At 38.9% G+C, this 55,620-nt stretch overlaps 2 protein-coding genes and 8 non-coding genes across 13 annotated transcripts; 8 read left to right on the forward strand and 2 right to left on the reverse strand.

The window, feature by feature from the left end:
• Positions 1–4,742: 4,742 nt before the first annotated feature.
• On the forward strand, positions 4,743–7,947 carry LOC104595233 (FCS-Like Zinc finger 10-like). 3 transcript variants are annotated; one of them, XM_010255860.3, is made up of 3 exons: positions 4,743–5,124; positions 6,138–7,282; positions 7,390–7,947. In XM_010255860.3, exons 2-3 carry the CDS (start codon positions 6,153–6,155, stop codon positions 7,544–7,546), a joined length of 1,287 nt encoding a protein of 428 aa, XP_010254162.1. In that variant the 5' UTR covers positions 4,743–5,124; positions 6,138–6,152; the 3' UTR covers positions 7,547–7,947. The 3 variants fall into 3 exon arrangements, with proteins under 3 accessions (XP_010254162.1, XP_010254160.1, XP_010254161.1); XM_010255858.2 differs by having other exon boundaries at positions 4,995–5,228; XM_010255859.3 differs by lacking the exon at positions 4,743–5,124 and adding an exon at positions 5,217–5,344.
• Positions 7,948–22,327: 14,380 nt separating this feature from the next.
• On the forward strand, positions 22,328–34,015 carry LOC104595234 (MAR-binding filament-like protein 1-1). Of its 2 annotated transcripts, XM_010255862.3 has the most exons (4): positions 22,329–22,701; positions 29,190–29,254; positions 29,357–29,497; positions 32,068–34,015. In XM_010255862.3, the coding sequence occupies exons 1-4, from the start codon at positions 22,419–22,421 to the stop codon at positions 33,796–33,798; spliced, it is 2,220 nt and encodes a 739-aa protein (XP_010254164.1). In that variant the 5' UTR covers positions 22,329–22,418; the 3' UTR covers positions 33,799–34,015. The 2 variants fall into 2 exon arrangements, with proteins under 2 accessions (XP_010254165.1, XP_010254164.1); XM_010255863.3 differs by lacking the exon at positions 29,357–29,497 and having other exon boundaries at positions 22,328–22,701.
• Positions 34,016–34,991: 976 nt separating this feature from the next.
• Positions 34,992–35,065, forward strand: TRNAN-GUU (transfer RNA asparagine (anticodon GUU)). Its single transcript has one exon. It is a non-coding gene; the product is annotated as a tRNA-Asn (tRNA).
• A 209-nt stretch (positions 35,066–35,274) lies between these two features.
• TRNAN-AUU (transfer RNA asparagine (anticodon AUU)) lies at positions 35,275–35,348 on the forward strand. The gene has a single exon. It is a non-coding gene; the product is annotated as a tRNA-Asn (tRNA).
• A 191-nt stretch (positions 35,349–35,539) lies between these two features.
• Positions 35,540–35,618, forward strand: TRNAN-GUU (transfer RNA asparagine (anticodon GUU)). The gene has a single exon. It is a non-coding gene; the product is annotated as a tRNA-Asn (tRNA).
• Positions 35,619–35,687: 69 nt separating this feature from the next.
• Positions 35,688–35,761, forward strand: TRNAN-GUU (transfer RNA asparagine (anticodon GUU)). Its single transcript has one exon. It is a non-coding gene; the product is annotated as a tRNA-Asn (tRNA).
• Positions 35,762–35,828: 67 nt separating this feature from the next.
• TRNAN-GUU (transfer RNA asparagine (anticodon GUU)) lies at positions 35,829–35,902 on the forward strand. Its single transcript has one exon. It is a non-coding gene; the product is annotated as a tRNA-Asn (tRNA).
• A 66-nt stretch (positions 35,903–35,968) lies between these two features.
• TRNAN-GUU (transfer RNA asparagine (anticodon GUU)) lies at positions 35,969–36,042 on the forward strand. Its single transcript has one exon. It is a non-coding gene; the product is annotated as a tRNA-Asn (tRNA).
• A 1,062-nt stretch (positions 36,043–37,104) lies between these two features.
• TRNAR-UCG (transfer RNA arginine (anticodon UCG)) lies at positions 37,105–37,178 on the reverse strand. The gene has a single exon. It is a non-coding gene; the product is annotated as a tRNA-Arg (tRNA).
• Positions 37,179–39,024: 1,846 nt separating this feature from the next.
• TRNAR-UCG (transfer RNA arginine (anticodon UCG)) lies at positions 39,025–39,098 on the reverse strand. The gene has a single exon. It is a non-coding gene; the product is annotated as a tRNA-Arg (tRNA).
• Between the last annotated feature and the right edge of the window lie 16,522 nt (positions 39,099–55,620).

Genomic DNA, 55,620 nt, shown 5'->3' on the forward strand with positions numbered 1-55,620 from the left:
TATTTATTATATAATTATATATACTAAAATTAATATTTATTATCTTTTGTGATAAATGTATTTTCAATAAGTATATATAAATTTATTTTGTTAAGTTATTTAATAGAAAACTTTCAATAATTATTGGAGATTAAATTACTATTATTGAAATTTTTAAATTTAATTTATTGTACTTATTGTGTTTTTGTTATAAGTTATTGATTAATATTTAGTAGAGATTAAACTATTATTTGAGATTATACTATTTATTGACTATGTTAATATATTTTTAGTCCTTTTTGTATTTTTGTAATTTCTGTAACTATTGTAGTTTTCATTATCAATATATTTTCAATAATTATGGGAGATTAGACTATTGTTATTTATTAGAGATAAGACTATTAATTTAGATGAAATTATGAGTGTTAATGAGTTGGTTCGGTGCGATCGTAGGGTATTTGGCCAACCAAATTGACCTGGTCAAGTTAGGGAGTTGGTTAGCTGAAACCGACTAACCTTTTATGAAAACCGATCCACTAAAGTTGTATTGGTTTGGGTTGATTTTTTTGTTTGGTCAGTCTATACAAAATATTTAAACTTAAATTTTTAATTTAATTTTTAAAAATATAGTGTGATTATTAAATAATAAATTTAAAAATTAGATTTCTGATAAAAAACATTTTAGACTAAAAAATATGGGAAAATTCCCACTTTTTCATATTAAAAATTATATTTAAAATATAAAATATTAATATATATCCATGGTTAGATCGTTTGATTTTGGTGGGTTTACAAATGGCCAAAGTGGAACTGATCCAATTTGGTCAAATTGGGAAATTTTTTAACCAAAGCCAACCTAAAATACTAGAAAACCGACTAACTTGGGTCGAGTTAATTGGGTTGGTTGGTTTCATCGGTTTGATAAATAAACCTAACTGAAATTAATTATTGTTATTTTTGTTTTATAAAAATTTTATTAAAAGTAGTATATAAAATATGAATAATTATTAATTATTTAAAAAGTTAAAAATATAAAACAATTCTATACTCTTATGTGTTTCTATTAGGGTCATTTATTAAAACACACTTTTAGGGATGGCAATTTTCCCCATCCCCAACGGGGACCTGACTTCCCTAACCCAATGGGGTTGTATATATATATATATATATATATATACTATTATATTATTTATATTATATATATATATATTTATATTAAATATACTATTATATTATTTATATTATATATATATATATATCAAAATATATTTAAAACATTATTTATAATTTAAATTTTTTATTTATTTTAAATAAATTTATTTTAAAAAATACTATTATTTGAAAACATTTTGGGGATTCAGGTTCCCACGGGGAACCCATCCCCGTCAAGGATTGAGGATGGGGATTAATTTCAGAATCGAGGTCGGGGCCTTAGGTCCACGATTTTATTAAGGAGTGTTTGTTTTGCCCTTAGGCCCATGATTTTTTATTCCAAAAATACCCCTAACACTTTTTTTGTATAAAAAACAAAATTGAACAAATGTAGCCAATAGAGTGGTTGTCTATGTCTTATTAAGGGCAAAGTGGCATTTTTATTTTTGTTTTCTTTTGATTAAATTTATTTAAATGAACATTAGGGTCAACACTTTCATTTTCCATTGTCGTCTAATGGAAGATTGATTAAATCCATTGTAAATTATAAGTGGTGTTTTAGTAAAATGCTAATTATAGGGTAGATTTTAGTAAATCCATGAAACTATAAGGGGCATTTTAGTGTATGACCCTTTTTATTATTTAGCTTTCTCTTAATAAATTCCGTGCATCGCACGGGTCCCCGCTAGTGAAATAAGAAAAAGAAACTTTAGCCGTATTTTTTATTTGTTTTAAAATTTTAATATACTAAAAATAAGGAAAACGTTTGAAATGTCTATTACTTTAACAAGCACATGTGAAATTTTAACATAAAAGAGTACTTACATGGCACTCTTTTATTGGATGTACTGAAAGGTCTTCAGGAACCATTATGCAGGAAATCCAAACTCAACTAAATGCCTCTCTATGATGACGTTCTTACATGGGCAGCAAATAACATATTCAAAACTTTCAATGGATGAGTGTCATTGGTGATGATTTTACTTGGCAAGATGATTTTAGAAATACATGAAGGGTATTTTTGACAAAATGTAATATTTAACCAACGAAATACTAATGGATGAATTGAAGTGTCTATTTCTGAGAGTTTAGGGTACTCAAGTGTTGCAATTGAAAGTTCAGGGTACCTATTTGTCACTACCCCAAAGTACATGTACCTATCTATAATTTGTCATTATTTTTAAATTAAATCATTAAAAATATAAAAACCACAAGAGAAACCCCCTTAAGTTTTAAATTTCTCTAATAAAATCCACCACTACTCTCTCTCTCTCCCCAAATAGTCTTTGTTTATAACATCTTCCCATCCTCATTAAAGTCTTAAATCCCTCTTAACCCCTTTTTAACTCTCCCTAATAAAGTGTGTGTGTGTGGATGGGGGGGAGGGTTTAAATTAGATTGGTTGGATTAGGTTAAGGGCCAACCCAAGGCCAACATTATCTGATGATAAAAATAATAAATAAATAAAGAGATTATTTATTGAATGAGTTTTACCTTTAAGCTTAAAAAATAATAAAACTATTGAGACCTCATTCATTTTGACTTACCTAAGTACGTGACTTTATTCGGACAAATGTTTCCCAAGTAAAACTTGCTAACCCTTTAGGAGTGTACCAGGTAATTGATACTCCCTCGAATCAATGCTTATCATGGGACACAGTATAGAAACGAATGAATGTAAGGATTGTGGTCACCTAGCTAATAAACTTATCTCCCGCTAAATACCAATAGGGCCTAACGCTCAATTTAGGAAGAGTGAAAATACAAATATATACCATATAAATACAAATATATACAAGGTTTTTATTGCACTCTTTCTAGCCCGAGCCTAAACAATAAAAAGTGTAAAGGCACTGAAATACTCAACTACTCAATCCATCATACACGAGGACAATGGACTACCAATATATACCATGGATATGGTAATATGAGAGGTGGTATCAACAATCAAAATCCATAGAAATAAACCATTGTGATACTCTAATCACCAAATGCCCTCGACCCAATGAAATTATAAGCAATCCATAAAAAATTATGGTTTCCATCTAATATATTTTTATTGATTTTCTAATTTATTTATCAAAACCTCTACCTATGAACTATGATACAATTCCCTTTTTATTTGATAAATTCTCCTTTACATTGTACAACCAATAAAAGTTTGAGATAAGGGTATCAAAAACACCCCCTAAAAACAATACCCAAAAGTTCTTCTAATGGAATATTCATCAAACCAAGAATCACAATTCACGAGATCATACTACAACCTCCAATACACATCATATTAATTTAGTACCCGCTTGTACCATATCACAGGGACTAACATGTAATTTTTCTAAAGTACTTTATTTTTATTTTATAAGAATGGCTAGTCATATTTAATTACAAGAACCCTATGGTATCTAGAGACCATATATTTTATTTTTATTTAAACAAAGCCTGATACTTCCCAGAAAAAGATTTACAGTTTTCATAAAAGAAAATTCAATTCTTTATTTTATTCCGTATCTGTTGGAATTTTTCGTTATTTGTGACCTTGGTTAGCCTGATAAATAATTGCAGTTGCAAACTAAAAAAACCCTTTTCAGAAAAATAAAATCTATAAATTATCTGTAAATCCACTAAAATATGTCATCTTCTCTTTGTCCTAAAGATGAGCAACAATCATGTCTGTAGAAATTCTCTGAAAAATACCAAAATATAATTTTCTTCTGATGTTCCAGCGGGGCCATCCCGACGGCACTCCCGCTGGATCATCATGATAGCCACGTTGCAGCACAAGAGGAAATGTCATTGTTATGGTGGGAGTGCCCTCACGGTAGGACGACTCTTTTTTGAATTCTACTTTTCGATCGTTCTCTGATCTCTCTTGGATGGTGGCTACGTGGTGCCTGCAGGTACAGTGGGTCCCACGGAAGGACACCATGCACTGACCACTGGTAGTACGAGAAAGCAGACCCACCGTTCGATGACCCAGCCATGCACAGGGAATCTTTGGTCTCGGACTGTCGGATTGCACGGGGATGCGCGTCGCAGGCGGATACGTGTCGCTCCAGATCTGCAACAGGAAATCATGAAAAGCTGAGTCACCGAAAACGACAGAAAGGACTGTACTTGAAAGAGAAAAAAATAAAGAGAAAGCGAGAAGGGAATGATAACTCGAGTCAGCTTTCACTTGGGTTAATCTAACTCGTGTTTCCACGTGGCATACGGAAGGGACCCACCAAATCATAAACTAACGGTTTATCGACGGCGTCAACTGACGTTTCGTGGCGCGCAGTGAGGCGAACGAACGGAGACGCGTTTGGCCGTTTAATTGCTGTTAAAACCGTCAGTAGGTGTTTCGTAACTCCGGACAACCGTTGAGCGAACTCGGCGATGTGGAAGAAATCAGAGTCCCTAACGGGAAGGACTAATAACGTATTGTCTATTGTGAAATGACAAGAATGCTTGTAGATATTTGGCCACTTGTGACAAATGATGAGGGTATCTAAGTCATTTTATACATACGCTTTTTCGGAAGCGCGAGTATTTGAGCATATAGGGCCGATCAAAATCAAGCAAGAAGCGAGTCGGCGACGTTAAGACAAACAGGTGAACCGTGGTTAATTGAACCCCAGCAGTCAGCTTTGTCTTTTTTTCTGATGACTCTCCAGAAAAGGGAAAAAGAAAGAAAATAAGAACTTTTCTTTAGCAGAGTTTAGCTCTAGAGTGGAGAATAATACGAGTACGTATTTAGGAGTATACGTATATCTTGTCAATCATGGCAGTGAGAGAGAGGAGAGAAGTATATCAGAAGCCTCACTGTTTCGCTGATTTTGATGCATGCAAGGCAGGAAGGGAAGGAAAAAACTTGAAAAGGCAGAAAAAAGGGTAGAGAACAGGGGTGGAGAGGAGTACTGCGCAAGATTCATACCTTTGTCAACATATATTTTTAGTGCATCTGTGTGACTCCTCAGCCCCATCTGTAAAGTTCTCAGAGAAGAAAACCAGGTGGGTTTTCCATTTCTTTCCCGATCCTCTGTTGTATTCCTTATTCGGGTGATTCTTTAGACTCCCGTTTGATGCATTTTGGAGTTTGGAGTATGAAAAATCAGGTTAAACCTTTGAGTCGCTTCGCTGTTGATTTTTCTTTCACCTCCCCTGTGCCTGGTCTGTATCAGTGTATGGTCCATGAACTTGTTTGATGCATTCACGGAGCTTCCCAGTCTGGGTATTTTCTATTTTGATGATTTGCTAGGCCCTTATTGATACATTCTTCTTGGAGTTCCTTTTTTTTTTTATATTTTCTTCATGGGGTTTTAGTTGTTGGGTCCAACAGATGGCCAGATGAGTTTAAGATTTTTTTCACCTGCATGCATGATTCTCTGGTTCTTACTTCTCACAGAATTTCTGATGTCTTCACGGAATATTTCTTCTGGGTCTTACAATTACTTTGCGGAAATTAGATGGGATGGTCCTCATGCATTTCTTCAGTGATCTTGAGCTTATATCTTAGTGTCTGTATCGGAGGAAGCATTTCCCTATAGTGTTTGTTTTATATTTGATCCATATTTTCCCATGTGGTTTCAGAGGCTTTGTGAGATTTTGAAATTTCTTCAATGATCTTACTGTCTGTATAGCTGATTTTTACTATTCAGGTGTTTTGAAAATTTTGAATTTTGTAATTATTTTACATAATATTCCTCTAACAAGTCCTACATGCAAGCTTCTTTGAATTCTTTGCCCATGTAAACTCCATAATATCTCTTTCTGCTTTTTTTATCTTTTCTGGATGCATGAGATATCATAGAGTCTTCGTTTATGAATTATAATTTTGGTTTCATAAATCTATTACCATGGTTCTCATTTCTGCCCCACCTGTGGCTCATTATTGTCATATTATGGTAATCCATGTTGAGAAAAATTAGAAATCTTTGTTGATTTTTGTTGATACATAAATTGTATCAATGTGCCTTTTCCATTTGTTGATCTTAATGCTGAGAAAGAATTTATGCTTTCTTCAGGGAGCGGAGGTAATAATGCTGAGGAAGAGGAGCAGATCACTTCAGAAAGATCAATATAAGGGCCATCTAATGCCTGATTGTGCTTCAGAATCGGGTTTTCAATCTGATGTTTCAGAGCAGAAACATAAAGGCAGTTCTTTTTTCAGAGTTCCTGATCTGTTTGTAGGGTTCTGTTCCAAGGGTTTATCAGATTCTGAGTCAGCTAGGAGCCCTACATCTCCTCTGGATTATAGGGTTTTCTCAAATATAGGCAACCCCTTCAGGTCCCCAAGATCATGCCTTGATGGCCGTCAAAAGAGCTGGGGTTGCAGTAAAGTGGGCCTTAGCATTGTGGATTCACTCAATGATGAATCCAAACCATCCGGGAAAGTTTTCCAATCATCAGAGAGTAGGAATATTCTATTTGGGTCTCAACTGAAGGTGAGCATCCCTTCTCCCCAGAGCCATCTGAATGGCTCACCTGATTCCTTTGCGTCACCTAGATCCCTGCCCAAAAGCTTACTAACATTGCCACATCCCGAGGCCAAATCACCCCATTTTCAAATGTATAACTCTGAAATTGTTTTTGGAGATGGAGAAATGCAATTTGGGGTTGAGACTGTTGGAAAAAACCGATCTTGTCTATCAGATTCTGGCAGGTCGTCACCATCCTACGACTTCAGCATGTCCCCATCACCGCAAACCAGCTTAACAAATGCCGAAGATTTTTGTTCAGATCAGAAATCCACACAATTGGGTTCACCTTCAGTTATTAGTGGAGAGAAAAATTTAGACAATTGTTTGAGTAAGAAACCAAGTTTAGGCAATTCTTTCGGTATGAAACCAAGTTCACTTCCAATATCTATTGGCTCTGGCCATGAATTTATGGCATCTCTTTCTGCAAGTGAGATAGAGCTTTCTGAGGATTATACTTGTGTAATTTCTCATGGCCCAAACCCCCGGACAACTCACATTTTTGGTGACTGCATTTTGGAATGTCATACCAAGGAGTCAACCAGTTGTAAGAAGGAAAAGCTGGAGATTGAATCGCCTTGCGTGGATAAGTGCTTGGATGGTCCTGTAATGTACCCTTCCAATGATTTTTTGAGCTTCTGTTACTCTTGCAAGAAGAAATTGGATGAGAAGAAGGACATTTACATGTACAGGTTAGTCTTACCCAAACTTCTTTTACCTCTGTTATGCTCCCTGTCTGGATATAGCATGAGTAATTGTTGCATTTTGAAATTAACTTACTTTCTTTTATCAATTCCAGAGGTGAGAAAGCATTTTGCAGCTTCATCTGCCGCTCTCAGGAGATTTTAATTGAGGAGGAAATGGAGAAAAACATCAATAATTCCTCTGAATGCTCTCCCGAGTCCACTAGTCCTGAGGAAATCTTCCTATCAGGCATGGTGGTAGCTATACAATAAAGGTGCTAGTACTGTTACTTGTCCCATGCCACCTTTCCATGATTGATGAAATTGCCAGAGGTAAACACCCCAGATCATCTGTTGACAAAGAGCTGTCTATGTGAATCTGTTTAGCAGCCATGGATGATCGATATGTACATTCACCGTTTGCTGATTGTGTTTCAGTGTTCATGGCATTGGTTGGTTATGGGTGGCAGTCTGCTAGTTTTTGTTTTCTTTTCTTTTCCATAATTGGGCCATTACCAGAATTTGAAGCCTAGGTTTTAAGGTGACATAATTTTGTTTTGGAAGGGTAGAAGCTGATGTTCTGGCTCCCCGCTTTTTGTTTTCCATCACCCTTTGGTAGAGTCATTTTAACTGGATAGGCTCATGATTGAATATAAGCTACCTTTACATACAAATGTTGCACTTGTTTCTATTTCAATTCTGTTTGTTTTTCCCTGAAGCTGGACACTATTAATGTGTTGCATTTCATTGTGGAGGTAAAATTGGCAGTTGAAGCAATGGCTGATCTTATTCATTGTCCCCACAAGGGACCCTAGAGCACAGAAAAACATTGTTTCACCAATTCTCTCTGTAAGAACTAAGAACAAGACCCATCTAGGCAGGTGGTGGAATTTGGATTATGTCTCTCATATAGGCCTGAGATATGAGTTGATTCATAACCTGAGAAACAACCATCAAGACATAACCTTTGCCTTGCACTATACTGTACAAAATGCATACCTGTTTCTCTTCATCCATGTGAATAAATACAATTGCTAAGCCGCCTGATGTGGCAGCTGATGGGTTGAATCTTCCTTTAATCTTATTGAGCATGAAACAGGTATGGTAACAGGAGCTTGTGAGTTCTCCAGCTGTATACATACAGTAACCTCATGTTCTTTTATCACACTGCACTCTGGTTGCTTGAAGGGTTCCACTTTTTTCAGCTTTTTTAACACCCCAATTACATACTCCCTCCTGTTTGTTTCCACATAAATTTTTGCACGAATCACTTCAGAAGCATTAAATTGTTTTAATTCTAGAGGATTTGCAAGTGCATTCTCTTCTTAGTCAATATTGTGGTAGGTTCAGTACGTTCCCAATCCAATCAAGGCAGTCTGCATAGAGATATGGAATTTATAAACTGCCCTAATCGACCAAAGGAGATCAAATATGCACATTTAATGTTGTAGGACTGATTTTGTATAGCTATATAGGGTATTTCATTTGATGGAAAATGTTGCACCACCTTCTGTCGAGCCTCCTTGACGCACCCGATGAGACAGCTATTGGGAGTTATTTTATTAAGTTGTAATCCTATTTCTGCCGTGTCCAAGTACAAATCCATTGCTATCATTGACGTCCAGAAGAATCCATTCATCTCAGTGATACTTTCTGAACTTTGAAAGCCTTATTATAATACTTCTAGGCTTAACATGCCCAGCAGCAGTGCACATCATATCCACTTCAGTGCAGTTCTTTTTGATACAAACATGGGCCAATGTATCATCCACCATATCCGGACTCCTTGGAAACGATACCCAAAAACAGAGTCGACTAACAACAAGTCCACACCAAGCCAATAACCAGAACCAACTAACCAAAAGTCCAAAACCCAATTTCTATCATGGTTTATTTCATCAGATTTTGATATCAATGCCTCAGACAGACCATTCAAGCTATCTTGAATTATGCCTCTCTTTAAGATTGCAAGCTGCAACTCTTTGAAGAATTTCAAATTCCATTACCACACAAGCACGACATCTTCGATGGAAGCCATGAAAAAGGCAAGGTTTATAAATGAAAGTCCAGATGCCAGTAGCATTTTAAAAAGTCACTCCTACATGGTACAGATATTTACTTAACAAGTTTTTCTTTCCTCTAGTTTAATTTTCTCCCTCTTTCTCTCTACTCCCTCTTCATTTGTTAATGGCTCTGTTTTGAGTTGCAAATTTTGGTAGCAAAGATTTCAATTTTCAACGGAGTCGTTTTCAAAAGGAGGAAAGTGGAAGGGGGGGTACTAGAAAAAGTATGGAGGAGTGTACTTCAACAAGATAGGGACAGTCACCCAGACACCCGGTATTTAGCCCCGGGTGGGTGGGGGGGCGGAGTTGGTCAACTGGTAAATTGATCACCATTCCTGTGTTTATTTGCTGCTATATTAGGTAGTAATCAAAGATAGGGAAGAGTATATACCCTCCTGCAAGGTGGATAAGCAATTTACCTGCATAATTATAATTGTCTCTTCTTCTCATTTCTCTCTTTACTTGAATAACTTGTATTACACAAGAATGTTGGAATTTTATTTATCCAGACAAATTTTACTGGAAAAGCACTTGTCCGAATAAACATAAACAAACAGGGCCTAAAGATTTCCCATTTGTTTTTCAATTCCATGTCACGAATCTCACTTATCTCCTCCACTTTCTCCACTTCCTTTTGGTATATCTCCCTCGGCTTCATGTGTATTTCTCTTCCAGGAAGCTTGAAGGTGTAGTTTCAGCCATGGTAGGCTCCTGAGCAAAGACACGCACTGAAACAAAACAAGTGGTGGTAGTTTCCAGAAGTGAAATTTAAAAGATTCAAAGAAGAATTAGAATTGGTTTTCTGGGTTTCTGTGAGCTCACCAGATCTTCCAACTGCATGAATGAATTGGGAAGCCAGCATTCGTTCGATATCTATCTGATTCTCATCCAAGTTCCAGCTTCCAACGCGGCAGCAATCTAGCACTTTTTTGAAACGAGAGCACATTCTGTTCCGTCTTTGATCGTTTCTTCAAGTACCAAAGCTGCCCTTCCATATATTTTGAAACAAAAAAGACTAAAATTATGTATAAAGACAATAAGTAATTGATAAATAAAAGTTTAGGACTTGTTTGGCGTAAACCAACAATATTAATTCAAATTTAAGAGCGATTCGGGCAATCAGATCCGATCAACGGATCAATGGACTTCTCTGATCATCCCATCGGGTGTCCCCGTCAGAAGTTGATTGGACAATCCGGATAGGTGGACCATTGCATGATTGTGTCCGCTGTCCAGATAAGGTTGGTAATAAAACAACTGAAACCTGAGAGCAATTTATGTTTGGGTGGATCCCAGTCGAGGTTTTTAAAAACGAACCGATCAAGGGACCGGTTTCCGGTTAAGCGGTTCAACCGTCCGAGTTGAACGGTTCAACTCGTGATATCATAAATAAATTAAAATAAAAATATTTTATAAATAATAAAAAATAGCATTAAATTAAATTAAAACAGAAAAAATATAGAAAATAAAACTATATAAATACAAAAGTTATACAGTACAAACTACATAAAAATATAAAAATAAAATACAGAAAAATTCTAAAAATACAGAAAAAACACAAAAAAAATAAAAAATATATAGAAAAATAAAACTATCTAAATAATTAACAATTAAGGAAACCAACATGAATAAAATTTAAAACCAACAGATTATTAGATGACCATGACATTGTTGGAGGGCCTTAGTAAAATTTAAAACCAACTGAATTCAATTAGTTTTACTCTGGAAATCCTCATCATCATCTCTAACTCCAAAGACTGCATGAAAAAGAAGTAGAGGTAATCCAATGCCAAGTGACAAAAGAAGGTGAATAGCGCTCAATTAAATCGGCAATGGCAACCAACGGGGCAGTGACAGGAAGTTAGGAAGCAACAGAAAATCAGTCAAGCTTGTAATTTGTATCATCGGAAGAACCAAAATATATCTAGTTTTGAAATTGCCACCACTGTCAATTAGGTCCCAAACACCAAAGGTCTTTGCAAGAGGCTCAGAAAGATCATGGTCCAGACAGTGAGAGCGTAAGATAATCCCGTCGAATCCTGAAAAATGGGTTCTTGGGGAAGCGTGGTAGGGGAGGGTAGGGCTGTCACCGCTTGATAGAGGCAGAAGCCAGGGCTACCGGAGCTATCTACGTCGATTGAAAGAGGAGGGGAGACAACTCAAATGCCAGTGCAGAAAGAGTCGTGCCGTTCAAAGCTTCTAAGATCCATTGCTCGATTTTGCATGCTCTGCTCCCAAAATGCAGAGAGACTTGCGAGGGCAGATCAGGGTTGGTTGGTCCGGAAAGTCATGGGAGAGGCAGGCTAAATGAAATAATATACTGGAAACTACGCAAGTTTCTGATGGTTCGCATTGCAGCAGCTTCTGGGCTAATTGGGGCTGCAAATTTTCTGCGTTTTTGAGCTATGAATTCCTTGACATTCTCAAGCTTGGCTATCATTGCCCCCGCCATGGCACCAGCAACAAAGATGGTCACCGCCGATAATGGTGGTGTGACTGTGTCGGTGGACTTGGGCTTGGTTGCAGGTGATTGCCGTTGCAAGTGCTGCTGCAAGCCTGCAACTGTTATTGCTGCTAGAAACTGACACAGCGTGGAAGCAATGGAAAACCGGAGCTGGCTATGCAAGCACCGGGTGAACTTAGTTTCTAGCGAAACTATACGATTTCTCTAGGAGAGAGAAAATGTGGCGAAAATTGAGGAGGAAATCTGAAGAAATTTTGAAATCTGAAGTATGAATTTATTCATAATTCTGAGAAATAGAGTATTTATAGTACATTGAGAAATTATAAAAGAACTAGGAAAAGAAATTAGATTTGATCTAAACATCTCAAACTTGTAGATAGGATCGAACTCTTCTTGACTTGATCTCCCCCGTCCGATCTCCCTTGATCTTATCCATGCATGAATCTTGGATTATCTAGAATTCTTGAATTCTTGATGAGTCTTGGATTCTTTGAATTCTTGATGAGTCTTGAATTCTTGAATTCTTGATGGGTCTTGAATTTTGATAATTCTTGAATTCTTGAATTATCTTGGGATAATCTTGAATTCTTTGAATTATCTTGGACTCTTGACCTTATCCTAGGAGCTGCCGCCCCTAGGAGTGAGATGGGCCTTGGGATGGGCCTCCATCATTCTCCCCCACTTGGAGAGAACTCGACCCCGAGTCATGACGAGGATAGGCAAGTGTTATCTCTGGCAGGTACCGGTGAAGGTCGGCCACGTTGAAGGTCTTGGATATACCCATATGATCTGGTAGGTCCACTATATAGGCATTATCATTAATCTTCTTCACGATCTTCTATGGACCATACTTCCGAGGCTTCAACTTGTTGTAGGTACCTACGGGAATTCTTTCCTTCCTTAAGAAGACCATAACCTCATCACCTACATCAAATACTTGAGGTCGGCGGTGTTTGTCTGCGGCCATCTTGTACTTGGCGTTGGATTGCTCTAGTTTCTGCTTCACGGCCTCTTGGATGGACTGGATTTGTTCTACCATCTGCTCTACTGAGATACTGGCATTGGGTTCCTTGGGTAGCTTCACTAAATCTAGTGCATGGTTAGGAACCTTCATGTACACGATGGAGAATGGGGATCTGCTTGTAGAACTGTGCACTGCATTGTTATAGGCGAACTCAGCCTGGGCTATGGCGAAGTCCCATTGTTTCGGCCTTTCCTGGCATATGCTGCGAATTAAATTCCCTAAGGTTCGATTTACCACTTTTGTTTGTCCATCTGTCTGCGGATGGGCTGTACTGCTGAAATTAAGTGATGAATCAAACAACCTCCACAGGGTCATCCAAAAGTGATTGAGGAACCGTGTGTCACGATCTGAAGTGATGGTCTTGGGTACCCCATGTAAGCGAACAATCTCCCTGAAAAATAATTTGGCTGTTGCGGATGCATCTGTTGTTTTCTTGCATGGGAGGAAGTGAGCCATTTTTGAGAACCTATCAACCACCACGAAGACGGAGTCCATGTTCCTCTGGGTCTTTGGCAAGCCTAGCACAAAGTCCATGGACAAGTCTTCCCATATAGCAGTAGGAACGGGTAGGGGCATGTAGAGACCTGTGTTCTGGGTTTGTCCCTTAGCTGTCTGACAAAGATAGCACCTGCTTACGATGGTAAACACGTCCCTTCTTAATTTTGGCCAGTAATATCGCCCCCTAATTGCTTCTACTGTTTTGTCCCTTCCCAAGTGTCCTGCTAAACCACTCCCATGCAAATCCCTGATGATCTTTTCGCGGAAGGAGGTGCAAGGGATACACAGTTGTTCCCCTTTCATAAGGAACTCATCATAAATAAAGAAGTCTTTTGCTGGCTGCTTATTCACACATTTCTCCCATACCAGTTGGAAGTCTTCATCTTGGGCATATAAGTCTTTTAGGCATTCAAAACCCACGATCTCAACACTGAGGGTCTTAATGAGAGCTACACGCCTACTAAGTGCATCAGCCACTTTATTTTGCTGTCCTATCTTATACACAATTTTATATGGGAACTTGTCTAGGAAAACAGACCATCTGGCATGTAAATCACTCCTTAATTGCTTTTGCCCACTAAGATATTTTAGGGCCTGGTGGTTAGTATAGAGAACAAAATCCTTTGCAATTAAATAGTGTTCCCATATTTTCAAGGCTCTTATCACAGCATAAAATTCCTTGTCATAGGTAGACCACTTTCTCCTGGCTTCACATAATTTTTCACTAAAGAAAGCAATGGGCCTTTTCTCTTGGGACAATACAGCCCCTATGCCAACTCCACTGGCGTCACATTCAACTTCAAATAATTTATTAAAATCTGGCAAGGCAAGAACAGGAGCAGTACATAATTTTTCTTTTATGAGAGCAAAACTTTGCTCTTGTTCTTCTCCCCAATGAAATTTCCCCTTTTTCAAGCATTCAGTAATGGGAGCCATGATACTACTAAAATTCTTAATAAAGCGCCTATAGAAGGTTGCCAACCCATGAAATCGCCTGACATCTGTGACAGTGGATGGGGTCGGCCACTCCCTAATGGCTTTCACCTTTTCCTCATCTACTTTTACACCATCTTTGCTTATAATAAATCCCAGGAATAATAAATTATCGTTCATAAAGATGCATTTCTTCAAATTAGCATATAATTTATTTTCCCTCAATGTTTTGAGAACCTCCCTAATATGTCCCACATGCTCAGTGATAGACTTGTTGTATATCAAAATATCATCAAAATAGACTACCACAAATTTACTAATGGAGGGGCGTAATACCTGGTTCATCAGCCTCATGAAAGTGCTGGGTGCGTTGGTTAGTCCAAAGGGCATGACCAACCACTCGAACAAGCCATCTCTAGTCTTGAAGGTTGTCTTCCATTCATCTCCGGGACGGATCCTAATTTGATGGTATCCACTCCTGAGATCTATTTTTGAGAAAACTACAACTCCGCTTAGTTGGTCCAGCATGTCGTCCAACCTAGGAATGGGAAATTTGTACCCAATGGTGATCTTGTTAATGGCCCTGTTGTCGACACACATTCTCCAACTGCCATCTTTCTTAGGTGTTAATAAGGCAGGTACTGCACAAGGACTCATGCTGATTTGAATGTGTCCCTTTTTCAATAATTCTTCTACCTTTTCACGTAAAATTTCATTCTCCGTGGGACTCATCCTGTAATGTGGGAGGTTAGGTAGACTAGCACCTGGAACAAAATCAATATGGTGCTGTATATCTCTCAAGGGAGGGAGTTCATTTGGTAACTCCTCTGGAACTACATCATTAAATTCATCTAGTAGTCCCTGTATTTCAGTTGGAATTGTATTTTCATCATTAACATCTTCTCCTTTTACTACTAACAAATGTATCTCATCAGTATCCTTACATTCTTTAACAAATTCAGCATGATGATGGGTGATGGTAAGGAAATTTTTCTCATGTGCCTTTGGAGTATTTGTAATATTTTTTTCTGCTATGGATAACAAAGTATAGCGTGTACCTTCTTTTTCAATTTGGTAGGTATTCTTCCTACCCATGTGCCTTACATCTATATCAAATTGCCAAGGCCTCCCTAATAAAATATGGCAAGCATTCATATCTACAATATCACAATATGCTTCATCATGGTACTTACCAATTGAAAAAGGTACATTGCAGCGTTCTTCCACTCGTACGCCGCCTCCTTCCTTGATCCACCCAATTGTGTATGGGTTGGGATGTTTTTTCAGGAATCAGCTGTAATTGATGGATGACATCCCTGCAAATAATATTTTCCTGACTACCACTGTCAATAATTAAATTAAATAATTTTCCCTTGACAGTACATCTGGTACGAAATAATCTGTGCCTTTGAGAAGTATCCATATTTTTCTAGGACAACATTAATTTTCTTACCACACAAGTATACTCATGTTCATATGGACCCTCTTCATCCTCCTCATCAGGTCCACAATATACTTCCTCCTCAATATCTTCTTCATCCTCTCTTTCTACCATATTAACTGCCTTCCTCCTGGGACAGTCACTGGATATATGTCCAACCTCATTACATTTAAAACATTTAATAGGAGCAGGCTTTGCATAAGGGTTACTGGGTTTAGGAGGGTTGGAAGGATTACCTCGAGTATGTCCTCCTGTAGTAGCCTTACCGGTGTTACTTGTACTTGTCGGGTGAGAAGGTTGTACTGTCGGAACTGATTTGTTCCTGTCGACAGTTGCCGGTCTATTGTCGCTCCCGCTGTACCGGCGATAATTATCACTGCGTGCCTTGTCCTAGAACATTAATTCTGCTTTCAAGGCTAGGTTCCTTGCTTCCTGCACACTAAGAACCATCTATACACCAATTTTATCTCTGATAGATGGTTTTAAACCGCTTAGATAACGAACTGCCTGCTGGTTATCACTTTCAGATAATCTCAAAAATTCGGATGTATATTCATTAACACTACGAGAACCCTGCGCACACCTCTGATAAGATTCAAACATATATTGTTCATAGTCAAGAGGTAAAAATCTACCTCTGATTAATTGTTTCATGCGCCTCCAGGTTCGAACAGGACCCCTGCCTTCTCTCATCCGGGTCTCTCTCATCCGTTCCTACCAAACAGATGCGCCTCCCTTTAATCGGAAGGCTACTAATTTTACCCTTCGTTCCTCTGGTATTTCCATGTAATCAAAGAACCTATCGACTTCTGTGATCCAATCCAAAAGTCCCTCTATACCAAGATCTCCACTTCGTGGGACAACCTCCCGTAACAAGGTTTGCAATTGTTCAGTCACCTCTGCTAACTGCCGTTCGATGTTACGTGTGGCTATACGCTGCTCTTCGATTGCTCTCCAAACAGCTGGGAACCCCTGATCTCCGTCACGGGGTGGGTTGCGACTGCTACCGTTTGGGTTGGACATGACTGGGCGAATCCCCTGCTCTGATACCACCTGACACAGCGTGGAAGCAATGGAAAACCGGAGCTGGCTATGCAAGCACCGGGCGAACCTAGTTTCTAGCGAAACTACACGATTTCTCTAGGAGAGAGAAAATGTGGCAAAAATTGAGGAGGAAATCTGAAGTATGAATTTATTCATAATTCTGGGAAATAGCAGTATTTATAATACATTGAGAAATTATAAAAGAACTAGGAAAAGAAATTAGATTTGATCTAAACATCTCAAACTTGTAGACAGGATCGAACTCTTCTTGACTTGATCTCCCCCGTCCAATCTCCGTTGATCTTATCCATGCATGAATCTTGGATTATCTAGAATTCTTGAATTCTTGATGAGTCTTGAATTCTTGATGGGTCTTGAATTTTGATAATTCTTGAATTCTTGAATTATCTTGGGATAATCTTGAATTCTTTGAATTATCTTGGACTCTTGACCTTATCCTAGGAGCTGTCGCCCCTAGGAGTGAGATGGGCCTTGGGATGGGCCGCCATCAGAAACCCCCTCCCGTCGCTGCAAAATCGCCGGCTGCCGTTGCAAATCGGTCGTCGGACCTGTTACTACCGTAACTGTTACTGCTGGACGGCTGTATCTGCTACAATATCAACGCTGGCCGCCGTAGATGAAGCTGACCGCCGTCGCCAGTCGCCGGTCTCTGTGAATCGTCGTCATCGCTGTGTGTCACCGTCGAACGCCATAGGTCGTAGTCGGTTGCGTGTGAGGGCTGAGAGGAGGGAAGGTTAGAACGAAGATGGGGGTCGTTCTAACCCTAAGCATTCGTAATATTTGGGGTCAGGGATATAGGAGTCATTTTATTTTTTGTTTTTTTATTTTATTTATATCAACGAAAATAAAAAATATAACCCGCAAATTGCTGCCCGGGTCGAACGGTTTATCGGTTCGACCGCCCGAGCAGCGGTTTGCTGACTTTTTCAATGGTTTTTTAAGAATTGCCCATTTATAGTATAACCGGACCCGGGGGCCTGACCGGTTACCGGTTTTTCCGGTCCGGTCAGGTTTTGAAAACCATGGTCCCAGTACTCCCACCATTTGGTTAAGTGGTTTCTGATGTTATTTGCTTTATTTGTGGCCTTAGTGGAAATTATAGAGCCGAGTTAACCCACGTAAGTTGGAGCCTGTTTTTACTTTTATACTCTGCACTTCTGGAGTAAACATTGGTCTTGTCTGAAACGAAAATCACATTGCCTCTACAAGTTTCAGGTTCAGCTTCGGGTTCTCAATTGCCTGAAACACCATAATTTGGGTTTTTAAAATGTTAAGGGTCCGTCTGGTCCATCGGAGGATTTGGAATTGAACCGTTAGGTTGGACAGAATACGATTCCGGTTCCCATTTTTGGCAGTTGACTCCCATTTGAGGTCCAACCTCCCCTTAGGAACAAGAATCTTAATCCAATTGTAAAAAAAAAAGGACAAGCCCCAACCCATAACTGCAAATCAAATGGACCCTAGGTAATACATCCTTATTCCGATCAAACTAAAGTGGATTGGATCGTTTTAAGTGTAATTAATTGAAGAAACATGGTCATTTAGTTTTGGACAAATTTTTTAAACTATTCCTAAGATTTAAGAAATTGACTAACTATATATCTACTGTTTCAGTATTGTCTTAAAAGTATCTCCCTACTATTTCTAACAATTGACTAACTTTATACTTATTGTTATCATCTGTTAATATTCCATCAAATTTCATACACACGTCACACCACATGGTGTATAATTTTTTTAAAACCCAGTTTTACCCTTCACACACTCTCTCTTATTCTTCTTCCCCTTCATTCTCTCCCCTATTTCATGATTGGTGCTGCAACTCGTTGCAGCAGCTGACCTCTCCACCTCCGGTTTCTCTCTCTCCTTCTTTCCCTTCATTCTCTTTTCCTTGTTTCATCATCTCCACCTCTGACAAGTGAAAACAAGAGTCGATTGTTTCTTGCTATCTACAGATATGGCCAGTGGCAGCCCGAATATGCATGCAGGATGCGTGCTCTTGGGTCCTACAAAGATAATAGCATAGAGAACTGTGAAATAAAAGCAAACTAATATGATGTGAACCTTGAACCCAAAACCTAGCAGCGACAGAGGTGGTGCCAATACTGAAGTCCGTTTCACACTCTCACCCATCTCGGTCTTCTAATAGCCTCTCTCACTAGGCTCTCAAATTGGAAACAAAATGACAACTGTTCTTCAACTTGAGAAAAAAAATGATGACACAACTTGAAGAAAAATCAATAAAATAACCCGATATCTTGTAGACACAAAAACACATGTAAGAACTTAATGCAAAACAAATTGGTTCAGGATAATTTCCAGAGCATTTGGTGATCCAATTCACCATCAATTCATGCATAGGAATGAAGATCAAATCTGAACTCTTATTCCAAACAAAAAAAAAAAATGAAGGACAACGAACATATTTCAGCATCACCTTAGGACACTGATTTTCCTTTGGAGAGATTGAACCAACTGTGGAAGCATAATACAGATTGATTGGTTAAGGATAAAGTAATATTATGTGAATCTCTTTAGCAAAAGGCGAATGTGCTTGGAAGATGATGGATTGGATCCCTTGTGCCAACGTTTCTCAAGTGTCTTTCTCTAGGTATCTTGTAGAGAGGAAACAACGATAGGAGTCAAAATACAAGTCAATTGGTGATCAGAAATGGTGTGAAGGTTCTTTAACAACAGTTTTGGTTGATGGAGTGTAGTGAATTAATTGTTGCTTATAGTTCTTTACTCAATCATCGAAATGGAGAATCCCATAGTGGGACTGACTAATAAATAGGCGGTGATGCTATAGCTATGGGGTGATTTGAGAGTGTGTGGAGAATGGGGTGCAGTCATGGAGGGGGCGATGTGTTCTCTCTCTCAATTCAAAGTCGGTCGATCCTCAACATCCGTTGGAACCAAAGAGCTTGAAATGATTGTCATTAAACAAGATTTCTCAGCAAAGAATTTGGTAGCTAGTTACCAAATTTGAAATGGAAAAAATTTAGGGTTTTCAGAGGTGGGGATGCTCTTTCATCATGAATGCTAAAATCCATGAAAAAAAAAATCACATTTCGGCTCTTTTTATTTTCATTGTTTCTTTCATTGAGAGTGGGGATGGAGACACTCTTTGCCCTCTGGTCTCCACCTCTCAACACAAAGGAGGCTAGAGGCTTATCCCGCTTATGAGTGTGAGAGAGAGCAATTAAGATCTAAACTCAACAGTTTTGTTGATCCTTCTGATTCAGCCGAATCTCTCCTGTTGCTTCATGCCTTTAGAGAAAAAACCTATCCCCGATATAGAACTGTGCAAAGGACGATGAGCATTGTGAAGGTAAAGGTAGCAAAAGAATACTGTGTGGCGATTCTTACTTAGTAGAAGAGGGATGAAAGGTAATATTGGGTTTTAAAAAATTCAGTAATTGGGTTTTGTTTTGAAAATTTGAAAAATAGTGGACAACAAATTCGAATTTGTCAATGTTAAATGGTAACATAAAAAATAAAATGATGAATTTAACCTCCACTGTTTCTCAAATTTTCAAAATAAAACCCAATTACTGAATTTTTTTAAACCCAATATTACCCTTCATCCATCTTTTGCCGGTTAAGAATCGTTGTCACACTATTCCTTCGTTACCTTCACCTTCATAGTGTTCATCGTCCTTTGCACAGTTCTATATCAGAGCTAAGTTTTCTTCTAAAGGCCATGAAGCAGCAAGAGAGATTCGGCCGAATCAGAGGGATCAACATAATTGTTGAGTTTAGATCTTTCTCGCTCTCTCTCATACTCATAAGCGGGATAAGCCTCTAGCCTCCTTTGTGTTGAAAGGTAGAGACCAAAGAGCAAAGAGTGTCTCCATCCCCATTCTCAAAGAAAGAATCAAGGAAAGTAAAAAGAGCCGAAATGCAATTTTTTTTCATGGATTTTAGCATTCATGATGAAAGAGTATCCCCACCTCTAAGAACCCTAAATTTTCTTCGTTTCAAATTTGATAGCTACCAAATTCTTTGCTGAGAAACCTTGTTTAATGGCAGCCATTTCAAGCTCTTTGGTTCCAATGGATGCTGAGGATCGATCGGCCTTGAATTGAGAGAGAGAGAACGCATCTCCCCCTCCATGACCACACTCCATTCTCCACACACTCTCAAATCACCCCCCCATAGGTATAGCATCACCGCCTATTTATTAGCCAATCCCACTACAGGCTTCTCCATTTCGATAATCGAGTAAAGAAGATCTATGAAGCAACAATTAGTTCACTACACTCCATCAATCAAAACTGTTGTTAAGGAACCTTCACACTATTTCCGATGGTCAATTGACTTGTATTTTGTATTTTGACTCTTATCATTGTCTCCTCTCTACAAGATACCTAGAGAAAGACACTTGAGAAACGTTGGCACAAGGGATCCAATGTATCATCTTCCAAGCACATTTGCCTTTTGCTAAAGAGATTCACATAATATTACTTTATCCTTAATCAATCAATTTGTATTATATTTCCACAGTTGGTTCAATCTCTCCAAGGCAAAACCAGTGTCCTAAGGTGATGCTGAAATATGTTTGTTGTCCAATTTTTTTTTGAAATAAGAGTTCAGACTTAATCTTCGTTCCTATACATGAATTGATGGTGAATTAGATCACCAAATGCTTTGGAAATTATCTTTGTGCCAATTTGTTTTGCATTAAGTTCTTGCATGTGTTTTTGTGTCTACAAGCTTATATCAGATTATTTTATTGATTTTTCTTCGAGTTGTGTCATCATTTTTTTCTCAAGTTGAAGAGCAGTTGTCGTTTTGTTTCCCATTTGAGAGCCTAACGAGAGAGAGGTAATTAGGAGTCCGAGATGGGTGAGAGTGAAACGGACTTCAGAATTGGCACCACCTGCGTTAATGTTGGGTTCTGAGTTCAAGGTCCACATCATATTAGTTTGCTTTTATTTCACAATTCTCTATGTTGCTGCGTTTGTAGGACACGAGAGCATGTCTTACGTGCATATTCGGGCTGCCACTGGCCATATCTGTAGATAGTAAGAAGCAATCAGCTCTTGTTTTCACTTGTGAGGTGGAGATGATGAAACAAACAAAAAAGAACGAAGGAAAGAGAGAATGCGTGAAGGATAAAATTGAGTTTCAAAAAAATTATTCTCCTGGTGTAACTGTGTGTATGGAATTTGATAGAATATTAACAAATGGTAATGGTAAGTGCAGAGTTAGTCAATTGTTAAAAGTAATAAGAATAATTTAAGACAATAATGTAACAGTAGAAGTATAGTTAATTTAAGACAATACTCTTTTATTTGGCTTGCCCTTGATTGATTGGCTCCTTTTCCTATTTTGAATCTTCTTCTTCTTCCCCGTTTCTTTGCATTTTAGCTTGCATACCGATGACTTTGTTCTTTTAATGAGCAAATTATTTAAACTGTGTTTGGTTTAAAGGAAAAAGTAGAGAAAGGAAGGGAAATGTAAAAAAACCTTGTACATTTTCCTTCCTTTCCTTACCTTTTCCTTCAAACCAAACATAGCCTAACTGAAGCTCAGGCCCCACCGCCCCAGCAACAGGTGAGGTGAGGAGATAGAGAGCCAGAGAGACACCAACTACAACAGCTTCGATCGCAGAGCCTGTTTCATTTCATCATCTCTGCAAGAAAGCAAAAGCAATGAGCATCGTGATGGGGAGCTCTTGCTTTTTACTATCTCCCCTTTATCAATCTCTTGCGTTCTTTTCTTATTCTCCGTCTTTTTTCTTGTATTCTAACATAAGAAATGCAGGGAACAACAAGAAGAGTAAGAAAAAGGAGAATGCAGGTGTCGTGGCTTCTCTACGGTACAAAAATCCAAGTGAGCACAATATCTACCAAAGGAGAGTGATTCTTCTTGTGGGTATATCTGCTCTTCCATTCATTCAATCCAGGGCTGGAGCTGTGGAAAGTTTAGTGACCGGTGGGTTGGAAATTTATCTGGATTTAGATGAACCCTTTGCTGGTTTCTCTTTTCATGTCTTTTCATGTGTACGGAAGATGATAGGTTGAGTAATAGTCTTGGTTCTGAAATTGATGAAGTCTATAAGATAGGTTCGGTATTCTGTGTACTGGGTGCATGATTTTCAGAAGAATACTTGTTTGTTTCGTTGCATTTGAGGTGATTAGATCCTGACTTTGATTGCTTGTTTTGCTTTCACTAAATTTCTGTCTCTTAAGGGGAAGGGTCTTGTGGGAGGCTAGTTCTGCATTATAAGCAAGTTCGATCCTATCTTCTGTTTTTCTTTTCTTTTTGCTTTTTTTTTTTTTTTAAGATCAGTAAATTATATACTTGGTTTGAATATATTGTGATGTCGGATTTGCTGTATACTCACTTTTCCTATAGCGAAAGATTGAGTGTTGAATTTAAAATATAAAGGTGATCAGATGATAAACAGAATTTGTTCTCATTGGAGTTGATTTTATTGCTTTTGTATTAGTTGTTTATTTTGCATGAGTTTGCTCGAAATTCTGCAACATTGTAACTGAGCATAATTTAATATAATAACTATCCAGAAGAAAGTAGACAGTTCCTGTTTGTGGTTTTTAGAGTCAGAATATGATTTTACAAATTAGAATTGCAAACTGGAAGCAGTGCTATAGAGACAAAAATAAGATAGTGAGATTTAATCGAATAGATTTACTAAAACTTGCCCTTTTCATGGGAAGAAAAAACTCAGAAATGTGAAGGCCTCTCATTTATAGAACTAAAGTCTTGATTGTGCATCATAAATTTTCCATTATGCAAAGTGATATCTCTGTAGTAGTGGGAGAGCTAAGCCACCTAAACTTTTTTCAATGGAATGTCTTCACCGGAGAAGTTCAAAGTTCAAATCTATTAGACCCATAACAATACAAATTGCTAAGTCTATTTCTATTAACCATATATAAAAATGAGAAAGTTTCAATTAGTTTGGTTGATAGACCTTGATTTTTCATACCAATTCTACCCCTCCTATTTGTTATTCCAACCCATGCCAATTCTATCTGACAGTTTAACCTTTGTATGTCACTATGCAAAAAAAATCCAGTGTCTTTCTTGACACCTGTTTTTACAAACAAATAACTAATTTTATTTGTTACAAACAAATAACTAATTCTATTCCTTTTGTTCATATAATGCCATTTGTTATTTGTTTTTACAAACAAATAACTAATTTTATGATATACAATAATATGGTGCATGATTCAATTCAACATTCTTTATGATTTACTTTATAATTAACTGGGGAATTGTCCCACATGTTGGACTGGTTTCACCACCTAATTAACCCCTTTTGTTCTCCTTATAAAACCATCCAAGGAGGTGCTGGCTGGTGAAAAAAAAACGACTACCACATTTTCCTTCATCTTTCTCTGTTATGGTGTTTTCCCTTTAAAATCAAGTATTATATGCAACTTAGCTTATATATAGTCACTAAAATAATCAATGAAATGAATGTTTTAGTGTATTATAAGATATTTTGTTCATATAATGTTCACTAAACCAGTAAGTAGAGCAAGATGGATAAAATTTTTCCTTTGAAAAAGAAAATACCATTTAAAAGAATGCCAACATTCTTCTTTTTAAGTACTTTTATTGTTATGTTCTATTTCACTTTTGACAAAAATATATTTATTAGTAGAAAATGGTAATCGGTATTATAAAGGTTTCTCACTGAAGAAAACTGACACACTCTGCACAAGTATTATAAAAGGTTTTGGGGTCAAACAAGTGAATATATAAACAAATAAAAATCTAGGTTTGTATCATTTCATGAGCCTAACTAATTACCAACCATGCTTTAGCGTTGGTGCCCATATATAGTTTCTATGTATCCAATGATTTATAAGATAGATTATATATAAATAGGGGTGTCCATGAAAAAACGAAAAACCAAAGCGAACCAAGAAAACCGAACCGTAAAATGCGGTTAACTGAACCAGTCAGTTTGGTTTCGGTTCGGAATTTTTGAAAAATCGAAGGACCGATTTGGTTTTCGGTTAACTTATAAAAAAACCGATGGTTAACCGAACCGACCGGTATATATATTTATATGTATATTTTATATATATTTTTAATATATGTCACATATTTTCTATGTATTTTATATAAATATATATTCATTAGTATTTGTGTATTCAATGATTTGTAAAATAATCATTCAAATATACTGGTGAATTGTGGGGGTTTTATACTTGATAGTTGAATCCAGTATCAACATTATAATGATTGATTGTTGACTTACTCCTCCCAGCCACCCAAAGAAAAAAAAAGAAAGAAAAAAACCATAGGAACCAAGTGCTGAGAGGCAATTAAAAAAAAATGATTGTTAGCCACTAGCAAACCCCAATTACTTTGGTATATGTTATGTTTTATAATATCCTATTTACTTTTAACATGTTAGATCAATGTGTAATAAAACATCTACCATCAGATGCTTAAAGAAAATGTATGAAATTCCTAGGTATGCACTTTGAATCTTTAAGGTCTATTGGTTTGTTCATTGTGAAAGTCAAGTATGTGGTTTTCTCATTTGTTCCATAATGGAAAACTTGAATTCAAACCATTTGAAGATTTTGGAGAAGTAATGCCAATTACCAAATCAAATGACATTCTATGTAAAATTTCTTGAACACTAATTTTTGGCTTGGTTAAAATATAGGAACTTTAAGGAACTTGCAGTTTAACATTAGCAACTAGGTGTTGAGAGCATTTTCCATAGCCCCTAACAAATTGAATTGCATGTTATACTAGTGGAGTTTCATATGCTGAGTTTTGAAATTTCTTTCCTAGGTACTCCAAAAATGTTGAATTTAAACATTACATCTTTACCTGAGTTGTTACTTAAACATTACATGTGCAACGCACGTACACCCCACTAGTTTATCAAAAAAAAAAAAAAAACAATACAAATTGCTAATGTTTAGCACAACAATCTCATTGTCCATGCTTTCATTTGGAAAACCTGCTGGACTGTGGGAACCTTTTGTAGTCAACTGTGACAGATTAGAATTTAGGATGCGTTTGGTTCGCAGGAATAAGGGTCTGGAATCGGAATCGGAATGGATCATTCCGATTCTAAATGTTTGGTTTGGCGGAATCAGAATCCCATTCCCATTCTAGGTGGAATGGGAATCCCTCGTATGGGGGAATGGCCATTCCCGACCCCTCCCCAGGGAATGCGATTCCCATTCCGGATATGAATATCTTTTTTTATTCTTTTGACAAAAATGCCCTCCTCATTTTCAATCCAATCGAAGAGATTGGGAAAGCCGAACAGGGAGAACTCCATTGCCATCTTCCATCGCCAAACAGAGAGCCGAACCAACCTCCGGCGAGGTAAGACCACTGTTAAACCATTACCCTCCTCCTCCTCCTCCTCCTTCTTCTTCTTCTTCTTCTTCTTCGAAATCAACGGCGAGCTGAACCAAACTCCATCGCCATATTCTTCTTCCTCTCCTCCTCTTCCTCATTCTTCCTTCTTTTTTTTCACTAACTGACTGGTTTTATCTTTTGCAGATCTGCTCCTACCCTTTTTTGGGATCGATCTACTTCTTCACTGTTACCATTAGCGGTTTTTCACACCAGATCTAGGCAATCGGTGAGTATAGTTGGGATCTGCTCCTATTTTTTTTCTGCGATTCATTCTTTGGAACCCTTATTCAATATGATTAATTCAATATTCTAAAGCAGATTCTCATTCTTTGGAACCCTTGTTCCCTTCTCATCCCTTTCCCCCTTATTTTATAATCACCAATGAATCGCCTTAGCTACTCCATACATTTTATTTGTTTCACGAAATGTTAATTTAATCGATCGTCCAGTTTAAGTAATACACTAATACTCATTATCAGTTTGATCCCACCAACGGGGAATATTACCTCTGAGTTGTTCTAAAATTTATCCATAAACAACACTTCTATAACAACCAATTGTGGATCCTCATTGGCCACATAAGAGTGATCAGTACTCTTCTGTTGTTTTATCTTTGATCTTGTATCTCAGTTGTTTTCTGTTGCCCAAGGATAAATTCAAGATCTAAAATCAATGGGTAAATGGTGAAAATAAAAGGAAAATATAAAATAAATCAACTCAGTATCATACCTAGAGATTTATGTGATTTGACTTATAGCATACATCCACCAGTGACAGGGAGAAGAAATCCATAATAGATAAAAAGTAGTTTTCTGTGTATACAGCTTCCATCAAACGTTGGCTCCTAATACACCCAAACACCCTCTCTCGATTTGTTGTAATAACAACAGATGCCATTATTTCTCTCCTCTGATTTGTTAGTACACTTGTTGGGATTGTTTTGGCCAATTCATGGGGTTGAGTAATGATTAAACCAGCTACAACTACTAATTATGTTTTGGTTTCATGGGGATCATTTCTAGTATACAGCTACAACAAAGGGTGCAGACAAGAATGGTCCAATTGCAATCCTTTCTAGTATAGGGATCATTTCATTATTTGGATGGGCATACATATTGGCTCTTACTTTCAGCATTCAGGTATTATTTCTGAACTAATATCCAATTGTTATTTTCCATATCTGATACAAGATTGCTATTTTCAATCCAGGATCCAAGCTACTTATATGATGTAAACAACGAAACTGCTGGAGCATTTGTACCAGCCCAAATACTTTATGACGCATTTCATGGGAGGTATCATAATGCCACAGGAGCAATAGTTTTACTCTTTGTTATCTGGGGATCCTTCTTCTTTGGTGGCCTTTCAATTACTACTAGTGCAGCCAGAGTGGTAAGTAAATTATCTCTTTACCTTACTAGGTTGTTTATACCTTTACTTTTGGAACTATTCCTATAAAAAACCATAATAGTCCAAGCCTGAATATTAGATCCTGATCTGAAAACCAATTTCTCCATAATGCACATCTTATTTTCGTTGGCCTTGATGTTGACCTTAAACTTTTGCTGCAAAGTACTTTAGTTTAAGCAGAAAAAAAGGAAGTAAAAAAATGATGGTCATGGGCTTTTCAATTCAATCAATTGATTGCCTGACATTATTTTCTTTATATGTACTTCTACATCATTTTGAGTATTCTTATTTTGGAGAGATGTAAACTATTTCTCCTGTTAGAAGACCATGATGCTTGTGTCATGTCTGAATGACTTTTAATCTAATACTACTTATTGAATGAACTTGTCATCTCACCAACATTTCACAATTGCATGTTTCAGGTATATGCTCTATCAAGAGATCAGGGAGTTCCATTTTCATCCGCATCTGGAGAAGAGTGCATCCAAAACACAAGGTTCCAGCGAATGCGGTGTGGCTGTGTGCAACCATCTGCATTCTTCTTGGACTACCTATATTGAAAGTTAATGTGGTCACTGCAATAACTTCCATATGCACAATAGGATGGGTATGCTGTTCCAATTTTTGCAAGGATGGTCATGGCTGAGAAGAACTTCAAGCCAGGGCCATTTTATCTGGGCAAAGCAAGAAGGCCAATTTGCTTGATAGCCTTCTTGTGGATCTGTTATACCTGTTCAGTCTTCTTATTGCCAACTTTCTATCCCATCAACTGGAAATGGTGATATTCCTAATGGGAAGGTTTAATTTCATAAATTTGCTTCTGTTTGTTAACGTTGATATTCCTAATAATGCTTTGGTGGTTTCTGGATGCAAGGAAATGGTTCAAGGGTCCTGTTAGAAACGTTGATATTCCTAATGGGAAGGTTTAATTTCATAAATTTGCTTCTGTTTGTTAACGTTCCCATCAAGTGAATGTTTTCTTGATTAAGTTAATGAATTGATTACTGATTACTGATAAAAAAGTTCCTACCAAATGGAAAAAGTCATAGGGTCCAATTTTCTGTTATTGTAGTTGACAGGTCTTTCTTGTGATTCTTCCAAGGCATTAACAGGGCAGAATTGGAAACTTTGGCTGATTCCGGTTCCAGCTTCTAGTTGAACCAAACAGCAGGAAACTGAACCAAACAGATGCCAAGAATGGACCATTCCGATTCTGATTCCAGAGGATTCTGATTCCGATTCCGATTCCAATTCCAGCTGCGAACAAAACGGACCCTTCGAATTAAAACTTTACCCTGAAAGGGAAAATTTATGTTCTATATCAGGGGCCTTCACGGCTCACAAAAGGACAAACCTTGGAAAACTATTTATAAGACTTTAAAAAGTTATGAAGGAAGTTATCTTGCAAAGGGATCCTTGATAGTAAAACTGGAAAGCAAGTCAATATTTTGATTTTGTTAATAGATCTATCAATTTTTTTCTTGGTCCAGAACAGATTCAATATAATACCCTTATGACTACACTTATTTTCATCAATGTGCATCTTTAGCTTCATTTTCATTGAACAGACTAATTGACTCCTCCCTGTTGTTAATCTGTGGCTCCTATTGTTGATTCTCATCTCTTTGTTTTTCCAAAATCAGGAGAGCAAATTGTGAAAACACCCAAGGGTAAAGGTCTTCAAAGACCTGAAAATCTTCCAAATGAGGTTTGGACCTTCGTCTACTTTTCTGTTTCTGGAATAATTAAAGAGATCTTATGCTGAAATTTAGTTTAGCTTGAAACCAAAATGGATAGCTTTTCTTTGCAGCAACTGAATGAGAGAAAAGCCCAATCAAATCCATTACTTGCTTTATTGAATGCAGTTGGAATTATTGGTTCTGGTGTTCTTGGTGCATTATATGCACTGGCGCAGAAGGAAAAGTCAGTGACTGAAGCAACAATTGAATCTGTATAGCAGCTCCATACCTTCGTAATTGGGTTATTTTATTTTTTCTGTTTCAACTAATACACTTGTAAATAGTATGGATTTTAAAATGTGTTATTTGTTCTCAGTAATGGAAGCTATTTTGAGACAGGTTGGTAGTTTTTCTGTTAGGTATTGCCTAACTCAGGGACTCTTTCGAGGGATCCTGCCTCCTGAATGAGAGAGAGAGAGAGAGAAAGAGAGATTGTATTCCCAAATCGATAATCCCCTCCTAGCTTCCTTTCCTTATTTATATACTGTTGTTACAATTTTGTTATACCCGCCTCTCCACTTGTCCAGTTTGTTAGTTAGTTTTTTCTAGTGGTTGGCTGTTAGTTACATTCTGTAAAGGCTGGCGCGGCCTTTTCTTGTACACTTGTATTCCCTTTATTTGTGTCTCAACAGTCCCTCCTCCCTTGAAAGCGACCTTGCCCTCAAGGTCAAGATGTGAAAATCTATTCTGTAAATCCAAGTAAGGTTCCCAACTTGCATCCTCAATTGGGAGACCTGACCATACCACCAGTGCCTCTGGTCCGATGTGATTCCCTTTGTGTATCCACCTGAAATCTGTTCCTTAGGTTCTTGGAAGATCACTAAAAACTTCTGAAGTAGCTGCTGTAGTTGTGTGCGGCCTTCTTCGGATCTGCTTCATTGGGCTAGAATGGAGCCGTTCCCGTGGGAGTCTATCTGCATTAAAACGATGTGGGTTGGGTTTGCTGCTTGTTTCCTTAGGGAGGCGAGACTAATAGGTCCTGGACCCTTGGACAGCTGCCCTTAAATATGCACCTGTGAGCTGCCCACTTGAAAATCCATGGTGAGACGTGCCCAATCACATATCACAGGCCCTAGTTGCCTTAACCATTGGACTCTGAGAACTACATCTGCTCCACTGATTTCCAGGGGGTGCAGATCTACCTCGAACTCATGTCCTTGTATTTTCATCTTTAATTCTGTGCACGTACTGTCGCACACCAGGTTGCTCCCATTAGCTACGTGCACCCGGAAGGTTGTACATGGTTGGACCGGAATCCCTAGTTGTCTGACCAATGTTTGGGTAATGAAATTGAGAGTGCTGCCACTGTCTATCAGAACTGACACATGGCGCCCTTGTACCAGTCCGGTTACTCTCATAGTTTGAGAAGAAGCAAAACCGGTCAAGGCTTGCAGGGATACTTCCGGGTATTCCTTTGTCCATTGCCCCCATTCTTGGTTGTCCATTGGCTCTTCAATGTTTGTTGATTGCTCGACATATTCGGTTTCAGGTTGAAGGAAGAAAACTTGAGGGATCTTACAGCGATGGCCCAGCCCGAATTTGTTGTCTCCACATGCATAACAAAGGCCCTTTTCCCGTCGGGCTTGCATCTCAGCCCAAGTTAACCTCTTGGCTGAGCCAGGGCCTGAACCAGAGTTGGCGTCCTTGCCTGTGATTCCTACTCCTGATCTGGGCTCCGGTTTACCCAAGATACCTGGTTCTGGGTTCGGTATACCTGGTATGATCGCAGCTCCCAGAGGTTGATTAATCCTTCTTGCCCGATTCAGTTTGTCTTCATGTAGTCGAGCTAATGTTGCTGCTTCAAGAACGGTGGTGGGCTGCATGGCTTTTACCTCCAGTCGCAATTCTTCCCTGAGTCCACCAACAAAACTGCCGACAAGCGCGTTTTCTCACACGCACAGCTAATCTTTCGAATGCCATCTGATAATCTTGGACAGAGCCAGTCTGTCGTAGCTTAGCGAGGCTTTCATCATAGTTCTCAAAAGCCGAGACTCCAAATCGCATGGTTAAGGCGTCGGTGAAGTCTGCCCATGTGGCTCTTGGGTGCCGTCGCCGGTACCACTGGTACTAGACGATCACCTCTCCTTCCAAGTGTGCAGAAGCTAATGGGACACGATCAGGTCCCTGTGTGTCGTGATAATCGAAGTATCTTTCTGTTTGCAGAAGCCAGGATGTGGGATCTCCCCCTGCGAAGATGGGAGACTTGATTCTTGCTGTTCTTGATCCACTTCGATGACTGGTATCACTACGCTCTTCCTGATTCGGCGCAGGTGGTGCCTGTGCCAATCGTTCAAGCAAAGATGCAAAGCTTTCTTTGAATTCTTTGACGTCAGCCGATATTCTTTGCATTTCTCCTTCCATGTTGTTGACTCTGTTCTCCATTGCGGATGACCTTGTGCTTGGCATCTTGGCTCTGATACCAACTTGTTAGGTACTACCTAACTCAGGGACTCTTTCAAGGGAGCCTGCCTCCTGAATGTGTGTGTGTGTGTGTGAGAGAGAGAGAGAAAGAGAGAGAGAGAGAGAGAGAGAGAGAAAGAAAGAGAGATTGTATTCCCAAATCGATAATCCCCTCCTAGCTTCCTTTCCTTATTTATATACTGCTGTTACAATTCTGTTATACCCACCTCTCCACTTGTCCAGTTTGGTAGTTTGTTTGTTCTAGTGGTTGGCTGTTAATTTCATTCTTTAAAGGCTGGCGTGGCCTTTTCTTGTACACTTGTATTCCCTTTATTTGTGTCTCAACATTTTCTAAATACTTATGAACTTTTTTGATATGCAGATGAAGAACAAACTTAGTAAAAGGGAATCCTCTATGACTTTACTGGAGAAGAACACAGAAACAATGCTTTTGAAAGAACAGGAAGAAACAATGAAGCAAATCAGAAGGACAAAAGAAGAACAGCAATCTTTGTTAAACCAAGTTACTTCTGCAAGCAGTACAATAACAAGCCTACAACAAGAAGTACAGAGTGGGAAAAGGACAATTGAAGAGCTTCAATCCCAAATAAATGGACTTCAAAATGACCTCACAAAGGTTAGGGATGATAAAAAGAAGCTTGAGGCCAACTTGAAGGCAAAGGTCAACTCTATTGAATCCTTGCAGGAAAAGACAAACTTGCTCAGCCTAGAAGTCAAGGATAAGGAAGAAAATATTCAAAACCTTAGTTCCACACTTTCTGAGAAGGTTTTAGAGTGTAATGAATTGGATTGTGTTTCTAAGCAAGCCAAGGCTGATATTGCAGAGGCAAATACAAAAATTAAAGGATTGGAAGAGGAAGTTTTTAGAACTCAGAAGGAACTAAATTTGAAACACTCTACACTGGACGATCTAAATGTGAGGATAAGTTCATTAATTGCCGAAAGAATTGATACTAACAGAAAGCTGGATGTCCTTCGGGAGGGTTACGATGATATGAAGTTATCTTCTGAAAAGAAAGCTTCTTTGGATGCTGAGCTATTGGCAAAAAGAGAGCATGAAGTTCATCAGCTTGAAGAAAAGCTTGGTCTTTCTTTGGATGAAGCTAGCAACAACCAGGAATTGATTGGTAATTTGATTCAAGAAAGGGATGATTTGAAAAAAAAGCTGGAAATAGAAGTAATCCATGTGAAAGACCTGACACATGATCTCCAAATCACACAGGAAACTCTTGGAACGTTAAAACTTGAAGCTTCAGATCTCTCAAAACAATTAAAACAATCAAGAAAGTTCTGTGAAGAACTCAAGTCTGAGATCTCTAGAGTTCAGACTGAGCTTGTTGAAGAGCAGGAGTCATCAAAGAGAAGCCTGGATGAGGCAGTGTTGAACTTGGAAGTACTTTCGGCTGAGCTCACGTCAGTTAGGGCAACATTGAAGGAAACCAAAGAAGAGCTCCAAAATGTGTCTAATGAATTGGCAGCCACAACAGAAGTTCGTGAGAACTTGAAGAAGGAGCTTCTTGTTATATATAAGAAAGCAGAAACTGCAACCTATGATCTGAAGGAAGAAAAGAAGATAGTTGCTTCTTTAAATAAAGATCTGGAGGCATCAGAGAATCAAATCTTGAAAGATAAGGAAGCAAGTAAGACTCTCAAAAGAGACTTGGAAGAGGCTGCTAAGGCACTTGATGAGATGAACAAAAATGCATTATTGCTTTCAAGGGAAATAGAGATGGCTGGTTCCAGAATTTCTAGCCTTGAAGATGAAAAAGATGTGCTTTACAAGTCTCTTCTTGAACAAAAGAATATCTCAAAAGAAACTCGAGAAAATCTGGAAGATGCCCATAAACTCATTATGATGCTCGGAAAGGAGAGGGAGAACTTGGAGAAAACAACAAAAAAGCTTGAAGAAGATCTTGCTTCTGCAAAGGGTGAGATATTGCGCTTGAGGAGTCAGATAAACTCATCGAGAAGTACTGAAAATGACCATACACAGAACAAGAGCATAGTTGAGGATGATGTTGTGGTAGTCGTAAAGAAAAATGGTAGGAGAAGGGCTGAAATCCCAGTTAGAGGCATCTCAATAAACTGGTGATTCCAATATTCTTCTTATTTGTCTCCAATTTCTTCAGAGTTGTATCTCAGGTTTTCATCCATTTTGGTTTTGCAAATTTTTTAGCATATTCCTGTCCTGTATCATACAAATATGAAATTAAACCATACAAATTGAATAAGACATTATTTTCTACAAGGATATTCTTAATATGGACTATGCCATTGAGGAATATATTTATGCATTTGTTGATTTTCTATTGTTTGAATGACTAATTTCTTTTTTCCCTATAAAGATGATGGTATTTTTATTTTTATAAACTAAGATGCTAAGATCATTACATCACTTTTAGTTTTAGATGAAACTTTATTAGATCATGAACAAAATGGGTGTACTTCAATCTAAATTTATTGCATGTTTGTTGGATTTTGTAGCAAGTTTATATGTGAAGTCAAGTCACAACCAATTATTTTTTTCTTAATTTCCTCATTTTCTTTTTTAAGCAGTTATATTGGGCTTCTTTGGTGGGGGTTTGGGATGGGGTGAAATTGCAGATTAGTTTCTAAACATTTAACGGCTGTGTGGGAGTCATAAGATGAATACATTTCAACTTGGTATTTTGAGCATCCTTATCAGAATGCCAAAAATTAGAAAATGATTAGGTTGGATGCAGGTTTCCTGGTTAATTCCCCCTCAATCTTGCCACGTTCATTGTGATTATTGAATGTTAAGAAAACCTACTTCCGTTTTTCTGATTCAAAAATTTGAGTAGAACTTGTGTGAAGTAGTACTTCTAGTTGAATTCACACTTGACTCTTGGTTGGGTGCGTCTTTTTTGGCTCACTAGCAAAATGATTTTTTAGAGGTAAAGAACCCAGACAGGCAAACACCTAGGTGGTGTTCACTGTTCATTCCTAGTTTTTTTTTTTTTTTTGTTGGCTTTTTTTCTATGTTTTTGAACCATAAAACAGCTCTTGGATGTTCACTGCGCACGAACTTTTATTTTTAGACCCCGTTTGCGAGCATTTCTGCAATGGTGGGGTGCGTTGGGTTTAATTGAGCTATGGTATTCTGGAAAATAATCAAAATAGCAGTAGTTTGGGCGTTTGAAAATCCCACGGTTTTTTTAACGTTCTCGTGCGAGGCCCATCTCAGAATGTAGAGAGGCCCGTTCTATTTAGAGATAAATGGAATGGAGTCACAACAATTAAATATATATAAAAAAATTAATAATTGCTGGAATAGCTCAGTTGGTTAGAGCGTGTGGCTGTTAACCACAAGGTCGGAGGTTCAAGCCCTCCTTCTAGCGTAAATTTGATTTTTGTAGGTTTAAATTTTTAGATTCTTAATTCATGAAGAATGAAAGAAAGAAACAAATTAATAATTGCTGGAATAGTGTTAGAGCGTGTAACTGTTAATCATAAGGTCGGAGGCTTTAGCCTTCTAGCGTAAATTTGATGTTTGTAGGTTAGATTCTTAATTCAATGAATAATGAATAAAAAGAAAAATTTAATAATTGCTGGAATAGCTCAGTTGGTTAGAGCGTGTGGCTATTAACCACAGGGCCGGAGGTTCAAGCCCTCCTTCTAGCGTAAAATTGTTTTCTGTAGGTTAGATTCTTAATTCATTAAATAATGAAGAAAAAAAAATTTAATGATTGCTGGAATAGCTCAGTTGGTTATATCGTGTGGTGTTAACCACAAGGTCTGTAGCGCAAAATTGTTTTTTGTAGATTAGATTATTAATTCAATGAATAATGAAAAAAAAGAAAAATTAAATGATTGTTGGAATAGCTCAGTTGGTTAGAGCGTGTCGTGTGGCTGTTAACCACAAGGTCGGAGGTTCAAGCCCTCCTTTTAGCGCAAAATTGTTTTTTGTAGATTAGATTATTAATTCAATGAATAATGAAAAAAAAGAAAAATTAAATGATTGTTGGAATAGCTCAGTTGGTTAGAGCGTGTGACTGTTAACCACAAAGTCGGAGGTTCAAGCCCTCCCTCTAGCGTAAAATTGTTTTCTGTAGGTTAGATTCTTAATTCAATTAATAACGAAGAAAAAAAAATTTAATGATTGCTGGAATAGCTCAGTTGGCTAGAGCGTGTGGCTGTTAACCACAAGGTCGGAGGTTCAAGCCCTCCTTCTAGCGCAAAATTGTTTTTTCTAGGTTAGATTCTTAATTCAATAAATAATGAAGGAAAAAAATTTAATGATTGCTGGAATAGCTCAGTTGGTTAGAGCGTGTGGCTGTTAACCACAAGGTCGGAGGTTCAAACCCTCCTTCTAGCGCAAAATTGTTTTTTCTAGGTTAGATTCTTAATTCAATGAATAATGAAGAAAAAGAAAAATTTAATGATTGCTGGAATAGTTCAGTTGGTTAGAGCGTGTGGCTGTTAACACAAGGTCGGATGTTTCAAGCCCTAGCGCAAAATTATTTTTTGTAGGTTTAAATTATTTTTGGATTGCAATCCCTTTCAAAAATTTTTTATATTCTTACTTCAATTAAGAACGAAAAAAAGAAATAAATTAATAATTGTTGGAATATTTCAGTTGGTTAAACTGTGTGGTTGTTAATCACAAGATTGGAGGTTGAAGCCCGCTTTTTAGCGTAAATTTGATTTTTTGTAGTTTTAAACTTTTTTAGATTCTTAATTCATGAAGAACAAAAAAAAAAGAAAACAATTAGTATTTGCTATTAACTACTAATAGCATGTGGCTATTTGGAGGTTCAATTTCTCTTTCTAGCGTAAGGTTGATTTTTGTACGTTTAAATTTTTTAGATTCTTAATTGAATGAACAACGAAAAAAGAAAGAAAAAATTAATAATTGCTGGAATGGCTCAGTTGGTTAGAGCATGAATGTTAACCACAAAGCCTGAGGTCTAAGCCCTCCTTCTAGCATAAATTTGATTTTTGTCGGTTTAAAATTTTTAAATTTTTTAGCTTCTTAATTCAAATGAAAAAAAAAAAGCATAATATTTATGTATAAAAATACATAAATATGAGCTGAAAACGATGGCTGTTCGGCTGGCTGTGGAACCAATGACGTGGTTCCACGCCAGTAATAATTTCATGGGCTCCATGTGTTTTATCATTGGCATGAAATCATTGGTTCTACAGTCAATCGAGCAGCCATAGCGTTCAGTCAAACCTTATTCCACGGAGGATCAAACTCTTCTAGCGCAATTTTTATTTTTTCTACGTTTAATTTTTATAGCTTCTTAATTAAAATGAAAAATAAAGAAGAAAAAAATTACAATTGCTGAAATAGCTCAGTTTAGGTTTTTTTTTTTTTTGGCTTCTTAATTCAAAATGAAAAAAAAAAAAAGAAGTAACAAAAATATACTATCAACGACCACAGTGGGAGTCGAACCCACGACCTTTTGATCCGAAGTCAAACGCGCTAATCCACTGCGCTATGCGGTCGAGCACTAATTATTTCTTGGGCTCCATATATTTTATTATTGGCATGAAATCATTGGCTCAGTCAATCCACTGACTATACAGTCGCTAACACCTTCCTCTCGACATTTATATTAATATATCGGAAGCTCCCTCCATATTTTCATCTCTGCTGCATGTGGCAAATCCAAACCGTCTATCAAGCATAAAGCATAGACCCCTTTAGATCAAAGTAGAAATACACCTTTGTGTATTGATAGAGTTGTATTGGTATTTTAAGTGATACATATTTTATAGTTTTAGTTTTTTTTTCAAATTTCAGTTTTAAGTATAATATTAGTGGGACCCGTGTGATGCATGAGATTTATTAAGCTAAAGTTAAATAATAGAAATGGCCATTTACTAAAATACCTCTTATAGTTTCATGAATTTACTAAAATCTACCCTATAGTTAAAATTTTACTAAAACACCACTTATAATTTGTAATGGATTTAATCAATATTCCATTAGATGAGAGTATTGACCCTAATGTTCATTTAAATAAATCCAATTAAAAGAAAATAAAAATTAAAATACCATTTTTGCCCTTTATAAGACACGGGCAACCATTCTATTGGCTATATTTGGTTAATTTGTTTTCAATACAAAAAAGTGTTAAGGGTATTTTTGTAATAAAAAATCATGGGCCTAATGGCAAAAGAAACACTCCTTAATGAAAGGTTGATTAAGTAAATAAGTTGTAAAATATATATGGGATGTTTTAATAAAAGGAAAACTATAAAAATATACAATTGTTTTATGTTTTCAACTTTTTAATTAGTTAATAACTATTCATATTTTATATACTACTTTTAATAATTTTTTATAATACAAAAATAATAATAATTAATTTCAGTTAAGTTTATTCATCAAATTGATGAAACCAACCAACCCGAGTTGATCATTTTTCTAGTATTTTAGGTCAGCTTTGGTTCAAAAATTTCCCAATTCGAACAAATTGGATCGGTTTCACTTTGGCCATTTGTAAACCAACCAAAATCGAATGACCTAACCATGGATATATATTAATATTTTATATTTTAAATATAATTTTTAATATGAAAAAGTGAGAAATTTCCCATATTTCTTAGTCTAAAATATTTTATATCATAAATCTAATTTTTAAATTTACTTTTTAATAATTGCACTATAATTTTTAAAAATAAATTAAATTTTTAAGTTTAAATCTTTTGAACTAACAAACCAAACGAAAAAACCGACCCAAACCGATACAACTCGAGTGGGTCGGTTTTGACAAAAGGTTAGTTGGTTTCAACTGACCAATTCCCCAACCTAACCAGGTCAATTTGGTTGGCCAAATAGCCTACGACTGAACCAAACCAACTCATGAACACTCATAATTTCAACTAAATTAATAGTCTCATCTCTGATAAATAACAATAGTTTAATCTCCAATAATTATTGAAAGTTTATAGAAAAAATACACAATTATTGATAATGAAAAAAATACAATAATTACAAAAATATAATAAATACTAAAAATATATTAACTTGGTCAATAATTAGTATAATATCAAATAATAGTTTAAAATCTCTAGTAAACATTAATCAATAAGTTATAACAAAAATACAATAAATTAAATTTGAAAATTTCACTAATAGTAGTTTAATCTCCAATAATTATTGAAAATTTTCTATTAAATAACAAAACAAAATAAATTTATATATAATCGTTGGAAATACATTTATCACAAAAACAATAAATAATTTCTGAAATATCTCAATTTAAGTTTAAAATTTTTATTTTTTTTATTGTTTGGCTTCTTAATTCAAAATGAAAAAAAAAAGTAACAAAAGTACACTATCAAACAACCACAATGGGAGCCGAACCCACGACCTTTTGATCCGAAGTCAAACGCGCTAATCCACTGCGCTATGCGGTCGCTAATACCAGACTCTCAACTTTTATATTAATATATTGGATAAAGAGGAAGCTCCCTCTATATATTCATCTCTTGTGGCAAATCCAAACCGTCTATCAAGCATAGACCCCTTTAGACCAAAGTAAAGATACACCTGTGTATTGATAGAGTTATATTGGTATTTTAATTGATACATCTTTTATATTTTTAGTTTTTCTTTTTTCAAATTTCAGTTTTAAGTATAATACATATGTTAAATAATAAAAAAAGGGGTTCCCAAAAACATCTAAACAGTGTATAATATCATACTATCAATACTTTGAACCTTGCTTTAGACTCTAAGGCTATGTTTAGTTTGAAGGAAGAGGTAGGGAAAGCAAGAGAAAGATATGAAAAGCTATACAAGGTTTTAAAAGTTTACCCGCCTTTCTTTTTCTTTCCCTACTTTTTCCTTCAAACCAAACACAAAATCATCCATATGCAAGCTAAAATGCAAGGAAAGGGGGAAGAAGAGGAAGATTCAAAATAGGAAAAGGATCCAATCAACCAAGGGCAAGCCAAATAAAAGAATACTCAACAAAAGGCAGCCAACAAAAGGGGCTGTTTTGGGTAGGGGTGGCCATGAGCCGAGCTATTCAACACCGAACTTTAATAGCTATATACAGAATAATAATAATAATAATAATAATATTTTTATATATAATAATAACTAATTATTATAATTCTTGATTTTTTAAATATCAAATAAAAATATTATATATATATTATTTTTATAAAATGTTTTTCTCAAGTCGAGCTTGAGCCGAGCCGAGAGCTTACGAGATTTTGACTCAAGCCGATCTCGAACTCGAGCCTCGTACTACCTTGGCGAAAATACACAATTTCACAACTACATGAAAGTTAGAAAAACTCTTTTCTTCTTGTATTTAGATGGTTCAAATAATAATAAAAAATGTAAAAACTGGTATTCTCAAGGAATGGTTCGACCCAAAAGTTTAAGCTGTTAGGTCCCTGAATTGGTTTTTATTCTCTAACATGTATAAAAGAGAAAAGAGTTGTTCTTTTTGATGTTTTGATTTTCATAAATGAACTTGGCCAGTTCTCTAGATACAAGGGTCGTATTTGGTACTGTTGGCGTTTTCAATAAAGTGTTTTGGATTGAAACATCATTTACACTTGAAGCAGAACCATTGGTTAGTGACCTTTATACTTAGAATCCTCTTTGGTGGGAAATGTGTGTTTGTGTTTTCATATGCCAACGCCATCAACAGTGGAAAAAACAAAAAGAAAAATGGAAAGAAAGAAAAGAAAAGAAAATCTACATTAATTAGGATTACAACAGTATCATATTGTCCAAATTTAAATTTGAATTTGAATTTCATCTCATTAAGAATTAATGACCATCGAGTATGGACCCATCAGCATCCAATCTATTGGATATAATCCAAGCTGATTTGATTTAAATATATATGCTCATATATACTTAAAATTTATATTGTATCTGTTGGTTTGAATGTTATATTTTTACTAAAATGTCATAATTTTTAATATCACAACAAAGTTTCAATTCATTTTGTTCAAGAACTACAACATCGAAGTCATTTCTAGTTCAAATGAAAACATACGACATTTTGATCATTTTTAGTTTATTTTATTTATACTATTTAATATCTGATTACAATATAAATTTGCTTCAAATTCAAATACAGACGGATCAAAGTTGAATCTATCTATATCTGTTTCAATCGATCCATTTGTTACACCTCATTGTTTTAAGATTTAAGAGGATATTTTTAGATTCAAACTAGATATAAAGCCATTTGAATTATTGATCATGGTGAAACGATCATCTGTTATAGGTTGTTATAGGTCATTATCCTTAACGGAAAAAATATAAAACTATATATAAAACCATGCAAATATGTGTCTACATAATATATATATATATCTAAAGAAAGTTTCTCTCCTAAATTATCTCTACTTCCTATTTATCCTCTCCCCAACTTTTTATCTATATCTATCTAAAGAAAATTTGGATTAAAAAATTTAAGAATTATTTAAATATTCTAGCAGAATTATATAATAACTAAAATATTTATTAAAAACACAAAAGAATAATTTTATATTTTTACAAAATATATCACGAAATTATGTACTAATAATTTAAATTCTGTTTTTCCGGATTATCAATTTAAATTTTATTCAAATAATAAAAACTTAACATTAAAAAATAAAATCTTATTTAAATATTTTAATAAATAAATATCATAAATAACAAATATTATAAATATATAAATAAATATATAAAAGAATATTTAGTAATATGTAATAGCTTTAAATAAATAAAATTCAAATAACAAAAAAATTAAATAATTTACATATTATTTAAATATTTAACACAACTAGATTTTAAATAGTTAAAATAATGAAAATATGTAATAAATTTAAAAATATTTCATAAAATTAGAAAAATAATTATAAAATAATATTGAAATTAATAATAATTTAATAGCTTACAAAATTAACAATGAAATTATGTATTAATAGCATAAATTATAATTTAATGCATTATTAAATTCAGTAAATAACTAAATATTTTAAATATTTTACATATTATTTAAATATTTAAATATCTAAATATTTAACATGATATTGAATAGTTAAATTTTAAATATTTAAATAGCTAAATAGTTAAAATAAAGAAATTATATAATAAATTTAAAAAATTTCTTAAAAGTAGAAAGATAATTATAGCATAATATTGAAATTAATAATAATTCAATATCTTACAAAATTAATAATAAAATTATGTAATAATAGTAGAAATTATAATTTCATGGATTATTAAATACAATAAATAATTAATATTTTAAAATTTAAATATTTTACATATTATTTTAGTACTTAAGTAACCAAATATTTTAAATAACAAAATATTTAACATAACTAGATTTTAAATTAGTCAAAATAAAGAAGTTATGTAATAAATTTAAAACAATATGAAAAGTAGAAAAAATAATTATAACATAATATTGAAAATAATAAAAATTTAATATTTTACAAAATTAATAAGGAAATAACTTTAATAATAATTTAATATTTTTACATAATATTGTAAGCAACTAATTTCACTTACATCAATTAATAATTTTAAACTCTTTATATATATTTATTATATAATTATATATTCTAATATTAATATTTATTGTATTTCAGTAATTATTTATTGTTTTTTGTGATAAATGTATTTTCAATATAATTATGTATAAATTTATTTTTGTTTTGTTATTTATCAAAAAACTTTCAAAAATTATTGGAGATTAAACTACAATTATTGAAAATTTTAAATTTTGTTTATTGTACTTATTGCATTTATTGTATTTTTTATATAACTTGTTGATTAATATTTATTAGACATTATACTATTATTTGAGATTATACTATTTATTGACTAATTTAATATATTTTTAGTACTTATTGTATTTTTGCAATTATTGTATTCTTTTCATTATCAATATCTTTTTCAATAATCATGTATTTTCGCTATAAATTTTCAACAATTATCGAAGATTAAAATATTGTTATTTATGAAAGATGAGACTATTAATTTATCTGAAATTATGAGTGTTCATGAGTTGGTTCGGTTCGATTGTAGGTTGTTTTGCCAACCAAATTGACCTGGTCAATTAAAACTGACTTACCATTTGTGAAAACCGACCCACTCAAGTTGTATAAGTTTGGGTCAGTTGGTTCAAAAGATTTAAACTTGAAGGTTAAATTTAAATTTTAAAAATTATAGTGCAATTGTTAAAAAATTAAATTTAAAAATGAAATTTATGATATAAAACATTTTAGACTAAGAAAAATGGGAAATTTCCCACTTTTTCATATTAAAAATTATATTTAAAATGTAAAATATTAATATATATCAATGGTCAAGTCATCCGATTTTGGCCGATTTACAAATGATCGAAGCAAAACTGATCCAATATTGTCAGGTCAAGTTGATCGGGTTGGTCGGTTTCATCAATTTAATGAATAAATCTAACTGAAATTAATTATTGTTATTTTTGTATTATAAAAATCTTATTAAAAGTAGTATATTAAATATGAATAATTATTAATTATTTATAAATTTGAAAATATAAAATACTTTTATACTCTTATGTAGGGGTGTCAATTGGATTGGATTTGGTCCAATCTGGTCCAATCCAATGTGAGTCCATTACAAATGGACCTGGTCCAATCCAGTCCAATGAATATTTTGGACCATTTTGGACCAGTCCAGAGACTGTCCAATCAGTTCAAATTCCTGTTAATTTAGATTGGTTTCAACTCAAACTTGGTCTATTGACACCTATGTTCTCATTTTCTATCAATGGACCAGATATTGGCTCAATCTAATATAAATTCATTATGGATGGACCAGGTCCAATCCAATATGTCATATTGGTCTGTCTAGTCTGTCCAAATTCAATATGTCTTATTGGTATGTCCAATCTGTCCAAATGGAATTTGATTTGGACGGAGTCCAACCCAAAACCGATCCATTGACACTCCTACTTTTATGTGTTTCTATTAGGGTCATTTAGTAGAACACACCTTAAAGTTTTATATATTTACTTAAACCTACCTTATAATTTTCATTTTAATAAAATATCTCATATATTTTACAACTTATTTACTTAATCAACCTTTCATTAAGGAGTGTTTGTTTTGCCATTAGGGCCATGATTTTTGATGAAGGAAGATTTGGCCTGACCTCGTAATCACTCAACACGTGGCAAAGGCAACAGCTCGGCACAACAGCGCACCCAAGGCGCAAGCACCGAAGGGAGGAACCAGCAGTCCGAACTCCCTACAAGGAGCCCAAACTCTCCCTTAGGCCCCGAGCCTCACACAAGGCAACGACCCGAACTGGCCCGCCCCATGGCAGTTCGGGACACTCCCCTATCCGAACTCAAGACTTCACCTCGCTCACCACTCCAGCACTTCGCCTCTAGGACGCCGAACTGAACAAACGTACCATATCTGACACCGAGGAGGTCCGTATCCAAGGGCGACGCACCTAACTGACTTGGGATCTGACGCTTGACAGACGCACTTCAACGGCCACCTGCCACCGCCACCTGCCACCGTCGTCGCCAGTCGTAGAGACGGCTCCGACAAAGAGAGCAGTGGCGGTTCTGTCCAGCTGAGGGGATGACGCCCGAATTGGCAGGAGCTCAGAGATAATCATACCCGACCTGACAGAAGCTTAGAAGTGAGTGCACGAGGTGGTTATAAAAGGCTCCCTACCCCCCAAGAACAAGGTATGTGAACTTTGCGCCATCTGGTTTATCCTGCCTTTGAGAGAATTCTAACTTGAGCTTCGGAGCAATCTCACTGGGTTCTCCCCGGAGTTTCCTCATCTTCTTCGTTTCAGGTTCCCTGTAGCTCTGTTCAGAGGCAAGGTCGTTGACAGCCAGGACCGGCCGGATTGCGCACCATCAATTGGCGTCGTCTGTGGGAAAACGCTTCTAAAAACCTCCCTCTAAAACTCTCATAACCTCTTCTTCTTCCAAAAAACCCCAACACTCATGGCTTCTTCCAACAATGCCAAACGTGGCACAGAGACAAACACCACCGGGGAACAACTCCAAGTTCCCGTGGTGTGCATTGGACAGTTCACCATCCCCCTTCCGGTGGATGGGATCCCCAGCTTGAATGCGTCACAAACAGTGGCGCCCGCAAACCTTCCTGCCATGAACGTCCCTCTTCCACTCCCTATTAAAACAATTTTTGTTGAACCAACTGCAGTCCCCCTGGCGACCCGCCAGAACCAGTTTGACGACCTGATGCAATGAATGCGGGCAATGCAAGCCCAAATGCAACAATTCCAGCAGCATCAACTCCAGCAGCACCAAGTACTACACCACCTCTCTCAACATCACTATCAGCAGCACTTCCCCCAACTACCCCTGAACCAATCACTGCTTCCACCTCGACACCTTGCTCCGAAGCCAGTTAAGGCCTCCCCTCAGGGTGGACGCCCTCACCGAGGAGAAGCCTCCCAACTCCAGAACCCCCCTAACAGCTAGGCCTCATCCCCAGGCCGAAGGGAAAGGAAAATCACCCCCGCCTCGTATCTCGCAGGCGGGTCGGGAACCTCGCCCGCAAAGTCAGCACCTCGGCGCTCCAAGCCTGAGTTCCCGCTCACAGAGAACCGATTCAACGCCCTAGCAGTAGATTACCAACATTCCGAGCCCATCGAGCTCGGCAACACAGAGGCCAGCAGCGCCAGTACCAAGCCCACTCAACAACGAAGGCGCCGACGAAGTCGCCGAACTGCCACCCGTGTCCTGCCCGAGCTCAGAGGTAAGGAAGAGACGAGCTCGGACGAGATAAAAGCTGTCCCAATTCTCTTAGTTCCTTCCCCCCTCGCACCAGAACTCCTTGCAGTCCCCATGCCCAGAGACTTCAAGCTCCCACCTTTGGACAAGTATGATGGGTTCTTTGACCCCAACAACCATGTCGATGCTTTCTAGTCCCAAATGCACATCGCTAGGGCCTGTGAATCATGCATGTGCGTGGCCTTCACCACCACCTTCAGGGGGGTGGCCCGCACTTGGTACAGGAACCTAGCCCCCGGATCAATAAGAAGCTGGACCCAGTTCGTGCAAGTCTTCACCGAACACTTCGTTACTAGCAAGCGGTGCCCCAGAACCGGGGAAAGCATCTTCGAAGTAGTCGAGAGAGAAGGAGAATCCATCCGGGGATACATCAAGCAGTTCAATGAAGCGTGCTTGCAGATACCGCGATTAGACCCTGTGGTACAGCTCGCTGCGGCCAAGAGAGGAGTAACGCACAAGGAGTTCAAATGGCACATGGTAGCCAGCCAGCCCGCCACCGTGGCCGAATTCCTCAAGCTCACAGACAAGTTCACGAGAACAGAGGAAGAGATCAACCAAAGGATCGAAGGCGGGGTCGAGAAAAGGAAAAGAGAAGATGAGCCCTCCAACCCAGGTGACAGAAGAAACCTGGCCCGGGAGGCGAAGCCAAGCCAGCCGTCCCGAGCTCCCTTAGCAGTTCGGACGGATTACACGCCGTTAAACACGAGGCGGACCGAGATCTTGATGACGATCAAAGACGCCCCATACGTAAAGTGGCCACCTCTCCTAAAGGGGAATCCAAACGAGAGAAATAAAAATTTGTATTGTAGTTTTCATAGAGATCACGGTCATAGTACCGAACAGTGTAATAATCTCCGGGACGAGATAGAGGGACTCATCCGTCGCGGATACTTGAGAAATTTTGTACAGCATAATAATAATAATGACAATAAGGCCGGTCGGCAAGGGGAGCATGGAAAGGATGCCCCCAAATCCAGCAGCAGACCAGCCGAAGCGTTGCAACGACAGCCTCCGGAAGAGAGGCCAGTTCGGAGAACCATCCATGTGATAGTGGGAGGTTCGGTGGTAGTAGGGTGTACTTCGGCAGCAACCTGAACGTCAGTTCGCGAGGCAGCCCGAGAAGAACAGAACCCTCCAAAGAGGCCAAAGACAGAAGAACCGATCTTCTTCACGGAAGACGATGCGCGAGGTGTCCACTACCCCCACGATGACACACTTGTCATAAAACTAAGGATCAGCGACTTCGAAGTCAGGCGCGTACTTGTGGATTCAGGTAGTTCGGCGGACATCCTCTTCAAATCGGCATTTGACCAGCTACAGTTGCAGAGAAGCAAGCTGAAGCCCGCAAACACTCCTCTGGTGGGCTTCAGCGGAGAGGAAGTCAAGCCCCTCGGGAAGATAACAGTACCTGTGGAAGTCGGCACATGGCCTTGTGCGGTCAGACTCAACCACGATTTCCTGGTGGTCGCGACCCCCTCCTCATACAATGCCATAATAGGGCGGCCAATTACGCACATTTTGCGGGCAGTGGTCTCCACCTACTATCTGGCAATGAAGTTCCCTACAGACTTCGGTGTGGGGGTACCGCGGGGCGACCAGCTTGAGTCCTGCAAGTGTTATGTTGCTGCCCTGAAGGGAAAAACCAGGGCGAGGAACGAGCTTCGCCCACAGAGGAAATGGTCGCAATCCCGACCTCGGCTACGGATCGGTGCTTCCGTCAAGGAGCCTCTACGAACCGAACTGGTGAGTTTCTTACTTCAAAATTTAGATATTTTTGCATGGTTCGCGGTCGATATGCCCGATATTGACCCTGGCCTTATAACTCACAAACTTAACACTGACCCTGTAGGCAGACCCATTAGACAGAAGAAACGCAACTTAGCCCCGGAGTGCTGGAGGGCGGTCGACGAGAAGGTTGAAAAGCTCATCGCAGCGGACTTCATAAGGGAAGTTCATTCACCGACCTGAACCGAGCTTGCCCAAAAGACTACTTCCCCCTCCCCAGAATTGACCGCCTAGTGGACGCGACCTCGGGACATGAGTTGCTAAGCTTCTTGGACGCCTACTCAGGCTACAACCAAATCAGGATGGACCAGTTCGATGAGGAAAAAACCAGCTTCATAACCGAGTTCGGCCTGTACTGCTACAAGGTCATGCCCTTCGGACTGAAGAATGCTGGGGCGACCTTCTAGAGACTTGTAAATAAGCTGTTTCGGCCCTTAATTGGCACGAAAATAGAATGTTATGTAGATGACATGGTCGTCAAGACGCAGTTTTCACGGGAATTAATACAAGACTTAGATTTTGTCTTCCAAATTCTACGTCAATTTAGCATGAAACTGAACCCCAACAAATGTGTCTTCGGTGTCACTTCGGGTAAGTTCCTAGGGTACATTGTCAACCGACGCGGTATTGAGGCCAACCCGGACAAGATAAATGCCATCCTAGATATGAGACCACCCCAAAAAGTAAAAGAAGTTCAGAGGCTAAACGACCGCATAGCCGCTCTGAGCCGCTTCATGTCCAAATAGGCAGACCGTTGTCTGCCTTTCTTTAAGGCAATCAAAGGCAAAGGGTTCGAATGGACCCGAGACTGTCAGTTCGCGTTCGACGAGCTAAAAGGCTACCTCGCCACTATGCCAACCTTAGCCAGGCCCGAGGAAGGCGAGGTCTTAGAATTGTACCTCTCGGCAAGCGACGAAGTGGTCAGTTCGGTACTAATAAAAGAAGTAAATCGGATTCAGCGGCCCGTCTATTATGTTAGTAAAATTCTGCAGGGAGCAGAGACGAGATACCTGCAGATAGAAAAGCTAGCATATGCACTGGTAATTGCAGCTCGGAAACTCCGCCCATATTTCCAGGCTCACACTGTCATGGTCTTGACCGACAAACCTCTGAGGCAAGTCTTGCTCAAGCCCGAAGTTTCCGGTCGGCTAACGAAGTAGGCCATCGAGCTCAGCGAGTACGACCTCCAGTATAAGCCACAAACTGCTATCAAGGCCCAAGCCTTAGTAGATTTTATCGCCGAGTGCACGTTTAGCCTCGAAGTCCCTGGGCCGGTTGAGCCCGAGATCCCCAGTTCGGGTGAGCCTGGAGCTCCCAAGCCAATAGAGTCTAAACCCCGTGAAGTAGCAGCCAGTGTGGCATCTCTCCTGGTTAGGCCAAACGCGAACTGGGATGAGGAGCCCTGGATCCTTCACGTAGATGACTCCTCGGAACCAGCAGGGCAGCGGGGCTGGAATAGTCCTACGCAGCCCGGGGCTGGAATAGTCCAACAACGAGGCGGAGTACGAGGCATTGATAGCCGGGCTGAACCTAGCGCAAAAGGTAAGAGCAAAGCACATAGTTATCTGCAGTGATTCCCAGCTCGTGGTCAACCAGGTTACGGGCGAATATGAAGCACGCGAGCTCACTATGATCGCATACTTGGCAAAAGTAAAGGAGGCTCTACTCAACTTCCAGTCACACTTCATCAGGCAAATCCCGAGGTCAGAGAACACTGAGGCCAACGCCCTGTCTCGGTAAGCCAGCACGAGTCACAACACCATGAGAACCGTGTACATAGAGGACTTACCTCAGCCTAGTATTCTCGGTGGGGCAGAGGAGGTCACTCCCGTCCTTGAAGCAGAGCCGAGCTGGATCGACCCACTCGCGAGCTTCTTGCTAGATGGAACCCTCCTTGCGGACCGCAATGCAGCCAGGAGGGTGCAGCGCCAGGGAGCTTCTTGCTACACGCTCTCCTACCTGCGTTGCTTGTGACCTACCGAAGCCGAGCTCGTACTCCGTGACACTCATGAAGGTCTGTGCGGCGGACACCTGGGGGACAGAGCCCTCGCCCAAAAGGCACTTCGACAAGGATACTACTGGCCAACGGTGAAGGTAGAAGCTGTCGAGCTCGTCAGAAAATGCGACAAGTGTCAGAAGCATGCCAATATCCACCATCAGCCTGCTGCCGACCTCAAGTACCTCACCAGTCCATGGCCCTTTGCACAGTGGGGCATCGACCTCCTGGGGCCATTCCCGCCAGCAACAGGTGGGAGAAAGTTCCTAGTGGTGGCAGTAGATTACTTCACAAAGTGGATAGAAGCTGAACCTTTAGCAACGGTTACAGCCCGAAACATACAAAACTTCTTTTGGAAGAACATAGTATGCCGCTTCGGGCTACCTCGGGTACTAATCTCCGACAACGGCTAGTAGTTCGAGGATATCAAGTTCCAAGAATGGTGCCAAAATATGAGAATTCGTCAGAACTTCACATTGGTCGCACACCCGCAGGCAAACGGTCAGACAGATGTAATGAACAGAGCCATCCTCCGCGGACTGAAAGCACGACTAGACCGAGCTAAATGGTTGTGGGCGGACAAGCTACCAAGTGTTCTATGGGCTCACCGAACTACGAAAAAAACTGCCACGGGAGAGACCTTCTTTAACCTCACCTACGACACTGAAGCGGTAATCCCGGCGGAAATCGAAATACCTACACTGCAACTAGAAGCATATGACGATCAGACAAACGGAGACGAGTTACGTACCAACCTTGACCTACTGGATGAGGTAAGAGACCTCGCGCACATCCAGACAGCGGCCTACCAACAAAAAGTAGCTCGGTACTATAACGCCAGAGTAAAGAAGCGGAGCTTCCGCACCGGCGACCTGGTTCTCCGTAAGATCATGGTACCCGAACCCGGTGTGGGCAAAATTGGACCAAATTGGGAAGGGCTCTACAGAGTAAAGAGAGCGCTCGGGGGGGCATACGAGCTCGAAACCTTAGAGGGCAAACAAGTACCCCGAGCGTAGAACATCGTCAACTTAAGGCGATACTACCTATAGACCACCAAGCAAAGTGGACAAAATCACTACCAGAGACTAAGTATTAACAGGGACCAAAACAGGCCGTGCGAGTGCAGTAACCCGGGCAAGAAACAGATCGGGCATGTGGTCAGTTCAGGAAAAAAGAACAACCAATACTTAACCAAAAGAAAAGTCATTCCATTTCAAAATAAGGGAGTGTACATTTCGAAAAAAAAATTTACATTTCACAGGCCCGGAGCTATTTCTTCATTATCAGAAGGCACTTCAATGATACCCGAAGGTCCTGCCTCGCCTTCGGAATCTGGCTCACCATCAACAGCATTGGCCATCTCCTGAGTTATGCGCGAAGTGGATATGGCATTGATATCGAGCTCGGGGTACGTGTTTCGGATCATCCACCGGCTTAGTTTAAAACCCCTTCTGTACGAGTCCACCATTAGGTCATCAAAGTGTGGCAAGGCGATGTACTCATCGATGGCCTTCTTCTTGGCATCTTCGATGCCTTGAGAAAAGATCTGCGTTCTCTCCCTAATATCCTCCTGAAGGTATTCAACCTGATGCTGCAGATCCAGCCTCAGGTCCGCCATGTGCTTCACCACTACTCCCATGGCCTCGGCATCTCTCTGAGACCTCGCCTGCCTGGTCTGTGCAACGCGAGCAGCCACCTCAGCAGCGCGAGCAGCCACCTCAGCAGCGCAAGCAGCCGCCTCAGCAGCTCGGGATGTCGTCTCAGCAGCACGGAGAGCCTCTTCGGCAGCTCGCGCCTGCCTCAAGCTCCTTTCCACTTGGGCCGCCAAGGCATGGATAGAAGAATTCACCTACCAAAAGGGAAGAACAAGTGATCAAAAGAACTGACAGCAAGAGGGATAAAAAGCAAAAAGCCCGACAAGAAATCTGACTTACTACCATGGCATGAGTGACAGCGCGACAAGCCACTTGGTTCAAAGGAAGATCGGTCCATGCCGCGACCTCCTCGGGGAAAATGGCCTCCCTACTCTTCTGAAGAGCGTGGTTTGGCGACAACACGCTCCTGAATTCCCCTTGGGCTCCCGAGCCTGATGGCCCAGCTCGCGTATAAGCAGACCCAGAGTAAGCGGGAGCCCCCGTGTAAGTAGTCTCGGCATAAGGGGCCCCTGCCGCTTCTTGCATTGGAGGAGCCATCTCGGGCTCCCTGGGCGGATCCTCTGACGGGTAGTCTAGTACCTCGGGCTTCGCGTCTCGAGGCAGCTCGGCACGAGTTCGTTTGGCGACTCGCTTCCTCCTCTTCATGCCTTGAAACAAGTGCCCACCACGAGTCCCTTCTGAGTCCATCACACCTGCAAAAAGAGTTCGGCATCAGAAAAAACAAAAGAACAGCAAAAACAAAAAACCTCTGAGTAAGGAACCTACCCGAACTCAGGCCGGCCGCAATGAGCTTGGCCTCCGTCAGATGCTGATGGCATTTTAGTCCAAGCCGCGCCCATTGCCGGAGGCCCTTCACCGTCTCTTTATCAAGCGTAACACCGGAGTCAAGGGCGGCCATTCCCCACCCAGTTTGAAATGGCCACCCCAATACACTTCGCACCCCGAAGTAGTCTCGCTTCCACGCCAGGACCTTGTTGGGAAGTTCGTGTAAAAGCTTAAAACCCGGGCGAGGAGACAGGTAATACGCCCGCCTACGCCCGGGAAGGGGACCTGCTTGCTTCTTAAGCATCAAAATGGAAGAGAAGATATCCAAGTCTAAAGGAAAGCCCTGTTCGCAAAATAGGGAGATTGTCCCCACCAAGTTACGAATGGAGTTCGGGTGAAGCTGGCCGACAGTAATGCCGAAGTGGTTCATGACCTCGACAAGGAGAGGGTGGAAAGGCAGGCGCAACCCCGTAGCGAGCTGCTCCCGGAATATCACGATCTCATCAGGACCGTGTTCCCAAGGGAAACTGCCCGAAGGTATGAAGTAGGCGTACTCCCCAGGCAGGTTAAACTGGGTAATAAGGGATTGAAGCCCCTCGGGCGTCATGGTCGAGGGCCCAAACTTGTCTAACATCCGACCTCGACGAGAGGTGGATGCCAAACTGCCCGAGGCGACTCGGCATACGGGCTCGAACTCTTCCTCAAGTTCTACCTTAGGTTCGCTAGGACCGTCGGGGGATGCAACTCGGTTTGTAGAACCTGCATCGGACCCCCTTGAAGAACTGTCTGAGCTATCTGAGCTAGACATCGGGAGGAGAAGATGGATTCCAGGAAAGTACTCACCCGAAAAAAGGCTTGAACGGACTACGGAAACTTGAAACACGAGCTAAAATCTTGAGTGTGAACTAAAAGTCTGGACGCGAGCTGAAAACTTGGACGCAAGCTCAAGAAGCAAAGCGCAGAAGTGACAAAGCGACTGGGGTCCCCCACTATTTCTACTGACAGTAACCGAGAATCAACGGCTTAGATCAAAGCCAATCCGATGGCCCGCAGTCACGCTGACCGCACGTCTCCTGAGATTGAGACGTGACTGGCCACACGTCTCTCGAAACTGAAAGCGCATGTCTCCTCACATTAAAGACGGCAGCGGCACGTTTTCAAATTTGAAAAGACGCCTGCTGTCACATCCCCTAGCGGCGCGCTTTTTTGAAATAAAGTGCGCGATGTCACGTCTCCCAGTGGCGCGCTTTTTGAATTTTTGAAATAAGGCGTGCGATGTCACGTCTGCCAGCATTTGTAGGTAGGTCGGCGCGTTTCCCGTCTTTTGGGTGCTCGAGAAACCCAAAGAACCCTGACAATGCACCCCGCGCTATCAGTCAACCAAAATTCGAAGTGCGGGACAAATCCACCTGCCACCTCGCGAACTCCCTGTGCCAGGGCAAGACCCTTAGCACGAGGAGTGGGGGGCAATTGATGAAGGAAGATTTGGCCCGACCTCGTAATCACTCAACACGTGGCAAAGGCAACAGGTCGGCACAACAGCGCGCCTAAGGCGCGAGCACCGAAGGGAGGAACCAGCAGTCTGAATTCCCTACAAGGAGCCCGAACTCTCCCTTAGGCCCCGAGCCTCACACAAGGCAACGGCCCGAACTGGCCCACCCCATGGCAGTTCGGGACACTTCCCTATCCGAACTCAAGACTTCACCTCGCTCACCACTCCAGCACTTCGCCTCCATGACGCTGAACTGAACAAACGTACCATATCTGACACCGAGGAGGTCCGTATCCAAGGGCGGTGCACCTGACTGATTTGGGATCTGACGCTTGACAGCCGCACTTCAACGGCCACCTGCCACCGCCACCTGCCACCGTCGTCGCCAGTCGCAGAGACGGCTCCGACAAAGAGAGCAGTGGCGGTTCTGTCCAGCTGAGGGGATGACGCCCGAACTGGTAGGAGCTCAGAGATAATCATACCCGACTTGACAGAAGCTTAGAAGTGAGTGCACGAGGTGGTTATAAAAGGCTCCCTACCCCCCAAGAACAAGGTATGTGAACTTTGCGCCATCTGGTTTTATCCTGTCTTTGAGAGAATTCTAACTTGAGCTTCGGAGCAATCTCACCGGGTTCTCCCCGGAGTTTCCTCATCTTCTTCGTTTCAGGTTCCCTGTAGCTCCGTTCAGAGGCAAGGTCGTTGACAGCCAGGACCGGCCGGATTGCGCACCATCAATTTTTTATTCCAAAAATACCCTTATCACTTTTTTGTACAGAAAACAAAATTGACTAAATATAGCCAATAGAGTGGTTGCCCGTGTCTTGCTAGGGACAAAAATGGTATTTTTATTTTTATTTTCTTTTGATTAAATTTATTTAAATGAACATTAGGGTCGACACTATCATTTTCCACTCTCATCTAATGGAAGATTGATTAAATCCATAGTAAATTATAAGTGGTATTTTAGTAAAATACAAACTATAGGGTAAATTTTAATAAATACATGAAACTATAAGGGGTGTTTTAGTAAATGGCCATTTCTATTATTTAGCTTTTGCTTAACAAATCCCATGCATCGCACGGGTCCCCGCTAGTACATGTATATGATCCGTCTAGGGTTGGGTTGGAATAAGGACAGGTCAGTCCCAGGCCTGGCCCAACTTGAAAAATTAAAAAGCCATAACTTTTGGGCTTAGGCCTAGCCCAAGACCAAAAAGTCCAAGCTCAATTCATGTAAAATTGTGGGTTGGGTCGGTTTAGGTAGGGGTGTCAATGGATTGGACCCAATCCAAACCAAAATCAATTTGGACAGATTGGACGAACCAACAAGACATATTGAATTGGACCAGTCCAGACTTAGTGGTCCAAAGTATTTATTGGATTGGATTGGACCTGGTCTATCCGTAATTACTTTATATTGTACAGGTGCAAGTCAGGCGGGTTGGGCCAGGTTTATGATCAACCCAAGCCTGGCCCTAAAATTTGGGCTTAAGGGCCGAGCTCGGACCAAGCCCGAGGTCAAGCCTAATCTTCTCAACTTGAGCCCAACCCACACTATAATTTGATGTACTTCGATTGGGCTCGAGCCCAGGCCGGGCTCAAGTTGGTCAATGAACCCACTATAAAATTATACATATATATGTATTTATGCAAACATGTATACATATATTTATGTATATATGTAAATATGTATGTAAAATTTACATACATATATATATATATATATTTATGTATATATGTAAATATGTATGTAAAATTTACATACATATATATATGTATGTATGTATGTATATATGATTGTGTATAGTTGGTCGGGCTTGGGCTGGGTTTGGGCTACCTAAGGGCTAAACTTGGGCTTGGCCCGAAAAATAAAAAAATCCAACTTCTTGGGCCCGAGCCCAGCTCGAGGATAAAAAATCCAAGCCCAGCCCATGTAAAATTTCAGGTTGGGCTGGTTCGGGCTTGGACTAGGCCTGCCCAAGTTGCACCCCTATTATATTGGATTGGGTTAGATTGAGACAATATTTGGTCCATTGATAGAAGATAAGAATATAGATGTCAATGGACCAGGTTTGGGTTAAAACCAATCTAAACTAAAACAAATTTGAACCGGTTGAATCGTCCAGACATTGAATTGGATTGGTCAAAAATGGTCCAAACCCAGTCTAATTAACACCCCTAGGTTTATGCTCAGATTGGGCCTGCCCAAGTTGTAATTTTATGCCCTGCACGACTATGACATGACCTGCATACTACTTACTATAGTATCGGGTCGTGCCTGGCCCATAGGCTAGCACACCTATGGCTCATAAGGGTCCGTGTACTATTTTATTTAAATTTCATTGTATTCTTTTTTCAATTTCATTTTATTATAACATTAAAATTCATATAAAATAAAGTTTTTAGATTTTTTTCCAATTTATTAACCATCTTATTTTTTTTTTCAAATTTTCTTAAA

Source organism: Nelumbo nucifera, chromosome 2, assembly GCF_055504915.1.
Source record: "Nelumbo nucifera cultivar China Antique chromosome 2, China Antique-T2T, whole genome shotgun sequence".
In the NCBI taxonomy this organism is placed as follows: domain Eukaryota; kingdom Viridiplantae; phylum Streptophyta; class Magnoliopsida; order Proteales; family Nelumbonaceae; genus Nelumbo; species Nelumbo nucifera.

Bases quoted from the DNA above. Each gene is read 5' to 3' on its own strand.
- LOC104595234 (XM_010255862.3), top strand. From the start codon at position 22,419: ATGAGCATCGTGATGGGGAGCTCTTGCTTTTTACTATCTCCCCTTTAT. The intron at 22,702-29,189 runs GTGGGTTGGAAA...TTCCAAAATCAG, and splicing joins TGTGGAAAGTTTAGTGACCG to GAGAGCAAATTGTGAAAACA. The intron at 29,498-32,067 runs GTATAGCAGCTC...TTTGATATGCAG, and splicing joins CTGAAGCAACAATTGAATCT to ATGAAGAACAAACTTAGTAA.
- LOC104595233 (XM_010255858.2), top strand. From the start codon at position 5,196: ATGCATTTTGGAGTTTGGAGTATGAAAAATCAG. The intron at 5,229-6,137 runs GTTAAACCTTTG...TGCTTTCTTCAG, and splicing joins TTTGGAGTATGAAAAATCAG to GGAGCGGAGGTAATAATGCT. The intron at 7,283-7,389 runs GTTAGTCTTACC...TATCAATTCCAG, and splicing joins AAGGACATTTACATGTACAG to AGGTGAGAAAGCATTTTGCA.